At 35.3% G+C, this 72,089-nt stretch overlaps 3 protein-coding genes across 3 annotated transcripts; 1 reads left to right on the plus strand and 2 right to left on the minus strand.

Moving 5' to 3' along the window:
- The first annotated feature begins 13,153 nt into the window (after positions 1-13,153).
- Positions 13,154-17,085, plus strand: LOC113318048 (kinesin-like protein KIN-14S). The gene is made up of 11 exons (XM_026566171.1): positions 13,154-13,345; positions 13,437-13,496; positions 13,673-13,812; positions 13,898-13,997; positions 14,100-14,363; positions 14,478-14,757; positions 14,855-15,016; positions 15,244-15,497; positions 15,612-15,775; positions 15,877-15,990; positions 16,114-17,085. Exons 1-11 carry the CDS (start codon positions 13,339-13,341, stop codon positions 16,930-16,932), a joined length of 2,364 nt encoding a protein of 787 aa, XP_026421956.1. The 5' UTR covers positions 13,154-13,338; the 3' UTR covers positions 16,933-17,085.
- A 213-nt stretch (positions 17,086-17,298) lies between these two features.
- Positions 17,299-19,201, minus strand: LOC113318049 (cyclin-P3-1-like). The gene is made up of 3 exons (XM_026566172.1): positions 18,893-19,201; positions 17,921-18,336; positions 17,299-17,752 (listed from the first exon to the last, which is right to left on the minus strand). Exons 1-3 carry the CDS (start codon positions 18,920-18,922, stop codon positions 17,503-17,505), a joined length of 696 nt encoding a protein of 231 aa, XP_026421957.1. The 5' UTR covers positions 18,923-19,201; the 3' UTR covers positions 17,299-17,502.
- A 50,328-nt stretch (positions 19,202-69,529) lies between these two features.
- Positions 69,530-70,144, minus strand: LOC113315836. Its single transcript, XM_026564086.1, has one exon. It carries the CDS (start codon positions 70,142-70,144, stop codon positions 69,530-69,532), a length of 615 nt encoding a protein of 204 aa, XP_026419871.1.
- Between the last annotated feature and the right edge of the window lie 1,945 nt (positions 70,145-72,089).

Genomic DNA, 72,089 nt, shown 5'->3' on the forward strand with positions numbered 1-72,089 from the left:
TCGCGGTCTTGGCTCACGCAAGTAGTTTGTCAACTCCAGCAGAAATTCTCGGGTTTGAGAACTTCGGCAGTTCGCGGACTGAGTTCGCGGACTTGGCACTTGCCATACTTCCGATTCTCTTGGTCAACAAAGTTCGAAAACTTCGGTTCAAGGAATCCATTGGTTATGTAATCTAAACTCTCATTCTAATCATTGAAACATTCTTAGAGGACGTTATATAGTTGTTACACTATTTCTCGTCAAAGCAATTTTCAAAGTGATTGAAACATTCATGACATTCGTCACTAGGTAAAGATAAACTTGGTCTAAGCGAAAAGTTTACCAATACATATTTCGAGATATAGATCGGCGAGGTATACTCGGCTCGAAATATCAAATGTGTATGATCTAGTCTATATATATAGCATACGACTTTTGTCTCAAAGAGTATGAGATAGAATAGATAGACTTCTGAGTGATAGATAAGTTCAAGTCTCCACATACCTTTTTGTCGAGAAATTCCACCGGTTCCTCGAGTAAATCTTCTTTTTGTATGATGAATTGCCATGAAGTCCTTGAGCTCAACTACACTTACTATCCTAGTCCGAGACTTAGCTATAAGAGACTAGAAATCAAGACTTATAGTTTTGATCACTAACATTGACAAACATGCTTGAGATAGCAACACATGCGAGTTTGACCGAGCAGTGCTCTAACAATCTCCCCCTTTGTCAATTTTAGTGATAAAATTATCAATACATATGGAATACAAAAAGGATAATGAAACTTTAGTAGCTCCTATTCCACATGTCTAATCTTCAACATTCCTTGAAATCTTCGTCACTTCCAAGTTCTCAAATGATCCCAAAGGTTGTAAGTTTAGCATCACCGTCGTTGAAGATCCGTAGCTATAACAATGAGAAAGCATCGGTCTCGATCATTGTTATACAATGTCATAGTATTATTATATAGTGTCAAAGTCCAATTGTATCACAACTTCAACAATAATACTATGGTGATATGTATCACTCCCCCTTAGTCAATACTCCATCTCACACGAAAACCACCCCCCCTTACACAATGATCCGAAAACCATATGTATTTGTAGTATGAACTACATATTAATTCTCCCCCTTTTTTGTCAATAAAATTGGCAAAGGTACAAGAACGGGATCATAATGAAATTTCCGAAAGAGACGTTTCATAGACTAAAAGAAAAAAATACATACCATCTAATTTAGATGCAATCATATAGACGAAGCTAATAGCATTCATCAAGGAGTTTAAAGATACAAGATAACCCCTCTAAAATTCCACAGCCGCACACCCCTCAAGATATGACCATTAAGCACAAGTTCAAAACAACTCTCCCCCATTTGATGTCATTCCCAAGGGAACAACAAGAGCGACCTTAAATTCTGAAGAAAAGAAGGATTTTTATTGGACACCAAAACCATAAGAATGATTTTTATATCCAAAACTCAATCAAATTAATCACAAGTAAACCCATGATTAATTTAATCGGAATATACAATCAAATTAAACACACAAGGTGATCAACTTAATTGTTTTATGCTCAACATAAGAAAATTTACGGAACATATGACTAACATAACCATTAGAAAATGATTAAGATAGACGTTCATATACTCAACACAAGAAAAACTCATGGAATATATGAAAATTCAACTAGACTAATTACAAGAGATCCCATAATTAATCTAATTGGAATACACAATCAAACTAATCACAAATGTAATCAATTTAATTGTAATTTGTTTTGCTCGACATAAGAGAACTTACGGAGCAATAACTAAATAACCAAACAAGATGATTAATTTAGTTCACAAATGCTCAACATAAAGTATCTTACGGAACAACCAACCAAGCTAATCAAAAATTAATCAACTTAGTCATATCGTGCTCAACATAAGACACATTAGGGAGCCTCACAATATTACATAAAGATTGATCAATGAAGATCTATACCGTGGAATACACAAGGATTCATTCTTTTGCACAATCATATACAATAGCAATAATCCTTGGATACAAAAGATTTTAACCTATCTTCCGTCAAGGGTTGATAATATAGGCTTAACTTTTGTATATGTCAAAAGTCTATTCATTCTTAAACCAATAAACGAATACCTATGGTGAACGACTTTACTTTTGACAAAAATATGGGACAACAGAGTTCGCGGAAGTAAACAAAAATATACCATAACAAGTTGCAATATAAAAAAATCAAAAATATTGCAAACAATCATCCTCCAAATAGTTTTAGAATTTTAAACCAAAAAACCTAAAAACAAGAAGATGAAAATAATAACTATGTGTAGTCACAATCATCGCTATTCAAAGCACTAGTTATTCTTCCAACTAATCCAAAAATAAGACATACTAGGCAACAAAAGTAAATCAACAAGCTAAAGGAAAACATACTCCAGTACACTTTCCGAACACGAACTAAGATCATATGGACGGTTCAGGAACTACATGAGTCATGGGTTCTTTGAGCTTGTGAAAGATAACATTCATTGCAACAACGGAGTGGTGATTCTCTTTACGAAGATCATTGATGCATGACTTTATGAGACAAAGGTCAGTAGTAACCTTTTTCAACTCAGTTTTCAAAGCATCAAGATTTTTCAGAGTAGCAATGAGTTCCTATTTTGCTTCTCCAAAGTACTTAAGAAAGTCGTGAACAACTTCAGCAGAAATCATATCATCCTTTTCAGCATCCTCATGGACATAGTCAAAGTAACATGAAGCATTGGGATGATCTTCGTCTACAAGAGTTCTTTTCTTCTTAGACTCGACAACAACTTCTTTGTCAAGGAATCCTCTTGCGAAACTACCATAGCAAGAAGAAGAAGAAGACATACTTGATAACCCAGAAACCAACCTAGAGTATGCGTACGTGACTTTTGAAACTCACAAGTTGGTATATAAGGGTCTCTTGGAGAAGAGATTCTAGGGATTTCTTAACAGTTGACTCGTGCCAGAACACGGGTATCCGTTAGAGTACAACATGACCCAGAAAAAGAAGTCCAGCAAAAATAAAAAACATGGCTTTTTAAAAAAAAATTTGAACCTGGATGTAGCAAGAACCAAGATTCAACGGAGGAATTCCTAAAGAAAATGAGAAGTAACTTTAGACCAAAACAATACTCTAAGAACAGCAAGTCTGCAATCATTTCGCTATGGACGATAAGAATATAGCTCAACTTAACAGATGCGCATGCCAAAAGTATACCTGAATATCAACACATCTTACTCAACATGGTTTTTATGAGTAATCTCTTTAAACCTTGTGATTAATTAGCACAGGTATGCGCAATATGCTCATCAAGAGGTTTGTGTTTGTGGCCAAGTTTCTTTTTCCTTCCAAGACGAGGAAATGATCCCTTGTTATGTGAGAAATTATCATAAAACTTACTGTCATCAAAATACGAGACATAGTTTAAGTTCTTACCAGAAGAATTTTGGTTTGATGAGGAAGACAACATGTTGACGAATTCTTTATTCCCTTCAATTATCTTCTTCATATTATCTCTCAATTCATTAATATTTCTTCTTTTATCTGAACTCTCTTTCTCAACAGGGGCAATGTTATTTTCAAAGATCATCACATGATATTATTTTAGACGATTTTTATTCAGATGTCTGTTTTGTTCTCGAGTGTTTGAGGAACTCATTGAACTGACTTTCCTGGTAACATACACAGGGTAGGTACGAAAACCAATTGGTTTAGACATACGAATGTCAGTTACACCTTTAAGAATCAAATCTAAGGTGTGTTGACGTTGAACCAAGGAGTTTTTCTTAAACTTAGAGGTTCCCTTTTGTTTCACCGAACTCTTTGTTTCACAGACAAGACATACTTTCTGATCATCAGAATGATTAGATAGTACAACCTTAAAACCAACGTTAGAAGATTTCCTCCCTTCATTTGATGTGCAGCCTTTTTGATTGATGGTGACTCCAGGCACATTCGTTTTACAAGAAGGGGTTTCTGTTTTTGTTTCTGAACATGAACCATCTTTTGTGTCAAAGTACTTGGTATATTAGATTGCTTTGAGCATCCTTGAATAGAGAGTTTACTCAAGCGATATTCAATTTCCAAGGAATCTTTTATGAGACTAGCTTCAAGAGATGTACACGATGACTGAACATCAGAGTTTCCTTTGGATTTGAAATATCTTATTACACCAAGTAAAACATCGACATGATGTTTTAACCGATTAAATCTATCAGCTTGGATTCTAGCAAGGTTTAGAATCAATTGACTCTTTTCAGTTGTTTCCCGTTCAATTGAAGGGTTATCTGAAGAACACATGTCGGTGTTAGTCTGTCTCGTCAGTGTGGAAGGTTTATCTAAACACAAGATAGTAGAACCCTTCTTTTTAGAATTAGACGAGATAAAAATCTTATTTCTGGTATTACGCTTATCAGAGATAATACTCTTATCCATAGAGTCAGATCGCTACAAACACAGACTTTTGAGGTCTGAAACGTGTTTCCGGCTCTGATACCAATTGAAAAAGCGGGGGTCTAACAACACCACCCAATATTTCGATTAACAATCTGTATGGACTAACTCCGAAACACTTACTTGATAATCAACTAGACATTCAGACTCAATCTAGACAAAAGTATCTCAAGGAATTAATATCTCTCCCTTGTTTTGATTCACTCAAGCTAATAGAAATCAGCGAGTCTATAATCAAATACAAGGAATAACTTGGACGGTACCAAAGACCAATATCCAAGGATCAATCAATATCAATCAACAACCAAAGGTCAGATTTCCAATTGATTGATTCAAACGCACAACCTGTATTATTTAAATTATATAAACAAATAAAATATGGAAATACAAATAACACAGACACCAAAATTTTGTTAACGAGGAAACCGCAAATGCAGAAAAACCCCGGGACCTAGTCCAGATTGAATACACACTGTATTAAGGCGCTACAGACACTAGCCTACTCCAAGCTAACTTCGTACTGGACTATAGTTGAACCCCAATCAGTATCCCACTGATCCAAGGTACAATAGTACTCCCTACGCCTCTGATCCCAGCAGGATACTGCACACTTGATTCCCTTAGTTGATCTCACCCACAACTAAGAGTTGCTACGACCCAAAATCACAGTCTTTCACAATAAATAAATCTGTCTCACACAGACAAGTCTATCAAAGGATCAATCTGTCTCCCACAGAAAACCCTAAAAGTTTTTGTTCCGACTTTTGATAATAATCAAGGTGAACAGGAACCAATTGATAATCCGGTCTTATATTCCCGAAGAACAGCCTACATTAATCAATCACCTCACAACAATCTTAATTGTATGGTAGCGAAACAAGATGTCGTGGAATCACAAACAATGAGACGAAGGTGTTTGTGATTAGTTTTTATATCTTATCTATCGGAGAACTCTCACGATCTCAAGCCAATCAATATGATTGTACTGTGACGATAGAATATGCAAGATTAGATCACACAACTAAAATAAAAGTAGTATCGGCCTGGCTTCACAATCCCAATGAAGTCTTTAAGTCGTTAACCTGGTTTCAGAAGAAGAAAACCAAAGGTTAAAGGAGAATCGACTCTAGCAGAGAAACTAGTATCACACAGACGTGTGGGGATTAATTTTCTTAATGCTAAATGTCTCCTTTATATAGTCTTCAAATCAGGGTTTTCCCTTAGTTACAAAGAAATCAATATCCACCGTTAGATGGAAACCTGATTTAGATTCAAGCTAATATTTCTCAACCGTTAGATCGAAAACTTAGCTTGTCATACACAAATGACTGTACGCTTCTAGGTTTGTTAACCGCACCCAAACGTGTACATTGTTGGTTCAAAAATAGTCTACCCAAAGAGGTTAACCATATGAGCGTTTCATACCAACCATGTTCTTCTTCACCATAACTAGTTCAATTGAATCAAATGAACTAGTTAAGAGAGTTGTTCAATTGCAAGGAAATCTTATGTAACTACAAAAGACACAATTGAAGCAAAGATGATTTGATTTACTCGAATCGGTTCATGAACTTTAATAGCCACGGTTTGCAAATGCATTCCTTAGTCTTTTAAGATTAAGTTCAGAAATCATCTTTAGATATATAACCTTATCAAGTTCGCAGACTAGGTTCGCGGACTTAAGACACCAGATAAAGTCTACAAACTCTAGCAAAAATTCTCGGGTTCGAGAATTACGCCGGGTCGCGGACTGGGTTCGCGGACTTGGCTCACGCAAGTAGTTTGTCAACTCCAGCAGAAATTCTCGGGTTTGAGAATTTCGGCAGTTCGCGGACTGAGTTCGCGGACTTGGCACTTTCCATACTTCCGGTTCTCTTGATCAACCATGTTCGAAAACTTCGGTTCAAGGAATCCATTGGTTATGTAATATAAACTCTCATTCCAATCATTGAAACATTCTTAGAGGACGTTATATAATTGTTACACTATTTCTCGTCAAAGCAATTTTCAAAGTGATTGAAACATTCATGACATTCGTCACTAGGTAAAGATAAACTTGGTCGAAGCGAAAAGCTTACCAACACATATTTCGAGATATAAATAGGCGAGGTATACTCGGCTCGAAATACCAAATGTGTATGATCTAGTCTATATATATAGCATACGACTTTTGTCTCAAAGAGTAGGAGATAGAATAGATAGACTTTTGAGTGATAGATAAGTTCAAGTCTCCACATACCTTTTTGTCGAGAAGTTCCACCGGTTCCTTGAGTGAATCTTTTTCTTGTATGATGAATCGCCATGAAGTCCTTGATCTCAAGTACACTTACTATCCTAGTCCGAGACTTAGCTATAAGAGACTAGAAATCAAGACTTATAGTTTTGATCACTAACATTGACAAACATGCTTGAGATAGCAACGCATGCGAGTTTGACCGAGCAACGCTCTAACCGATAGATTATAGTGAATGAAATTAGGCCAAGATTGACTGGAAATTAGAGTTGCCTGCATGGTTGGTTTCAGAGTTTTCCTGGTTTGATCTGGTGATGGAGTTTGCTTCGTTTGGTTTGGGTCTAACGCTGGCATTTATCTCTCTAATGAATCTTGCAATCTCCGAGTCTTGCATTTTATCCATGAAAGCTTCCGCAGAGAAAAAAAGCCTATCTTCTCACATTCCTTGGATAATACTGGGCATTGTTTCATAATATGTCCAAACCTCTCACAAAATAAACACCCTTTGGGAAATCTTTCATATCTGAAAGAGACTTTGCATTTTCTCTTTGATGGAAACATGAAGTTCAATTCATGTCTTAGTGGTTTTGTTACGTTTATCTTCACTCTAACTTTTCCATAGCTTCCCCATTTTGCTTGTTCTGCTGTTTGAATAGGATATCGGGTTCCAATCTTTGACACAATAAACTCCACCATTTTAATCACCTGATTGTTGAGAGAAAGGCCATGAACTTATACTGTAAAGTCTACAAAACTGAGATCATACTCGTGTAGGAGTTTATCTGGGTCACAAACTTCTATCAACATTAGATATTCATTGAGAGCCCATGGAGATATCGTTTATACTGTATTGTAATTGCAACCTAAATCAAAGTGAACTAGATATATTGCATTCCCAAAACTGGATATCTCAATGGTTCCTAAGGGTATCCAGGTTCTTTATAACATGTTGTAGAGAATGTTTAAACCGTATTATCTTCTTTTGATGGTGGTGATGACCAACGAATACTTGTGTTCCAAAGATGTTTCAACCAGATCTTCAGGGGATTCATAGGATTTATCGTCTTCTTTGAACATGGACGCCATTTTTGTTGTAAGTTCATCACATTCTAGATTGTTTTGGTGTAATAAGGACGATGCCATTCATATGGATCTAGAACAACACTCTGACTAAATGCAAATCAGAAGAACTTATCACACAAAGAGAGAAAAAGTGAACCGTGAGAGAACTTGTTAGCTTGCAAAACACAAATAAAATTCAAAACCATATTAGAAGAGGATCAGGATTTTTCTGGAGACGAGGGATAATCATCCTAAAAAGATGAGAGAGAGAAAAATCGTCCTAGAGAAGAGAAGGAAACAAGTGATTTCTCATTGGACATCGCAATTCCGACATTTTATATGGTTATATGAGTAGAATCTCTTTTAATTAATACTCGATTATTTAATAAACTCTCTTAAATAATATTTTTGGCCGGTCCCGAGTCGGGAACAACGTGCCAAATTAATAATTCGCTAAAATTATAAGATAATACTCCCTCCGTTTCTAAAATATAGGCGGGTTTCCTTATTTGGGTATGTCAAAAAAATAAGCTTGTTTCCATATGTGGAAAGTCAAATATTATGATTTTACTACTATACCCATAAAGGGACCACTTCTCTCTCTCCTTTTTTCTCTCCTATACAAAAAGCGGACCACTTCTCTCTCCTCTTTCTCTGATAAGAAATGAGTGGGGACCAAAGGATAGTTTAGGAAAAAACATGAAAAGTGGCTACAATGATTGATTTTCTTAATTTTTGTGAAAACCAAACTTGCCTATTTTTTAGAAACGGAGGGAGTACATTTTTGATTACCTATGTAGATCCCATGTGAAATATAAATTAATAATGCATATATATATTCAATACATTAATGATTTACGAAGACTTTTTGAAAAATGATTTAGTTGTCTTATGTTTTTTTCTAAAATCAATATCGCATTGAATTTCATCTCTAATTTTTCTTATCATTGTAAGAAATTTTGGTGTTTTTCTCATAGCTCAACAAGAAATTATTAAATGTGATTGCTGCTTTAATAGCCTTGTTTCGTGAAGGTGGCTCTATTGTAGAACTTCCATCATATTCTTCCACATCTTTATCAGTTCCCATAACGCTCTCGATTATTTATTCATCAGTTAACAACTGTGTAACTTTATTTTCTTTCGGATAATTTAGACATCTTCAACATTCATTAAATTGTGATAGCCCAACTTCTCGATCAAATTTTGCAAGTCTTGAGTGATTTCACTGTCTGTATGTTCATCCAAATTGCCTAAACTTGTGTTATCTGTTGATCGAAGTTTACAATGACGAAAGCATCAATTTTGTCTAAACTTGTGATATGAAATTTATCTATAAGTTAATAAAATATCAATTAATACTCCCTCCGTCCTACTATTAGATGACCTACTTAGATTAAAACTTTGTCCCACTATTATTTGACCTATCTCAAAAAACAAGGGATATTTCTAAGATTATCCTTTTGATTGATTATCGATAGTATAAGAAATATGTATAATTTGATATCCATGTTTATATTCGTTATGTAGGTGTTTTAAAATGCTTTTCAACGATACAAAGTTTACGAAAATCCATGGTATATAGTTTGAGAGATAAATCAATTCTAAATTTGACAAATTATTATTCATAAGGATATAATTGTAAAAAATACTTAACAAATACTCCCTTTCATTCCCTGCCTTTAGAATTGTGCAAACTTGAACTAGGTCATCTAATAGTGGGACAGAGGTAGTATATAAATTAATAATTATTAATTTATCGATTAATTAATATCTCGTTTAATTAATAAGTTTTGATGGTCCCAACAACATTAATTTATAGAGTTTCTACTGTATTCTTCCTAAAGGTGTGACTAATTGGATAAAAAGGATTATTAGGAGTTTCTTGTGGGGACATCCGGTGGGTTCTAGAAAATCCATTTTATAAACCGGAATAAGGTCAGAATGAGCAAATAAAATGGAGGCTTAGGAATAAGGAATATTGAATGGGTTAATAAATAGCTGATTTGTAAATTAACTTGGAGGTTTTTAGAAAATCGGGAAGCAATGATGACTAAAATACTTTCAGCAAAATATCCCAAAGATAAAACTTTCCGGACAATTAATGTTAATGTAAAAGGCTCATCTCTACAGGATAGTTTGATGGAAATTAGACCGACATTGGAAAAAAAAGTTATTTTGGAAAGTTTCTACAAATTCTAGTGTCAAAATTTGGGAGGAACCATGAGTTCCTAATCAATTAATGCATATCCTGCTTGTTTCGGACAATAGTCCGGCTAATATTCAGATGGTAACAGATCTTCTTATCTAAGATTCTAACATTTGGAATAATAACCTCGTTGAAGAATTATAATCTCAGTATGTGGGTACGGTTATTAAGAATATATACATCAACAATATGGAAGACAAAGACCTTTTGGTGTAGACTCCTTTGATTTCTGGTAAATTTTCTATCAAGCAATTTTTTTTTTCTTTCGCAAATTCGATGCTTAAACTTCAGCATCTAATGAATTCTATGGAAAAGATTTTGGTCGTACTCTCATGTTCTTCTTAAGATTATGGTTTTTGCCTGGAAACTTTTGAAGAATGGTTTAACTATGAAGGAAAATATTAGAAGATTTAACAACATTGATTATCTCTGTTGTCTATGCAATCATGAGGATGAATCTATTGTGTATTTTTTTAATTGTCCTTGGGCTAAGACTGTTTTTGGTAATGCATCTTTATCTTCTCAACGGATTCAATCGTGACTAACCCATGTACAAGGAAATAATTTTACAATGTTTTGTATTCTATGGAATAATTGGAAGATGAGGAACAACATCATCTGTTTTGGTGCTTCTTTCTCAGTTGGTCAAATCTTAAAATTGGTTGAAAAGGATTTCAACATTTGTCTGCCTGAAGTATCAATTTTATGTAATACTCAAGCTTTAAATCATGGTGTTCTCCAATGGACTCCTTCAGATATTCACTATATCAAAGTAAATGTCGATGCTGCATTCTTTCCAAATAGTGGAACCGCGGGTGATATTGCGCATGACCATCAGGAAATTACATGGGTTGTGGGACTTCAACATTTACCGCAACTTCTCAATTAGCGACTGAAATTAAAGCTGTTTTATTAGGTTTATAATTGGCCAAAATGAATAGTTTCTCGAGAGCTATAATTGAAGGAGATGCAACAAACTTGACCAAAGCTATTCTATGGAGCACCAGTGATATTCCATGGAACATAAGATATTTGGTCTTGAGAATCAAGGAAGCTGAACTTAATTTTGTTGACATTGTATTTGTTTATGTTCCTAAGAGCAAGGTGGAAGAATCCCATCTTCCATCTTCCATGCCACCTCAGCAGTTGGAATTGTCCAAGGAAGCTCAAGTCTTATGATGGAATTATAGAAACGCTAAGCATTTAACGCTAAAAAGAATATCATTTGACTTGGTTAATGGTATTTGACTGAAATATTTGCATGGTTGAAATTAAAAGTGGCTTTTCTACGTTTGATTAAAGCTAAAAGAAGAAATACGATATTCTGAATATCTAGTGTATTTCATCTTTTAGCGTAACGCATAGCGTTTAACGTTAGTTAGATTACCATTTCTTTGGATTCCACGCACTATTCCACAAAACCATGGAACATGGCTTGGAAAAAGTGTGGATGACACCAACTTAGAATCCATTAGACTTGACATGCCACACTTTTTCCAAGCTTGGAATAAGTTGGATTCCACAATGAGACTTGCTCTAAGAATGTGAACAATTTAGCTCACTCTCTCTATCGAGTCCAAATTTGTGCACGTTCCGACCCTCGTAATTGGCCGAAATTCCCACAAGCGGCTTTTGTTTCTCTTTCTTATTTCATCTTTCCCCTAAATTTCGTTGAAAAAATAAAATAATAAACTCCATTGATAACACCTAACATCTCTTTCCTTCGTGTCTTCAATCAAGAGTTGGAACCAAAATTTATTAGAAAAATCATCAAATAAATACATTTACTCCTTTAAGTGATTATCAGAACTGATTTTCTTTCGCTAATCCGGGTAATTGAATGTCAAGACTCAAAAGAGAAATTGAGATCTTATACAACTAAAACCTTCGCAATTTCAGATCAAATTGTTTGTTCATCATCTTAATATAATCCATCTTTACATTCATTAGTAGTTTCACTACACCAAAATGACCATTTTGACAAGAATAATCAAAGAAATCGTCGATTGCAAAAACTCAATAGCAGATTCATTAATTCCAACACTAGTTAATTACTAAAATATTTCCTCAATTTTCAAAACTAGTAACTATTAAAATTCTGATTTTGGAATAAAATATGGAATCTAGTGTAAGAAGGTAATGATTTAATTTTAAAGGCATGAATAAGGTTTTTCAATGGCGACATATGGTACCGTAAAACATCTCCATTACCGTCAATGGCTTAAAATCACAACCGGACTTAGGTAACTTCCTTATCATTCTAGGTTTTGCGAACATTACCTTTGCTACGAACACTACTCATTTAAATTGCCTTTTGATTGATCTTGTTTATTTATACATGTAAAACCTTAATTTTTTTACCTCAAAAAAAGAAGAAGAAAGAAATGCAAACGAAAGCAAACCCATGAATCATGATCCCTTGTTTAAAAGAGAAATAAACAGATGCTGATGATGTAATTGTTTGGCATAAAGAACTTGCAGGGAGAATGGAGAGAAAGATGAGTGGAGGAGAGACCAAGAAAGAAGAGATATCAATACATACTTAGTAAATTGTGTAAGGAAAAAAGAAAGAAAAAGTTAGAAAAACTAAAACCACTCGACCAAATTTGAGCCAATGAGAAAAGCCAGAATGTGCACCCTAATTTTAGAGGGGTGCACAAATTTGGACTCCTCTCTATCAATTTGCAATACATGACAACATTCAAGGCTACTAATTTCAGCCCAAGTTATATCTCTTCAGACGTCAATTTGAATGGATACTAATTTGAGGGCTTTTCAAAGCCCATTTTTCCTTTAAATAAGTAAATGAAAAGTAAATCAGAAATGCTCCATTTGAGCACGATTTACAAAGGGGATACCGGTCCTAATAAATGCTGATACCATTTCATCGTTCCAACGGTCAGGATCGGTGGATCTTTTTGTCCTATATGAAACGGTATCAACACTTAGTAGAACTGCTATCCCCTTTATAAATCATGCATTCCAGAGCATCATAATAAATATCTCATTGACAAGAACAGCCGTTGTGGGTATGAAATTAATTTAACGGTTCGAATTGATTTCAACTCTGAGGATTAAAAAAATCTAACGGTTCTTATTGATTGTAATTCAAAATTCAAATCGAAATAGAGAACATTCATTCTATATGACCGTTTGAAAGAAACCTTAATCTCATTTTTTTGTCATTCTCTTTCTCCTCCCAACTTTTCTTCTCTCATCTCATTGTTTCCCGTCTCTGCGCGTTCACCACTCGAAGAAGAATAACTCTCATCTCATTGTTTCCCGTCTCTGTGCGTTCACCACTCGAAGAAGAAACCCTAATAGTTTGTTAATCAAAAGCAACTTCGTCAGTAAACCCTAATAATGGAAGGTAGGAAATCTCTTTCTTACTTGTTCTTCTACTATATTGTTCTTGTTTTTTAAAATTAATTGATTCGTAATGTCAAATGTTGTTTTCTCAGAAAAAGCCCTAGAAATTCAAATACAAGACCTAGACGAAGGGGAAATTCTTCCAGATCAAGGTACATCACCATATTCCCTAGTTAGTGCTTTTCTTGTTGTTGTATACTTAGATCTAGGTTTCGTTTGATTAGAAATCAAATTCTTTGAATCGTTCCTTTTTTTTTTTTTTTTTTTTTTTTAAGTTCCTTCGATTCGTTATGGGTTGGTGAAATTGATGGATTTGGGGATTTCTTAGGTCGAAAACAAGAAAATTCCATAACGATGGAGGAAAATTGTGTTAGAGATCAAATTAAAGAAACAGAACCATCATTTGGCGAGGAGCAGAATATTAACCCTATTCCGAAGCAACTTGATGATTTAAGTACTCAAATTAAGGTAAATTTTGCTAAAAGCTAGATTTTAATTAATTTCTTTTTTCTAGTTTTCGTTCACACATAATATTCGATTGTTTCTGTTTCAGATTTTAAAGACAGAACAATCTGTTCTATCAGATGAAGTAAAGGGTATCGCTGATGGATCTTTTCCTGGTTCTGATGTTTCTGCTGCGCTTCTGCATCTCAGTATGTTTTCAGCACCGAAGAGTGTTTTTATTTTTTTACTTTTCGCCAGTTTTTTTCCTTTTGGTATTGATTTTGTTGTTTTCAAATTTTTTGAGTAAATAGGTAGTGAACATGAAGCTTTAAAGAAGAAGTACCTTAAAGAGAGTTCTGAAAGGAAGCGGCTTTATAATGAAGTGATTGAGCTCAAAGGCAATATAAGGGTATTCTGTAGATGCAGGCCTTTGAATCAGGATGAAATTGCAAATGGGTTTTATTCTGTAGTTGAATTCGACCCATCTATAGATACTGAGTTGCAGGTTACAAGCTCTGACTCTTCTAAAAAACAATTCAAGTTTGATCATGTCTTTGGTCCCAACGGAAATCAAGGTAATTGAATTGAGTCTAACTAGGAAGATTAGTTGTACAGCCCTTAGTTTTGTTGATTTTATATATCTGTGCTTCTGTTTGAATGATATCTATGCATTTAAATTTAATTTGCAGAGGCTGTTATTGCTCAAACGTCACCGGTGGTGACTTCCGTGTTGGATGGGTTCAACGTATGCATATTTGCCTATGGGCAGACAGGTACTGGCAAGACATATACAATGGAAGGGACTCTAGATGATAGAGGAGTCAATTATAGGACCTTGGAAGAGCTCTTTCGGATCTCAGAGGAGCGAAGTGATACCATGCGGTATGAGCTATTTGTTAGCATGTTGGAAGTCTATAATGAAAGAATCCGTGATCTTCTTGTGGACGAGTCCAACCAACATGCCAGAAAGTAAGGCGTTCTCTTCAACCTTTTCAATTTTATTAATTTGTGAAATCTGATTTTAAAAAAGAATAGCAAAGTATTTATGTTGGTTAATGTATTCAAGGTTGGAGATAAAGCAATCAGCGGAGGGAACACAAGAAGTGCCAGGGCTAGTTGAAGCTAGTGTTCAGAATACAGTTGAGGTGTGGGAGCAGCTACAGACTGGAAGCCGAAACAGAGCTGTTGGATCGACAAATTGTAATGAACTTAGTAGCCGTTCTCATTGGTAAGCAATAATTCATCTTATATTCTAGTAGAAATTGGTGATTCTATCGCCTTTTAGTCTATCCGAAGATAATTGTGGGTGTCCATAATAGTACGTGTAAGCTAGTTAGGTCAGTGAATCAAGAATTTATTAATGTTTTAAAATTGATGTTTTGAGTTATGTTGTATGGAGATGAAATAAAAATTACTATCTTCTGATAATCCAAATATATCATATTATATATGCAGCTTGTTCCGTGTAACTGTGAAGGGTGAGAATTTGGTGAATGGGCAGAGGACTAGGAGTCACCTCTGGCTCGTAGATTTGGCAGGTAGTGAGCGTGTCGGAAGAACTGAAGTTGAGGGTGAAAGGCTGAAGGAGTCACAGTTCATTAATAAGTCCCTCTCTGCCCTTGGTGATGTCATATCTGCTCTAGCATCAAAGACATCTCACATTCCTTACAGGAATTCTAAACTCACCCATTTGCTGCAGAGCTCCCTTGGTAGGTGTTTTTAATTCTCTCTAGGAACAAATTGAACGTGCAACTATGTATTCCTCGAGTCAGTTCTCTGTTCTCGTTTAAAGTCCGTAACTGAGTGGAACAAAAAAAATGCAGGAGGAGACTGCAAGACCCTGATGTTTGTCCAGATTAGCCCAAGTTCTGCAGATTCAGGGGAGACCCTTTGCTCTCTGAACTTCGCAAGTCGGGTCAGGGGAATTGAGCATGGTCCTGCGCGTAAACAATCAGATCCTACCGAGATTTTCAAGTACAAACAAATGGTATTAATGGCAACATTGAACTACTTCTTTATCTTACGATAATTGAATCACCTCTTTATGCACTATATTAACATTAACTTTGCTTTCCCCACTTATAACAGGCTGAAAAGTTAAAGCAGGACGAAAAAGAAACAAAGAAGTTGCAGGATAGCTTGCAGTCCTTGCAATTAAGGTTTGCTGCGCGTGAACAACTCTGTAGAAGTCTCCAGGAGAAGGTATCAACAACATGATAAGAAAGATAAATAGACATTTTTATTATTCATTTGCTCTCTTCCAAAATTTTTAATTGAATAACTCAAAATTCTTACAAGTAGACAATTCTTTGAAATCCTTAACAGCTACGAGACTCCGAGAATCAACTTGCAGAGGAGAGAAAAATCAGACTCCAACAGGAAGCTCGAGCTGTTGCTGCATATTCGACTAAACCATTGGGATTGCCATCTGTAAAAGCAGTACCCAGAGCTCCAGCAGAGAAGAAGCCACCACTAGGTCCTTCAAAGTTGAGACCACCATTGAGAGGAATCACCAACTTCATTCCCCCTCCATCACCTCTTCAACCCTGCAAAGTTGTTGCTACTGGTCATCCAACCTTGCCATCAGTAGACGAAAAAGAGAACTTTTCTAGGTCAATTTCAGCATGCAGCACCAAAACTTTGATGAGACCAAGGCGGGTGTCCATTGCAGTCAGGCCAGCATCAGCAACAGTGCAGTTTAGTCAGCCCAGGAGACGGGTTTCTATTGCTACGATTCGTCCAGAGCCGCAGTTGCACTCCACCACTGGACAGCCTCCTAACACCACTAATGCCCACTCAACACCTCAAATGCCCAGGAGACGGGTTTCTATTGCTACACTCCATCCAGAGTCAAATCATGGAATTACAGGCCGAATGTCATTTGTCAGGGACCCAAGAAGGAGGGTATCAAGAATGTTTTCACCAGTGCAGCAATCAGGACCCTCAACAGTGGAAGCAACTCCAATATCTAGCAGGAGCAAGTTTATGGGGAGCCCACCAACGCAAATTGGTTCTTGGAAGCCTAAGCATCCGACGGTGGTTGCACTGCAAAAGAGACATTTAGTCTGGAGTCCACTGAAGCAAAAGGGGTTTAAAAATGACAGAAAATCATTAATTCCTTCATTATCAGATAATTGGAGGTAGAAGTTGTTACAGGTTTTAAGTTTCTTATCTTCTTAATCATGTTCCGCTCACTTACATGTGTTGCGTACTTACGTTCACCTGGAAAAGTACACTTTGAAAGCTTCTTGCTTGGTTGATTGAATACAAACTCTTGCAAATATTCACTTTTTCGCAGTCCTGAATTTTGTGTCTTTCGGATGTTATCTGACCAAATTGCAATTTCTCCTCGTGGAAACAACAAATTGATCCCTGCCTGCCCATAGGTGCTGAAAGCATTCCTCACTTGGAATTACTCATGGTGGTGGGTGAAATTCCACTTTCAAGGTTTTGAAAATCTCTACTCTTATGAAATAAAATTTGATACAACTTTTGGTAGATTGGAGTTAAGGAATGACAACTTCACTTTTTAATGGAAAAAACTCTCTTCTTAGGTTGTAACTAGTAACCATACAGGGCCAAACAAGCCTAAAAGAATTAGGTAAATTCACCAGAGGAAATTTTCAGTTTAGTTCTTGTACATGGAAAAAAAAAACTGTTACATACACAATATAAGCAGATGGTATACATTGACATAAGTACACAACTTGATATCTAGACTGTTGCAGCACCTTTTGATTTCTCAATGATTTGCCTGTTTTCCTTTAAACCGCAGAACTGAATCGGCCGCTCGATGTGACAACGCCCCGCTGCATCTTTATCCAACTGAACGCAATACCTCTCAAATGTCCCTACAGTTACTTGGAGTCTGAAATCCAAACTAAACAAGAATTTCATCTCCAATCTGTTTATCTCTGCAGTGCTGACTCCTCCCACTTTAGCATAATATGCGTTGTTGAAGAACCTGAGGTGTAAAAAGAAAATATACTTAGCTTGATGCTGAACGAGTACACACAAAATAATTCATAAGAAGTACGTCCTATATCGTCTTGCGAAACATTGGGTACTAGTCACTGAATTTGTTTCTTAAAGTGAAGATTATCATGGTTCTCTGGTAAACTGAGGTACTTACGCGTCGTCATCAATAAACTTTGCAGCTACCATGACGCTGGTGATGAGAATACGGTGAACATTGAGTGACGTAAGGAGAAGATCGCCGTTTTGTAGGAATCTGTCCATGTAAATGCATGCAACAACAAAGCATGACGGACTACAGTTTGAGTACTTGAAGATGCGATCGATGTACTGCCTGATGCTCAGAGTAGGCGCTCTCAACCCATGAAAGACTGTAACCATGTCTTTCTGGTTCATGGACTCTAGTAACTTTTCGTTCTTTTGAACAGATCTCTCAAGAAATGAAGAAAGAAGTGACAACACTCGGGGGATCACTATAACTCGTTTTCTTGATTCATTTAGACCCAAAGCTAAATAAATTTCCGTGACTGAAGGCTGTATCTCAAATGCTAAGGATCCCATATCCGAATTAAGCTGCAAAATCCGCACAACAATGTATGCATTAGGATTAAGGATTCCAAAATCTAAACAACTAGTATTACTAATTAGAAGTAAAGGACACTCAAATCAGAAAAGGTTTCTACATCTTACCAAAAAGGCAAAACACAACAACTATTGGTAATCCATCATTATACAGAAGAAGACCTTAAAATTAAAGGAACCCTCCTCATTGGATCAACAAAGCAACACAATGAAGATACAAAGAATTCACTCCAATTATCAAACCTTGTTCTAACACCTTCAACATCTAACACAGCAATTGCAGCTGAGGTTCTTATATTTCTACCAAATCTAAGGAGACCACGTTCACAAAGTCGACTATAAAGCAACAAAATTTGCAAATTGAGATAAAAGAACAAATTGAAGATTCTAAACCAAACCTATAACTGAGAATCGGAATAATAACAAAAATGAATCTAATTAGAGCTTGCCAATCAATCCAACCAAGAATTGAAATGAAAAAACAAAACCCATATCTAGAAAGTCAGAAAGAAACAAAACAAGAAACTAAAATATGTACTGTGCTTACAATTTCTGAAGAGATATCTCTGAAAATCATCAACTGCGAGAACCCAGTGTTAGTACCATTCTCAACAGACCAGAGAGAGATAGAGAGAGAGAAATCGCGGAGAAGAGTTATGCAGGTGCCGTTCTCTATTTGTCTAGTGCAGTCATTCTTTTTTTTCTTTTCTTTTCCTTTTCTTGATATTTTAAGTTTTATATTTATTCTATACAGAGAAAGACAGTGAGTGATGATGAGTGTGGGAGAGAAATATTGACTACACCGACCTATCCAACTCTTCTCTTCATTCTTTTACTTTCCTTTTTCTTTTCTTTTTTTTTTAGTTTCTTTCGATCAAATTTTTTTTTTTGAGTCCGATTTAGAGAGGGTGCATGCGGTATTTCAATCTTAACTTTAATTTAATTTTGAGACAGATGAGATTTGTAACACGTAATGAGACGATTAACTACTAAACCAATCAATTGGACATGTCAAATTAGACATCACGAGCTTCTCATCACATGGAAGGTGTCGGCAGGTTTTAATTGGACAGCCTTCATTGGTTTCTTTCTGTTTATTTCATTCATTCCTAGTCGGAAAACATATAATATTGGCAGGGCCTACATTTGTTGCCAGTGTGTTAGTGGACCACCTTGCTTGTCACTCACCTTACATGTGCATGTTAGTGAAATGCATATCAAGCCATTAGAATACGCTTTTTATTTTATTTTAATTTGATTTCATATAACAGTTTTTATTTCAATCGTCTGCTAGCTGGATAATAATTGCATTTATCAGAAGATATTTTTCTGGAAAAAATATCGTTTGGTCTTTTTTAGGTAGTTACACGTATGTTTAGTCTTTTGGGAAAACGTCTTTATTATTTGGTTCATAATTATTTAAAATATAAAATGGACAAAAGTATCTTTCCGTGTTAATTTTTACTTATTTTTTTTATAGCAGTTCATTCTTCAAAATGAACTCCTGTTAATTTCTACTTATTTTTTCAGAAATCACCTAAAAAACCCAGAGTTCATTCCAGAAATGAACTCCATATAAAAAGCTAAAAAAACAGAGTTCATCCCGGAAATGAACTCCATATAAAAAACTAAAAAAACAGAGTTCATCCCAGAAATGAACTCCATATAAAAAGCTAAAAAAACAGAGTTCATGCCAGAAATGAACTCTGTATAAAAAGCTAAAAAAACAGAGTTCATTCTAGAAATGAACTCCATATTAAAAGCTAAAAAAACAGAGTTCATTCCAGAAATGAACTCCGTATAAAAAGCTAAAAAAAACAGAGTTCATTCCAGAAATGAACTCCGTACAAAAAGCTAAAAAAAACAGAGTTTATTCCAGAAATGAACTCCGTATAAAAAGCTAAAAAAACAGAGTTCATTCCAGAAATGAACTCCATATAAAAAGGTAAAAAAAAAACAGAGTTCATTCCAGAAATGAACTATATATAAAAACTCTTCCGTCGTCTTCAACAGCAGCAGCAAACATCATAGTCTTCAAAACAGCACCAACAATATCATATTCATCGTGTTCATCTTCATCATCTTCAACAACAACATCAAACAGTTGAGACGAAAAAAAAGACACAAAAACTACATCTTCTTCAAAAACTAAATCATCATCATCGTCTTTGGCATCACCAACATCATCTTCATCATCTTCCTCATCTTCAACAACAGCAGAAAATCAACAAAAAACAAAAAAGAAACGCAAAAACTTCATCATCATCATCTTATTTATCGTCTTCTTCATCATCATCAACAACATTAGCAGATAAAAAAGAACCCAAAAACATCGTCGTTCATCATCATCTTCATCATGAGCAGAGAAAAAAAAATGGGGAGAAGAAAAAACTAGATCTGGAAATAAAGAAGAGAGAGAATATAAATCTGAATATATAGAAGAGAGAGAAAGTGAATCTGAAAATAAGATATTTTCTTCTCTTTTTTTATGTATATATGGACCCAAAAGGGTATTTCTGCCACTACAAGATGACAATTACATCATCCATGACGTCACCCTAGGCACAAATCATTATTTCTAGGACCAAACTATAATATATATTTCCAAAAAGGACCAAACAGACAGTTGACTAGGTCAACTGGACTAGACTCCTTCTAATATCTTATTTGTAGGACCTATTGGTATTTCCTATTATTTTTGTTTGATAAAGATTTTTTTTGGATCAGTTTTTGGTAAACATTTACCAACGATTCAAACTTACTTTTTCGCGGGTCTATAATAATTATATACTCTAAAAAAGGAAAATAATAAAAAGTACCCATCTTTGCACAATTCAGACAAGGAGAAAGGAGGAGTACTTTTAAGTATTTATTACAGTTACATCTTATTGAGATATCACCTTGTTTAGTAATATATGTCATCAGGGCAAAATTTTTAAAATAAATAGGTCATCTATTTAGGAACGGAGGGAGCAATAGTCAAAAAGCCATTCTAAAAACTAAAACCTAGTTAGGAATTAATTTTTCTTTTCCCTCTCTCTTAACATAATATAATGGGACTCATAATCTCTATGAAAGTGGGTCCATGTGAGAGTCAATTTTTATTATATCAAAATTTTCGGTTTGTCAAAGCATCTCCAGTACAAGGGGTAAAGGTCTTAAAATAGCATGACACCTAGAATCTAAGACATTTCAACCAAATTTCGGGCGAAGGTCATAAAAAAAGATGACATGGCCAAGTGAGGGTAAATGAGAAAATCTAGATTAGACATTCTCCCTGACCTACGATCTTAAGTTCACATCATCATTTTGTCTCTATATTTAATTAAAGTTTGTTAGGTAAGACTTTGGGGAGTAAAGATGCACTTTAGGTGATTTTTTTTTGTTCAGTTAAATGACCCACAAAAAAAAGTTATTGATAAGGTCTATTCATGCACCATGTTAAAAATTTCTATTTGGCATACCAGGTGGCATGTCAAATCAGTTGCGCCACTATGAGAAAGCAACTGGGCAATAGTCTTTCTACCGAAAAATATTCATTATGTCGTTGGCGATATTAAGAATATTACTGGCGTTGTAATCCCCATCGCTTGGTGGAACCTATATCGTTCAGCGTCTATTTCGTAACCTCAGTTTCTCCCTACTTCATTCCTATATATACTCCCTTTCACTTCATCAAATTACTCACACCTACTTCTACATATATTTTACGTATATTTTTACATGTATTCTTAATTTTAAATTTCATAATCATCAATGGCGAGATCCAATGACCAGTGGAATATAATTATGAATTGGTTTAAACTACAATAAGAAAAGCATCAATGGAGGTTGCAACAAATTGATGATGAGGAAGTTGAAGATAAAGAACTAATCAACATTCTGATGCTCATACATTCATGTCAAATACCTAGAGTTCCAAAGCCAAAGGAAGTATTCTCATGAAGATATACATATCGAAGGAGGGAATTTTACAACCAGAAGATGGTGCACGATTATTTTTTTCCCCATTGTGTGTTCTCTGTTCAAGATTTCCAACGTCAGTTCTGCACGCCTCGACACCTAGTGAAAAAGATTATTGATGAGCTTTATCGAGTAAAACCTCAATTTAATTATCAGTTTGATGCACTAAATATTAGAGGTCATAGTCATGAAAAAAAAGTTACTTCGACTCTAAGGATTCTAGGATAACCAGTGGATGCGAATGATGAGTACTTTTGTATGGACAAAACAATTCATTCTCTTATCTTTCATTGTTTTGCAAAGTAATAATTAATCATTTTGGTCCAACGTATTTATATGTTAGACAAATATTAAGGGAGAATGAGGATAGAGGATTCCTAGAATTGTTAGGTAGTCTTGATTGTATGCATTGGGTATGGAAAGGATGCCTTACTTATTGGGCCGGTCAATACAATGGGGTCACTACCCGAAAAAACATTATCCTTGAAGTTTTTGCTTCTTATGATTTTTGGATATGACATTTTCTTTTTGTCTTCCGGATTCACAGAACGATACTAATATTTTGCACAAGTCACCACTGTTTGAAGATCTAAAGTATGTATTTTGTCCCCAAATCCGTTTCACAATTAACGGTCATCAATACACTCATGGGTATTATCTTGCGGATGGTATCTATCTCAAATGGTTAATATTGGTCCATTATTACCTTCAGCCCCCTGCCGGCGAAATTGGTCGTTTATACCAACATTTTAACGATCGCTAAATGTCGTTGAGGAAGGATGTGGGCCATATCGTGATTTTAGTCCTCGTTAAATGCACAAGACTATGCTCACTTTTGCATAATTCTACATAACATGGTAATTCAGGAAACCCGTCGTGATAAGGAGTGGACTAACTATGAAAATGAAGATTTGAGGCCTAAGATTCAACCAGAAAGAGACTTGCCTGCAAGAAACTATGGGAAAATGACTAATTACATTCATAACCAGAATCTGTATGACAATTTAAGAGAAGATCTAAGAGTGAATCTTTCGGAAGGTTATGGATGAACCGATGGGCGTAATTATTAAATTTTATTTCATGTATTAGTTTAAATATCTAATTGTTAATTTATTTGTAGTTTGTTATTAAGTGGAATGCAACAACATTTCAAATTAAGCAACTTTTCATTTCAAATTAAAATTAAGTAGAATGCAACAACATTTCAAATTCAACACTTCATCAAATTAAAATTAAAATTAAAATTAAAACTAATACATCATTTACTCATTTCGTAAGGTGTGACACTCTCTTCTGACGAAGTTGAACAGACGTGGGTAGCTAGGACCTCCTGGTTGAAATCGATGTCTGCATTGGGTCTCTAGGTGGTGAATGAGATTTTGATATGGCTCATCGACTTTTCGATTTCTCACATGTGGTGGATCCTCTAATGTGTTGGGGAAGCGAAATATCGTAACAAGTCAGTCCCCAAGTATAGTTGACTTGGGATCTGCCACTTTAATTACATAAGATAATCTGATGAAGTTACCATGCCTCTATCCACCCGACCGTCTCATATAAAATAAGGAAGGAATCATATCTGTTGGTTGTTGCTGATGCACCGGGGCTGGAGTAAAAATTCGAAATGATGCTGGAGACAATGCTGGCTTTGAGAGTTTGAACTGCCAAATATTGTGAGGTGAATGCTTGCTTTGCACTTCATAGATGGTTGAGCACTGAATGTCCATTGATGAGGTGAAATTTCTGTTTGGTTTTGCGATGAATTTTTATCTAAAGGAAGTAAATGCTTTACTTGACTGGTAAGCTGAAATCCTAATTATGAATGAAAGCTGGTGCAAACATTTTGGAGGAATTACAAATATTGCTTAACAAAAAGGGAAATATTAAAAATGGGGATTAGATTTTTAGGCGTGGAAAGGCTTGAGCCACCTAGCGTGTATGACTAATCCTACAGTTTTTTCGGTGCGATGAGTTTGTAATATCCTCCCAGCATGACTTATGTGACTATGTAAGATTAATCTTCATCACTTGAAGAGTCAGATGCAGAGAACCTAGCGTTCTCAGCAACTTTCAAAACCATATAAATAACTCGAAAATAGTTGTGTTTCTGCGCAAGTGATTTACGGACTTCTCACTTTTCATATATACAACTTCCGAACACTTGACGAAATATTGAAAGATCAGCTTATCACTCACACCTCCAAGTCACGACAGGGTAATAGCTGAATCAAGTCCCCAGGTATTGATATAACGTGGGATAGCTGGTTGCACGAAGGGTTTTTGAATAAGACTTACTTGCAAATTGATCTTTTGGAGGCTCGTTGTTACATCTTCTTTAGGTACTTGTTCCGCATCTAGACCTGTTTCTTGGCCGCCTCCTGGTACCAAAGGATCTTCAGGATTTCTCAGTTTGTTGGAGATTCTCTGAGGTGTCAGCATCAGTGGTGCAAGTACATATGCTCATATCTTGTTGGTGTGCATTATGGTCGCCCATGATCATGTCATAATATGGATCCTTTCTGACAATGTAAAATTTGGCGTATGTCTGGACATCTCCCATTTTCACCTGGAGAGTGATACGGCCATAATCGCTTCTGGATCTCCCTTTATAGTCCCTGAACACATTTGGAGAACAGGAAGCCTCACCTTTGAGAACTCTCGCAGCTCTCAAGTTTTCGATAGTGATGATGTTAACATCATTGTCGGCATCAATTAGCACCTTTTCAAAATTGACATCTCTGAGTCTGAGGTGAACGGTAGTGAGAAGTCCCCAGTCATGCTTCTCCTCATTGATTACGCCAGTCATAGCTTCTGGAGATGGCTCAGGTGTGGTCGTGGTTTCTTCGATAAAAGGTGAACGTCTACCTGAAACAATGTAGTTGAGGGCAACAAAGGCATCCTTACGTTGCGCTTTGGAGAGATAAAGGAAATCCCACATATGATCCATCATTGATTGTACGGTTTTGTAGACGGAGTCTCCAGAAAGTAAGAAACTTCTAACAGGAAGAGGGTCTCTGTGTACACTTGTAGGATGGTTGACAAACCTATTGAGACGTCAGTACTTGGGATCTTCCATTTATTGCTCGGTTGGAGGATGTATGATAGATGTATATTGATGACGCCATCTTGTATCCAGACCTCCAAGAGTTCAATCACCTCTTCTATTGGAAAGGAAAAATCTGGAAATGATGGGGTCTCATTTGACCTGTGTGGAACGAGAGTTGGGCGCTTAGATTGTTGAAAGTCGCTCTCCGGATGCCTTCTCTTTCCAGCGTCACTAGTAGTTGATTGAAGGTTGAATATTTTATTGGAAGGACGCCTGTTTTTTTGAACATCTGCATGAGCTTCTTCATTCTGGGATGATTCAGAGCGACTGAGTAAAGCAGCAGGGAATATTTTAAAAGCTTCCGATACAATATGGGAATACATATTTTTCAAGAAGGATGCATATAATGGAATCACCCTTTCATCGCAAGGAATCTGATGAGAACGTGCAAAATTGATAGGTGTCTAAAACACCTTGATATTTATCTATTGTTTATGTTTTCTTTGCTAAGTTTTCTTGTAAATTATGTATTTTATGTTTGATTTTGAGTTCTAGGTACTTTGGAGCAAAAGAAGAAGAAACGTCGCTTAAAAGGAGCTAAAGTGTCATTTCATGTGCAACTGCTGTTGGAGGCGACTTATTTCTCATTATTTACTTTTATTTCTTCATCTCTATCTGAAAGGCATGTCGGCTTTAGTGATGCAAGTTTTGTCTGAAAAGCATGAAAACCTTAGTGATGTATAAAAATTGAAGAAAAGAAGTGGATATGAGAGGTAAGAGATGGCTGCTCGAGAAACTACTAAAAGCACTCAGGAAAGAGTTAAAGGCATCCCCAGAAATGTCCCAAAAGAGTTGATAAAGCACCCGGAGGAAATTCTGCTATTCACAGCCCAAAATTAGTCCTTATACCCCACAAATTGCTATTCACACCCCTGGAATTGCGAAATGTACCCCAAATTGCTAAAGGGACACCACAGTCGGATAAGGGGCACATTATCTTCAACAATTTGAATTCAGAATTTTGGCGGGAAAAAGTAAGGTTTGAACAACAGAATTAGGGTTTAGGATTTGAAGGTGTTCTGAAGAGATTCAATGGCTGAAATTCATTTGGTTTGATCTTCTCGACTATACAGGACTGGTAATGATCTTTGTTTCAGTTAGAATTGTCCAGATAATCGGAATTTGAAGAACAGAGAATACACGGTTTTGACGGGAAAAGTTATCTTCACGAACCAGATTTAGGGTTCGAATTTTGACCGAGAGTTAACGAGATTCAATCGCTGGATTTAGTTTCATTGGGCATGTTAAGGCTAAACAGGGGAGATATGGGTGATTTGTTCGACCCACTTGGGCTGGATAATCACCAGTGATGAAAACTGAGTTAGAAAGACGCTAAGAGTTCTGTTGAGAAGACTTGGACCTTTACACTGAGATTCATCCGGTCAAATGGACTACAGTTATCCTGTTACGACTTAACAGGGATGGTACGTGTGTTGGAATGGGTTTAATTCGACAGAAAATGAAGATTTTCTCAAAACAGGGAAGTTAAGGAAATGGAGAAAGAATCTTGGCTCTATATGGAAGTACGTGGATTTATTTCCACTATATGGGATTCTGCTACGTCATGATGATAGTTTTGAAGGAAAGAAACATCCAGAAGACGCGTAAGAGGGCCTGGGAAGAAATTTTCGGAGCTTGGCATGGAAGAAAAGCGGTGATTTTGCGTGGAAGAAAAGTAAAGATTGTGAATATTTTCTAGAGTATTTTTCGACCTGTTGGCTATATAAAGACATATAGGAGTCCCAAAAAGATATACGGGGAGCCTGGGATAGAATAGTTAGCTTGAATTCGAGAAATAAGAAAACACAGAAAGTTCACCTGCTGCTGCAACTTGAAGAACACAAAGAACATAGCCTATCAGAAACAGTCGCGGAAAAATTTCTTTATTCAACAACAGAAAGCATATATCGTACTTCCTTTGGTAGCGAAAGACCTTTAGCAACAACAGTGGCTGAACAGTTTCGATCGCTGATTACCTTTAGCGACTAATAATCGTTGTAAGCAGAATATCTTTAATTTTAATACAATGATTAATCAAATATTCTTCAATTCTCGATCTATGAGTAGCTAAGTTTCTTTTCTAGGGTTTTGGAGGAAACTATTTTTAATGGGTAATATTTAGTATTTAAATTCTTTGACATATTTACTCCATATTTGTGCTTTCAATTGACTAAATTTTTTCTCTTCTTTGTATGCTTCGTAAAAACTATTTTGGGTAGTTTGAGCTGCCGATCTCTTATAAGCGAAGGAAAATCAGGCCTTAGAATAGTGACGAGAGTCATAAAAAAAAGAGCTTATAACTTTATATCTTCCAACGCATAAGATTGAGTTCGAATTGTTTTGATTAAATTAGGAGTATTATGTCAAAGTTTTAATTATTGAGTTTACCAACATTAGAAGTAATGAAATCCAAATCCCTAGACTCATCTCTCTTTGATAACAAAAATCAATTTTAATTAGCTTGTCTTAGTTTTTTTTTCTTATAATCAAAACCAAATCTTCATAAAAGTCCGAGCAACGAAACCTTACTTCCACTGTAAAAACTACATCATTTTTTGGCGCCGCCGACGCGGACTGTATATGGATTAGGTTTTAGATTATTTTTTTTAGTTTTTACTAGTATTTTTTTCTTTTTCTTTTTTCTATTTTACGTCTTTGGGTATTTTTCTTGTATTTTTGGTGTGCAGATTTTTCTTGAAATTAAAAGTGGAAAGTGGAACAAGCAGCCAAACAGGTAAGTATCCAAGTTTCATTTGTAATTTTTATTTATTTTTGTAAATATTTATTTTAGGAAATATTTTGATTCTTTAGATATTTTATTTATTTGTACATAATTAGTCTAGGATTTTTATTTTCTTTGTAAATATTTTTGTTTTCTTTTTATATAAAGAAAAAAGAACACGTTGCACACATCAATTGCATTGTCAGACAACCAATTTTAGGAAAACCCGTGAAAAAGTACGTTGAACCCGTGCCTTGGGCCTTATGGGAGTTACCAGCCGAAATTCCACAAAACTTATCCCAGTACCGTTGACCAGTCTTTGACTGTAGGTATATACAACTTAAGGTAACCTGAGCCTACCAATTTTAGTCGACCCTGCATTTGCACGTGCACAAAAAAAATATCAAGCTGGTATTATAAAGACCAATATAGTGATTATTCAACTGAGTATCTAAATGGAAAATATCCGTACTATGCCCGTAGTGTGGATAGTATTTGGGACCACTACCGACCTTCAGAGGGTTATGGTTCATACCATGGTGATCCCAATTACTATTCCCACGTCCACCAATCATACGAACGGGAGAATGAGCAATATTATAATGAAAAAAATGAGAGTTCTCCATCTTTAGAGGATTCAATCAATCAATTGCCACCAGTTCATGATGAATATAAAACTCATTCCTTAGAAGATGCACTCAAACAATTTCATTTGACAAGTCTTTCTTTACAGGAATCACTGAAGAAGTTCGATAAAACTATATGTGAATCTGAAATAAAAAGGGATAAACTGTGTGGGACTCTTAATAAGTATGAGGACCAAAATGCACCCAAAGATATTGCTCATAATGAACTTGAATTCCAAAATAGTGTTTCCAATCTTACCCTTGAAAATACATATAATTATTCACCTAATTTAGAGGAAGAGGTTAGATCTGAAAACATTGCATGTTTAGACAAGGTTCAACCATCCTCGTATTGTTATGATAGTGAGGATAGTGTCGATGAAGAATTTAAATATTAGTCAATGATAGGAGATTGTTACCCAACTGAGCCTTGATTAAATTGTTTCTAGCTCAAATCCTAATAATGTTGATAATTATTCACTTATTCAAAAGGATGAGATTTGACTAGAGATACCATAGTTTTAGATGGTGTAGTATATCATTGTGATTATGAAGCGATGATGGTTTAGAGGAAAGAGTTTATCTGAGACAATGTTTTAGAGTCTAGCGATTCGGAAACAATAGTCTCTATTGAGGATTATAGAAGTGTAGAACCACCTGATTACAATGTAGAAGAATAAAAGACCATTTTCCTAAATCTGATAATTTAGAAATTAAGGAAATTGTGACTAGTTTATCTATGGATATTACAATTCTAAGTTTGGGGGTGAATATCTTCTCCCCGTGGTTTACTTTCTACTCTTATAAAGGTCCCTAACTTGGGACTTATATGTGCGTCTACCATCTTAAAGATTATCTTCATGCACGTTTTCATGTACCTAAATAGTCCAAAAGAAACTCAGTTGATAGAAACCCATCCTCTGGTTGATGTGGTTAAGCCGGGCCATGATACCATAATTGACTTTGTTGTCCCACCAAAATTTTATTTTCCAAATGTGGGAGTATCTCAATTTGAAATGTGTCATTATAAAGTTTTTAGAACTAAACCTAATTATTTTGGGAAATTAAAATTGTCGACACATTTTCTTAAGAATGACCACTACCATTATGGTCAAGGTCAACGGTGTAAGTCAAATCCAATTGACTTAGAGGATCCCCAATTATTCAGGTTATTATTATGTGCTTCTAAGTTCTTATTTGAGTTTGTCCAGACTCTGCAACCTGATCCTCCGGATCCTATCAATGAGGAAACCTGGCCCATGAAAATATTTTATCCAGACCCTTTCACAGAACCTGAATCCGAACCACAGCTAGATGTAGTTGTCTTAAAAAGGAAACTAGATAAGGGTGTGCTTTATTTGTTCATTTTCTTGGCATTCCTTTTATGTGTGGTAGCTTTATTCAATTTTGATGACCCACATAGGTTCCGACTATTGCTATATGATTTTATGTGGTGACTAATTCTATCGATGTCTGGCCGAAGTTACTAACTTAGCGCTTATGGGAGGCAACCCATACATGGTGATTTAAGGTCCCTTGGAGGACCCTGTTGTTGATAGTACATTGGTTTTTTTTTGTTTTTATTTCTTCTTTCTTGCTCCCATGGAAGGATTGCTACGCTTCATCCAGGTACTATCTTTCTGACTTACCTCTTTATTACTCTTGTTACTTATATTTTTGGTACTGCACTTTAATTTGAAACATTGAGGACAATGTTAGGTTTAAGATTGGGGGTGAGGGAAAAACTTTTAGTTAGTTTTTAATAAAAAAAAATTAATAAAGTAAAAAAATTAAAAATTAAACTCCAGAGCCTAGAAATTTGTGCGAAATCAGGATGACACTAACCATCTAAGTGATGGAAACATCTTGGTTGTAGGAGTTAAGGAACCCAATACAGAGTCTATTCATAGAAAGACAGAGTTCAGGTGTTAGAATGGAATCATCACACTACGTTCTGTTTTTTATTTTATTTGAAAAATTATTTTTTTAAGTGATTTGGTGGGCCCACACATCGAATTGTTACCACTTCGGATGAAATAGAGTGATTGAGTTACTAAATAATAAATAGACCAGACCAATCAGACCAAACAGAATTAAATAAAATAAAAAAAATAAAAATAACACGGATAGCAATATGTGTGTGTTTTCCTGTCTCGTCGCCTAAGCAAGCGTGGACGCAGGATCCATGGGAACTATCATGTAATCTGCTGACAAGAAGCATGCGCTTGGATCAAAAGATCAAATCATGCGGTTATAAAAAAAAAGTTTATTATTGTGCAATAAAATCAACTGCTGGTTCCCTTGTGTATGCCAGTTGAGTTGATCTAGAATTAAGATTATCGACCGTGGTTCCCTTGTATATGCCAAGCTGTGTTGATATTAGTCCAGACCAGTATCTCAATCCATTAGGATTATAGGTTCATCTTGGCGGAGGCCTTCAGACAATATGGGAAACACCGTTCACCTTAGACAACATTGTTTTGAACTATCTATCTCTATAATCCATCTTCTTAATTATTCATTTGTGTGATTTCGATATTGATGTCAAGAGTGCGACTATCTATTTAGAGCTCTGTCACTTATATATATGAATATGATTCACATCAGGGTACTACCTTTTGTAACCAATGAAATTATGCCAACAAATTGCTAAAGGGACACCACAGTCGGATAAGGGGCACATTATCTTCAACAATTTGAATTCAGAAATTTGGCGGGAGAAAGTAAGGTTTGAACAACAGAATTAAGGTTTAGGATTTGAAGGTGTTCTGAAGAGATTCAATGGCTGAAATTCATTGGTTTTGATCTTCTCGACTATACATGACTGGTAATGATCTTTGTTTCAGTTAGAATTGGCCAGATAATCGGAATTTGAAGAACAAAGAATACACAGTTTTGACGGGAAAAGTTATCTTCACGAACCAGATATAGGGTTCGAATTTTGACTGAGAGTTAACGAGATTCAATCGCTGGATTTAGTTTCATTTGGCCTGTTAAGGATAAACATGGGAGATATGGGTGATTTGTTCGACCCACTTGGGCTGGATAATCACCAGTGATGAAAACAGAGTTAGAAAGACACTCGGAGTTCTGTTGAGAAGACTTGGACCTTTACACTGAGATTCAACCGGTCAAATGGACTATAGTTATCCTATTACGACTTAACAGGGATGGTACGTGTGTCGGAATGGGTTTAATTCGACATAAAATGAAGATTTTCTGAAAACAGGGAAGTTACGGAAATGGAGAAAGAATCTCGGCTCTATATGGAAGTACGTGGATTTATTTCCACTCTATGGGATTCTGCTACGTCATGATGATAGTTTTGAAGGAAAGAAACATCCAGAAGACGCGTAAGAAGGCTTGGGAAAAATTTTCAGAGCTTGGCAGGGAAGAAAAGCGGTGATTTTGCGTGGAAGAAAAGTAAAGATTGTGAAGATTTTCTCGAGTATTTTTCGACCTGTTGGCTATATTAAGACATGTAGGAGTCCCAAAAAGATATACGGGGAGCCTGGGATAGAATAGTTAGCTTGAATTCGAGAAATAAGAAAACACAGAAAGTTCACCTGCTGCTGCAACTTGAAGAACACAAAGAACATAGCCTGTCAGAAACAGTCGCGGAAAAATATCGTTATTCAACAACAGAAAGCATATATCGTACTTCCTTTGGTAGCGAAAGACCTTTAGCAACAACAGTGGCTGAACAATTTCGATCGCTGATTACCTTTAGCGACTAAAAATCGTTGTAAGCAGAATATCTTTATTTTTAATTCAATGATTAATCAAATATTCTTCAATTCTCGATCTATGAGTAGCTAAGTTTCTTTTCTAGGGTTCTGGAGGAAACTATTTTTAATGGGTAATATTTAATATTTAATTTCTTTGACATATTTACTCCATATTTGTGATTTCAATTGTCTAAAAATTTTCTCTTCTTTGTATGCTTCGTAAAAACTGTTTTGGGTAGTTTGAGCTGCCGATCTTTTATAAGTGAAGGAAAATTAGGCCTTAGAATAGTGACGAGAGTCGTAAAAAAAGAGCTTATAACTTTATATCTTCCAACACATAAGATTGAGTTCGAATTGTTTTGAGTAAATTAGGAGTATTATGACAAATTTTAATTATTGAGTTTACCAACATTAGAAGTAGTGGAATCCAAATCCCTAGACTCATCCCTCTTTGATAACAAAAATCAATTTTAATTAGGTTGTCTTAATTTTTTTTCTTATAATCAAAACCAAATCTTCATAAAAGTCTGAGCAACGAATCCTTACTTCCACTGTAAAAACTACATCAGTTTTTTGCGCCGCCGACGCGGACTGTATATAGATTAGGTTTTAGATTATTTTTTTTCAGTTTGTACTAGTATTTTTTTTCCTTTTTCTTTTTTCTATTTCACGTCTTTGGGTATTTTTCTTGTATTTTTGATGTGCATATTTTTCTTGAAATTAAAAGTGGAAAGTGGAATAAGCAGCCAAACAGGTAAGTATCCAAGTTTCATTTGTAATTTTTATTTTTTTGTAAATAATTATTTTAGGAAATATTTTGATTCTTTAGATATTTTATTTATTTGTACATAATTAGTCTAGGATTTTTATTTTCTTTGTAAGTATTTTTGTTTTCTTTTTATATAAAGAAAAAAGAACACGTTGCACACATCAATTGCATTGTCAGACAACCAATTTTAGGAAAACCCGTGAAAAAGTACGTTGAACCCGTGCCTTGGGCCTTATGGGAGTTACCAGCCGAAATTCCACAAAACTTAGCCCAGTACCGTTGACCAGTCTTTGACTGTAGGTATATTCAACTTAAGGTAACCTGAGCCTACCAATTTTAGTCGACCCTGCATTTGCACGCACAAAAGAAAAATGTCAAGCTGGTATTATAAAGACCAATATAGTGATTATTCAACTGAGTATATAAATGGAAAATATCCGTACTATGCCCGTAGTGTGGATAGTATTTGGGACCACTACCGACCTTCAGAGGGTTATGGTTCATACCATGGTGATCCCAATTACTATTCCCACGTCCACCAATCATACGAACGGGAGAATGAGCAATATTATAATGAAAAAAATGAGAGTTCTCCATCTTTAGAGGATTCAATCAATCAATTGCCACCAGTTCATGATGAATATAAAACTCATTCCTTAGAAGATGCACTCAAACAATTTCATTTGACAAGTCTTTCTTTACAGGAATCACTGAAGAAGTTCGATAAAACTATATGTGAATCTGAAATAAAAAGGGATAAACTGTGTGGGACTCTTAATAAGTATGAGGACCAAAATGCACCCAAAGATATTGCTCATAATGAACTTGAATTCCAAAATAGTGTTTCCAATCTTACCCTTGAAAATACATATAATTATTCACCTAATTTAGAGGAAGAGGTTAGATCTGAAAACATTGCATGTTTAGACAAGGTTCAACCATCCTCGTATTGTTATGATAGTGAGGATAGTGTCGATGAAGAATTTGAAATATATAGTCACAGTGAAGTAGGAGATTGTTACACCAATTGAGCCTTATGATTATAATCTTCTTTCTAGCTCAAATCCTAATTATGTTGATAATTATTCACTTATTCAAAAGGATGAGTATTTGACTAGAGATACCATAGTTTTAGATGGTGTAGTATATCATTGTGATTATGAAGCCGATGATGGTTTAGAGGAAAGAGTTTATCCTGAGACAATTGTTTTTGAGTCTAGCGATTCGGATACAATAGTCTCTATTGAGGATTTTAGAAGTGTAGAACCACCTGATTACAATGTAGAAGAATAAAAGACCATTTTCCTAAATCTGATAATTTAGAAATTAAGGAAATTGTGACTAGTTTATCTATGGATATTTACAATTCTAAGTTTGGGGGTGAATATCCTTCTCCCCGTGGTTTACTTTCTACTCTTATAAAGGTCCCTAACTTGGGACTTGGCATATGTGCGTCGACCATCTTAAAAGATTATCTTCATGCACGTTTTCATGTACCTAAATATGTCCAGAAAGAAACTCAGTTGATAGAAACCCATCCTCTGGTTGATGTGGTTAAGTCGGGCCATGATACCATGATTGACTTTGTTGTCCCACCAAAATTTTATTTTCCAAATGTGGGAGTTTCTAAATTTGAAATGTGTCATTATAAAGTTTTTAGAACTAAACCTAATTATTTTGGGAAAATTAAAATTGTCGACACATTTTCTTAAGAATGACCACTACCATTATGGTCAAGGTCAACGGTGTAAGTCAAATCCAATTGACTTAGAGGATCCCCAATTATTCAGGTTATTATTATGTGCTTCTAAGTTCTTATTTGAGTTTGTCCAGACTCTGCAACCTGATCCTCCGGATCCTATCAATGAGGAAACCTGGCCCATGAAAATATTTTATCCAGACCCTTTCACAGAACCTGAATCCGAACCACAGCTATATGTAGTTGTCTTAAAAAGGAAACTAGATAAGGGTGTGCTTTATTTGTTCATTTTCTTGGCATTCCTTTTATGTGTGGTAGCTTTATTCAATTTTGATGACCCACATAGGTTCCGACTATTGCTATATGATTTTATGTGGTGACTAATTCTATCGATGTCTTGCCGAAGTTACTAACTTAGCGCTTATTGGGAGGCAACCCATACATGGTGATATTAAGGTCCCTATGGAGGACCCTGTTGTTGATATACATTGGTTTTATTTTTGTTTTTATTTTCGTTCTTTCTTGCTCCCATGGAAGGATTGCTACGCTTCATCCAGGTACTATCTTTCTGACTTACCTCTTTATTACTCTTGTTACTTATATTTTTGGTACTGCACTTTAATTTGAAACATTGAGGACAATGTTAGGTTTAAGATTGGGGGTGAGGGAAAAAATTTTAGTTAGTTTTTAATAAAAAAAAAATTAAATAAAGTAAAAAAAATTAAAAAATTAAACTCCAGAGCCTAGAAATTTGTGCGAAATCAGGATGACACTAACCAATCTAAGTGGATGGAAACATCTTGGTTGTAGGAGTTAAGGAACCCAATAACAGAGTTTAGTCATAGAAAGACAGAGTTCAGGTGTTAGAATGGAATCATCACACTACGTTCTGTTTTTTATTTTATTTGAAAAATTATGTTTTTTTAAGTGATTTGGTGAGGCCCACACATCGAATTGTTACCACTTCCGGATGAAATAGAGTGATTGAGTTACTAAATAATAAATAGACCAGACCAATCAGACCAAACAGAATTAAAAAAATAAAATAAAAAAAATAATAAAAAAATAACACTTGTATAGCAATATGTGTGTGTTTTTCCTGTCTCTGTCGCCTAAGCAAGCGTGGAGGGCAGGATCCGTGGGAACTATCATGTAATCTGCTGACAAGAAGCATGCGCTTGGATCACAAATATCAAATCATGCGGTTATAAAAAAAAAGTTTATTATTGTGCAATAAAATCAACTGCTGGTTCCCTTGTGTATGCCAGTTGAGTTGATTTAGAATTAAGATTATCGACCGCTGGTTCCCTTGTATATGCCAAGCTGTGTTGATATTAGTCCAGACCACTATCTCAATCCATTATGATTTATAGGTTCATCTTGGCGGAGGCCTTCAGACAAATATGGGAAACACCGTTCACCTTAGACAACATTGTTTTGAACTATCTATCTCTATAATCCATCTTCTTAATTTATTCATTTGTGTGATTTCGATATTGATGTCAAGAGTGCGACTATCTATTTAGAGCTCTGTCACTTATATATATGAATATGATTCACATCAGGGTACTACCTTTTGTAACCAATGAAATTATGCCAACAAAATTGCTAAAGGGACACCACAGTCGGATAAGGGGCACATTATCTTCAACAATTTGAATTCAGAATTTTGGCGGGAGAAAGTAAGGTTTGAACAACAGAATTAAGGTTTAGGATTTGAAGGTGTTCTGAAGAGATTCAATGGCTGAAATTCATTGGTTTTGATCTTCTCGACTATACATGACTGGTAATGATCTTTGTTTCAGTTAGAATTGGCCAGATAATCGGAATTTGAAGAACAAAGAATACACAGTTTTGACGGGAAAAGTTATCTTCACGAACCAGATATAGGGTTCGAATTTTGACTGAGAGTTAACGAGATTCAATCGCTGGATTTAGTTTCATTTGGCCTGTTAAGGATAAACATGGGAGATATGGGTGATTTGTTCGACCCACTTGGGCTGGATAATCACCAGTGATGAAAACAGAGTTAGAAAGACACTCGGAGTTCTGTTGAGAAGACTTGGACCTTTACACTGAGATTCAACCGGTCAAATGGACTATAGTTATCCTATTACGACTTAACAGGGATGGTACGTGTGTCGGAATGGGTTTAATTCGACATAAAATGAAGATTTTCTGAAAACAGGGAAGTTACGGAAATGGAGAAAGAATCTCGGCTCTATATGGAAGTACGTGGATTTATTTCCACTCTATGGGATTCTGCTACGTCATGATGATAGTTTTGAAGGAAAGAAACATCCAGAAGACGCGTAAGAAGGCTTGGGAAAAAATTTTCAGAGCTTGGCAGGGAAGAAAAGCGGTGATTTTGCGTGGAAGAAAAGTAAAGATTGTGAAGATTTTCTCGAGTATTTTTCGACCTGTTGGCTATATTAAGACATGTAGGAGTCCCAAAAAGATATACGGGGAGCCTGGGATAGAATAGTTAGCTTGAATTCGAGAAATAAGAAAACACAGAAAGTTCACCTGCTGCTGCAACTTGAAGAACACAAAGAACATAGCCTGTCAGAAACAGTCGCGGAAAAATATCGTTATTCAACAACAGAAAGCATATATCGTACTTCCTTTGGTAGCGAAAGACCTTTAGCAACAACAGTGGCTGAACAATTTCGATCGCTGATTACCTTTAGCGACTAAAAATCGTTGTAAGCAGAATATCTTTATTTTTAATTCAATGATTAATCAAATATTCTTCAATTCTCGATATATGAGTAGCTAAGTTTCTTTTCTAGGGTTCTGGAGGAAACTATTTTTAATGGGTAATATTTAATATTTAATTTCTTTGACATATTTACTCCATATTTGTGATTTCAATTGTCTAAAAATTTTCTCTTCTTTGTATGCTTCGTAAAAACTGTTTTGGGTAGTTTGAGCTGCCGATCTTTTATAAGTGAAGGAAAATTAGGCCTTAGAATAGTGACGAGAGTCGTAAAAAAAGAGCTTATAACTTTATATCTTCCAACACATAAGATTGAGTTCGAATTGTTTTGAGTAAATTAGGAGTATTATGACAAAATTTTAATTATTGAGTTTACCAACATTAGAAGTAGTGGAATCCAAATCCCTAGACTCATCCCTCTTTGATAACAAAAATCAATTTTAATTAGGTTGTCTTAATTTTTTTTCTTATAATCAAAACCAAATCTTCATAAAAGTCTGAGCAACGAATCCTTACTTCCACTGTAAAAACTACATCAGTTTTTTGCGCCGCCGACGCGGACTGTATATATAGATTAGGTTTTAGATTATTTTTTTCAGTTTGTACTAGTATTTTTTTTCCTTTTTCTTTTTTCTATTTCACGTCTTTGGGTATTTTTCTTGTATTTTTGATGTGCATATTTTTCTTGAAATTAAAAGTGGAAAGTGGAATAAGCAGCCAAACAGGTAAGTATCCAAGTTTCATTTGTAATTTTTATTTATTTTTGTAAATAATTATTTTAGGAAATATTTTGATTCTTTAGATATTTTATTTATTTGTACATAATTAGTCTAGGATTTTTATTTTCTTTGTAAGTATTTTTGTTTTCTTTTTATATAAAGAAAAAAGAACACGTTGCACACATCAATTGCATTGTCAGACAACCAATTTTAGGAAAACCCGTGAAAAAGTACGTTGAACCCGTGCCTTGGGCCTTATGGGAGTTACCAGCCGAAATTCCACAAAACTTAGCCCAGTACCGTTGACCAGTCTTTGACTGTAGGTATATTCAACTTAAGGTAACCTGAGCCTACCAATTTTAGTCGACCCTGCATTTGCACGCGCACAAAAGAAAAATGTCAAGCTGGTATTATAAAGACCAATATAGTGATTATTCAACTGAGTATATAAATGGAAAATATCCATACTATGCCCGTAATGTGGATAGTACTTGGGACCACTACCGACCTTCAGAGGGTTATGGTTCATACCATGGTGATCCCAATTACTATTCGCACGTCCATCAATCATACGAACGGGCGAATGAGCAATATTATAATGAAAAAAATGAGAGTTCTCCATCTTTAGAGGATTCAATCAATCAATTGCCACAAGTTCATGATGAATATAAAACTCATTCCTTAGAAGATGCACTCAAACAGTTTCATTTGGCAAGTCTTTCTTTACAGGAATCACTGAAGAAGTTCGATAAAACTATATGTGAATCTGAAATAAATAGGGATAAACTGTGTGGGACTCTTAATAAGTATGAGGACCAAAATGCACCTAAGGCTATTGCTCATAATGAACTTGAATTCCAAAATAGTGTTTCCAATCTTACCCTTGATAATACATATAATTATTCACCTAATTTAGAGGAAGAGGTTAGATCTGAAAACATTGCATGTTTAGACAAGGTTCAACCATCCTCGTATTGTTATGATGATGAGGATAGTGTTGATGAAGAATTTAAAATATTTAGTCATAGAGACGAGGAGATTGTTACACCAATTGAGCCTTATGATTATAATCTTGTTTCTAGCTCAAATCCTAATAATGTTGATAATTATTCACCTATTCAAAAGGATGAAGATTTGACTAGAGATACCATAGTTTTAGATGGTGTAGTATATCATTGTGATAATGAAGCCGATGATGGTTTAGAGGAAAGAGTTTATCCTGAGACAATTGTTTTAGAGTCTAGCGATTCGGAAACAATAGTTTCTACTGAGGATTATATAAGTGTGGAACCACCTGATTACAATGTAGAAGAATAAAAGACCATTTTCCTAAATCTGATAATTTAGAAATTAAGGAAATTGTGACTAGTTTATCTATGGATATTGACAATTCTAAGTTTGGGGGTGAATATCTTTCTCCCCGTGGTTTACTTTCTACTCTTATAAAGGTCCCTAACTTGGGGCTTGACATATGTGCGTCGACCATCTTAAAAGATTATCTTCATGCACGTTTTCATGTACCTAAATATGTCCAGAAAGAAACTCACTTAATAGAAACCCATCCTCTGGTAGATGTGGTTAAGCCGGGCCATGATACCATAATTGACTTTGTTGTCCCACCAAAATTTCATTTTCCAAATGTGGGAGTATCTCAATTTGAAATGTGTCATTTTAAAGTTTTTAGAACTAAACCTAATTATTTTGGGAAATTAAAATTGTCGACACATTTGCTTAAGAATGACCACTACCATTATGGTCAAGGTCAACGGTGCAAGACAAATCCAATTGACTTAGAGGATCCCCAATTATTCAGGTTATTATTATGTGCTTCTAAGTTCTTATTTGAGTTTGTCCAAACTCTGCAACCTGATCCTCCGGATCCTATCAATGAGGAAACCTGGCCCATGAAAATATTTTATCCAGACCCTTTCACAGAACCTGAATCCGAACCACAACTAGATGTAGTTGTCTTAAAAAGGAAACTAGATAAGGGTGTGTTTTATTTGTTCATTTTCTTGGCATTCCTTTTATGTGTGGTAGCATTATTCGATTTTGATGACCCACATAGGTTCCGACTATTGCTATATGATTTTACGTGGTGACTAATTCTATCGATGTCTGGCCGAAGTTACTAACTTAGCGCTTATTGGGAGGCAACCCATACATGGTGATATTAAGGTCCCTCTGGAGGACCCTGCTGTTGATGTACATTGGTTTTATTTTTGTTTTTATTTCTTTCTTTCTTGCTCCCATGGAAGGATTGCTACGCTTCATCCATGTACTATCTTTCTGACTTACCTCTTTATTACTCTTGTTACTTATATTTTTTGTACTGCACTTTAATTTGAAACATTGAGGACAATGTTAGGTTTAAGATTGGGGGTGAGGGAAAAACTTTTAGTTAGTTTTTCATAAAAATAAAAATTAAATAAAGTAAAAAAAATTAAAAAATTAAACTCCAGAGCCTAGAAATTTGTGCGAAATCAGGATGACACTAACCAATCTAAGTGGATGGAAACATCTTGGTTGTAGGAGTTAAGGAACCCAATAACAGAGTCTATTCATAGAAAGACAGAGTTCAGGTGTTAGAATGGAATCATCACACTACGTTCTGTTTTTATTTTATTTGAAAAATTATGTTTTTTTAAGTGATTTGGTGGGGCCCACACATCGAATTGTTACCACTTCCGGATGAAATAGAGTGATTGAGTTACTAAATAATAAATAAACCAGACCAAACAGAATTAAAAAATAAAATAAAATAAATAAAATAAAAAAAATAATAAAAAAAATAACACTTGGATAGCAATATGTGTGTGTTTTCCTTGTCTCTGTCGCCTAAGAAAGCGTGGAGCGCAGGATCCGTGGGAACTATCATGTAATCTGCTGACAAGAAGCATGCGCTTGGATCAAAAATATCAAATCATGCGGTTATAAATTTTTTTTTTTTATTATTGTGCAATAAAATCAACTGCTGGTTCCCTTGTGTATGCCAGTTGAGTTGATCTAGAATTAAGATTATCGACCGCTGGTTCCCTTGTATATGCCAAGCTGTGTTGATATTAGTCCATACCAGTATCTCAATGCATTATGATTTATAGGTTCATCTTAGCGGAGGCCTTCAGACAAATATGGGAAACACCGTTCACCTTAGACAACATTGTTTTGAACTATCTATCTCTATAATCCATCTTCTTAATCTATTCATTTGTGTGATTTCGATTATTGATGTCAAGAGTGCGACTATCTATTTAGAGATCTTTCACTTATATATATGAATATAATTCACATCAGGGTACTACCATTTGTAACCAATGAAATTATGCCAACCAAATTGTTAAAGGGACACCACAGTCGGATAAGGGGCACATTATCTTCAACAATTTGAATTCAGAATTTTGGCGGGAGAAAGTAAGGTTTGAACAATAGAATTAGGGTTTTGGATTTGAAGGTGTTCTGAAGAGATTCAATGGCTGAAATTCATTGGTTTTGATCTTCTCGACTATACAAGACTGGTAATGATCTTTGTTTTAGTTAGAATTGTCCAGATAATCGGAATTTGAAGAACAGAGAATACACGGTTTTGACGGGAAAAGTTATCTTCACGAACCAGATATAGGGTTCGAATTTTGACTGAGTGTTAACGAGATTCAATCACTAGATTTAGTTTCATTTGGCCTGTTAAGGCTAAACATGGGAGATATGGGTGATTTGTTCGACCCACTTGGGCTGGATAATCACCAGTGATGAAAACAGAGTTAGAAAGACACTCGGAGTTCTGTTGAGAAGACTTGGACCTTCACACTGAAATTCAACCTGTCAAATGGACTATAGTTATCCTATTACGACTTATCAGGGATGGTACGTGTGTTGGAATGGGTTTAATTCGACATAAAATGAAGATTTTCTGAAAACAGGGAAGTTACGGAAATGGAGAAAGAATCTCGGATCTATATGGAAGTACGTGGATTTATTTCCACTCTGTGGGATTCTGCTACGTCATGATGATAGTTTTGAAGGAAAGAAACATCCAGAAGACGCGTAAGAAGGCTCGGGAAGAAATTTTCGGAGCTTGGCAGGGAAGAAAAGCGGTGATTTTGCGTGGAAGAAAAGTAAAGATTGTGAAGATTTTCTCGAGTATTTTTCGACCTGTTGGCTATATTAAGACATGTAGGAGTCCCAAAAAGATATACGGGGAGCCTGGGATAGAATAGTTAGCTTGAATTCGAGAAATAAGAAAACACAGAAAGTTCACCTGCTGCTGCAACTTGAAGAACACAAAGAACATAGCCTGTCAGAAACAGTCGCGGAAAAATATCGTTATTCAACAACAGAAAGCATATATCGTACTTCCTTTGGTAGCGAAAGACCTTTAGCAACAACAGTGGCTGAACAGTTTCGATCGCTGATTACCTTTAGCGACTAAAAATCGTTTTAAGCAGAATATCTTTAATTTTAATACAATGATTAATCAAATATTCTTCAATTCTCGATCTATGAGTATCTAAGTTTCTTTTCTAGGGTTTTGGAGGAAACTATTTTTAATGGGTAATATTTAGTATTTAATTTCTTTGACATATTTACTCAATATTTGTGCTTTCAGTTGTCTAAAATTTTTCTCTTCTTTGTATGCTTCGTAAAAACTGTTTTGGTAGTTTGAGCTGCCGATCTTTTATAAGTGAAGGAAAATTAGGCCTTAGAATAGTGACGAGAGTCGTAAAAAAAGAGCTTATAACTTTATATCTTCCAACACATAAGATTGAGTTCGAATTGTTTTGAGTAAATTAGGAATATTATGTCAAAGTTTTAATTATTGAGTTTACCAACATTAGAAGTAATGGAATCCAAATCCCTAGGCTCATCCCTCTTTGATAACAAAAACCAATTTTAATTAGCTTGTCTTAATTTTTTTTCTTATAATCAAAACCAAATCTTCATAAAAGTCCGAGCAACGAATCCTTACTTCCACTGTAAAAACTACATCAGTTTTTGGCGCCGCCGACGCGGACTGTATATAGATTAGGTTTTAGATTATTTTTTTCAGTTTGTACTAGTATTTTTTTTCCTTTTTCTTTTTTCTATTTCACGTCTTTGGGTATTTTTCTTGTATTTTTGATGTGCAGATTTTTCTTGAAATTAAAAGTGGAAAGTGGAATAAGTAGCCAAACAGGTAAGTATCCAAGTTTCATTTGTAATTTTTATTTATTTTTGTAAATAATTATTTTAGGAAATATTTTGATTCTTTAGATATTTTATTTATTTGTACATAATTAGTCTAGGATTTTTATTTTCTTTGTAAGTATTTTTGTTTTCTTTTTATATAAATAAAAAAGAACACGTTGCACACATCAATTGCATTGTCAGACAACCAATTTTAGGAAAACCCGTGAAAAAGTACGTTGAACCCGTGCCTTGGGCCTTATGGGAGTTACCAGCCGAAATTCCACAAAACTTAGCCCAGTACCGTTGACCAGTCTTTGACTGTAGGTATACTCAACTTAAGGTAACCTGAGCCTACCAATTTTAGTCGACCCTGCATTTGCACGTGCACAAAAGAAAAATGTCAAGCTGGTATTATAAAGACCAATATAGTGATTATTCAACTGAGTATATAAATGGAAAATATCCATACTATGCCCGTAATGTGGATAGTACTTGGGACCACTACCGACCTTCAGAGGGTTATGGTTCATACCATGGTGATCCCAATTACTATTCGCACGTCCATCAATCATACGAACGGGCGAATGAGCAATATTATAATGAAAAAAATGAGAGTTCTCCATCTTTAGAGGATTAAATCAATCAATTGCCACAATTTCATGATGAATATAAAACTCATTACTTAGAAGATGCACTCAAACAGTTTCATTTGGCAAGTCTTTCTTTACAGGAATCACTAAAGAAGTTCGATAAAACTATATGTGAATCTGAAATAAATAGGGATAAACTGTGTGGGACTCTTAATAAGTATGAGGACCAAAATGCACCTAAGGCTATTGCTCATAATGAACTTGAATTCCAAAATAGTGTTTCCAATCTTACCCTTGATAATACATATAATTATTCACCTAATTTAGAGGAAGAGGTTAGATCTGAAAACATTGCATGTTTAGACAAGGTTCAACCATCCTCGTATTGTTATGATGATGAGGATAGTGTCGATGAAGAATTTAAAATATTTAGTCATAGAGACGAGGAGATTGTTACACCAATTGAGCCTTATGATTATAATCTTCTTTCTAGCTCAAATCCTAATAATGTTGATAATTATTCACTTATTCAGAAGGATGAGTATTTGACTAGAGATACCATAGTTTTAGATGGTGTAGTATATCATTGTGATAATGAAGCCGATGATGGTTTAGAGGAAAGAGTTTATCCTGAGACAATTGTTTTAGAGTCTAGCGATTCGGAAACAATAGTTTCTACTGAGGATTATAGAAGTGTGGAACCACCTGATTACAATGTAGAAGAATAAAAGACCATTTTCCTAAATCTGATAATTTAGAAATTAAGGAAATTGTGACTCGTTTATCTATGGATATTGACAATTCTAAGTTTAGGGGTGAATATCCTTCTCCCCGTGGTTTACTTTCTACTCTTATAAAGGTCCCTAACTTGGGGATTGACATATGTGCGTCGACCATCTTAAAAGATTATCTTCATGCACGTTTTCATGTACCTAAATATGTCCAGAAAGAAACTCAGTTGATAGAAACCCATCCTCTGGTTGATGTGGTTAAGTCGGGCCATGATACCATGATTGACTTTGTTGTCCCACCAAAATTTTATTTTCCAAATGTGGGAGTATCTCAATTTGAAATGTGTCATTATAAAGTTTTTAGAACTAAACCTAATTATTTTTGGAAAATTAAAATTGTCGACACATTTTCTTAAGAATGACCACTACCATTATGGTCAAGGTCAACGGTGTAAGTCAAATCCAAGTGACTTAGAGGATCCCCAATTATTCAGGTTATTATTATGTGCTTCTAAGTTCTTATTTGAGTTTGTCCAGACTCTGCAACCTGATCCTCCGGATCCTATCAATGAGGAAACCTGGCCCATGAAAATATTTTATCCAGACCCTTTCACAGAACCTGAATCCGAACCACAGCTATATGTAGTTGTCTTAAAAAGGAAACTAGATAAGGGTGTGCTTTATTTGTTCATTTTCTTGGCATTCCTTTTATGTGTGGTAGCTTTATTCAATTTTGATGACCCATATAGGTTCCGACTATTGCTATATGATTTTATGTGGTGACTAATTCTATCGATGTCTGGCCGAAGTTACTAACTTAGCGCTTATTGGGAGGCAACCCATACATGGTGATATTAAGGTCCCTATGGAGGACCCTGTTGTTGATGTACATTGGTTTTATTTTTGTTTTTATTTTCTTTCTTTCTTGCTCCCATGGAAGGATTGCTGCGCTTCATCCGGGTACTATCTTTCTGACTTACCTCTTTATTACTCTTGTTACTTATATTTTTGGCACTGCACTTTAATTTGAAACATTGAGGACAATGTTAGGTTTAAGATTGGGGGTGAGGGAAAAACTTTTAGTTTAAATAAAGTAAAAAACATTAAAAAATTAAACTCCAGAGCCTAGAAATTTGTGCGAAATCAGGATGACACTAACCAATCTAAGTGGATGGAAACATCTTGGTTGTAGGAGTTAAGGAACCCAATAACAGAGTCTATTCATAGAAAGACAGAGTTCAGGTGTTAGAATGGAATCATCACACTACGTTCTATTTTTATTTTATTTGAAAAATTATGTTTTTTAAGTGATTTGGTGAGGCCCACACATCGAATTGTTACCACTTCCAGATGAAATAGAGTGATTGAGTTACTAAATAATAAATAGACCAGACCAATCAGACCAAACAGAAAAAAAAACAAACTTGGATAGCAATATGTGTGTGTTTTCCCTGACTCCGTCGCCTAAGCAAGCGTGGAGCGCAGGATCCATGGGAACTATCATGTAATCTGTTGACAAGAAGCATGCATTTGGATCAAAAAGATCAAATCATGCGGTTATAAAAAAAAGTTTATTATTGTGCAATAAAATCAACTGCTGGTTCCCTTGTGTATGCCAGTTGAGTTGATCTAGAATTAAGATTATCGACCGCTGGTTCCCTTGTATATGCCAAGCTGTGTTGATATTAGTCCAGACCAGTATCTCAATCCATTAGGATTCATAGGTTCATCTTGGCGGAGGCCTTCAGACAGATATGGGAAACACCATTCACCTTAGATAACATTGTTTTGAAGTATCTATCTCTATAATCCATATTCTTAATCTATTCATTTGTGTGATTTCGATTATTGATGTCAAGAGTGCGACTATCTATTTAGAGCTCTGTCACTTATATATATGAATATGATTCGCATCAGGGTACTACCTTTTGTAACCAATGAAATTATGCCAACCAAATTGCTAAAGGGACACCACAGTCGGATAAGGGGCACACTATCTTCAACAATTTGAATTCAGAATTTGGGCGGGAAAATTCCAGAAGATGCGTAAGAAGGCTTGGGAAGAAATTTTCGGAGCTTGGCAGGGAAGAAAAGCGGTGATTTTGCGTGGAAGAAAAGTAAAGATTGTGAAGATTTTCTCGAGTATTTTTCGACCTGTTGGCTATATAAAGACATGTAGGAGTCCCAAAAAGATATACGGGGAGCCTGGGATAGAATAGTTATCTTGAATTCGAGAAATAAGAAAACAAAGAAAGTTCACCCGCTACTCAACTTGAAGAACACAAAGAACATAGCCTGTCAGAAACAGTCGCGGAAAAATATCGTTATTCAACAACAGAAAGCATATATCGTACTTCCTTTGGTAGCGAAAGACCTTTAGCAACAACAGTGGCTGAACAGTTTCGATCGCTGATTACCTTTAGCGACTAAAAATTGTTGTAAGCAGAATATCTTTATTTTTAATACAATGATTAATCAAATATTCTTCAATTCTCGATCTATGAGTAGCTAAGTTTCTTTTCTAGGGTTTTGGAGGAAACTATTTTTAATGGGTAATATTTCGTATTTAAATTCTTTGACATATTTACTCCATATTTTTGCTTTCAATTGTCTAAAAATTTTCTCTTCTTTGTATGCTTCGTAAAAACTATTTTGGGTAGTTTGAGCTGCCGATCTTTTATAAGAGAAGGAAAATTAGGCCTTAGAATAGTGACGAGAGTCGTAAAAAAAATCTTATAACTTTATATCTTCCAACGTATAAGATTGAGTTCGAATTGTTTTGAGTAAATTAGGAGTATCATGTCAAAGTTTTAATTATTGAGTTTACCAACATTAGAAGTAGTGGATTCCAAATCCCTAGACTCATCTCTCTTTGATAACAAAAATCAATTTTAATTAGCTTGTCTTAGTTTTTTTTCTTCTTAAAATCAAAACCAAATCTTCATAAAAGTCTGAGCAACGAATCCTTACTTCCACTGTAAAAACTACATCATAAATCCCACGAGTCTTCTTTCTGAATTTGAGAAAACATCTCTTGATCTTCATGAGAAAACAAGTTAGGTTTGTTAGAGCACTGCTCTGTCGAACTCGCAAGCGTTGCTATCTCAAGCTTTTTTTTGTCAAGTTTAGTTGATCAAAACTATATACTTGATTTCTAGTCTACATATAACTCTATGTCTCGGACTAGAATATAAGTGTGTAGTTGAGCTTTAGACTTCACGACATTCACCAATTGAAGAAGAAGATCTACTGAATAGCTTGGAGGAACTTCATCAACAAAAGGTATGTGAAGACTAAAACTTATCTATCACTCAGAAGTCTATTCTATTCTATCTTCTAAAGAGACTAAGTCGTATAGATATATATACTTTTCATTATGCACAATTGAAATTTCGAGTCGAGTTTATCTCGTTTATATATTTATTGAAATACGTGTTGGAAGCTTTTAGCTTTAGCTAAAGTTCATCATCTACTTGACGAGTTTAGTTGGAGATAATTTATTGTTGGAAACCAAATATTAAGTCAAGATGATCATGTCAAAATTACCTTCAACATCTTACATGATTTGTGTGAGACAATCATTTGATGTTAACTTGGGAAGTTTTGTATTGATCGATTAATCACTTGAAAAATACTTGAAGCTAGTGGTATGTGTAAGATTACCATTGTTTTCTTCTAAGGATGTTTCAATAATTAAATGAGAGTTTGGAACTACTATAATGTCTGGATATAACACAGGTTGTATACTTTGTATGCTAATGGTGTAGCTCTAGTTCAGGTCCGGAACTCTTGTTTGCGAACTATGTTTGCGAACGAGTTTACCTGTGAAAAGATTCAGAGCTGTTGTTCGCGTACTCTGTTTGCGAACGGGTAGACAAGGCTAAGTAAGAAACTGTTGTTCGCATACTCTGTTTGCGAACAATGTTACAATTCCAAACTCCGGAACTGTGGTTCGCGTACTCTGTTTGCGGACACAATGGTAAGGTTCTAAAATCGATAAGTATGAAATTCATACTCATGAACTCAGGTTCGTTATCAGACTCAGTTTGCGAACTAAAGTCCCTGGAAATTTAATGAAATAAGGTATGCGAACTTGTTTTGCAAACCGTGGCATTATGTTCATGAATTAGTTCTTGTATAATACTTTGTACAATTACAAACCAAACCGAATATGTTTCAAATTTTTCATGGATATTTCCATGAGATAGTGAACATTTAAACAACTCTCTTGAGACACATTTAAATTCATTTGATTATATATCATTATTGATTGATCATCATATTTGATCTAGAAGTGTTATATGAATGTGGCTAGACTATAAGTGTTCATATGACTAACTTTGATTAACTGTTATTGATCTAACAGGTTATACACGTTTAGGTACGGTTATAAGTATATTTCATTTGTGTGTATCAAGCTAATACCATCTAAAGGTGGAGATTGATTGCTTAGTTTCTAAGCAGATTTAGCTTGAATCTTAAATTAAGAGTTCATCTAACGGTGAATATCATTTTCTTTGTTACTAAGATATGTTATCTTTGATTGTAAGCAACCCTGATTCGAAATACTATATAAAGGAGAACTCTAGCATCTGAGAAATCTAATACCGACACTCTCGTGTGTCATAGTTGTAAACTAGAGTCGACTCTCCATTAACCTAGGTTTTACAAAACCATTATTAGGTTAACGACTTGAAGACTTCATTTGGGATTCGTGAAGCCAGATCCAACTATTTTCTCTGTAGGTACGTATTCTAATCTTATTTTTTCTATCATATTGAGTCTTATCTTCTATAAGATTTACTCGAGAGTTATCTCCGATAGGTAAGATATAAAAAGTAATCGTAACAGTTCTTCGTCTCAGACTCTTGTGATTCCACCGTAACTTCTTCTGTTAATCAGTTAGGTGTGAGGTGACTAATATTTATAGGTTGCTCTTCGGGTGTATAAGACCGGATAATTAGTTGAGTTTTCTGTTCACCTTGATTTATCTAAAAACGGACACAAAACCAGAATATATATATCTGTGGGAGACAGATTTGTTTATAAGTCTTCGACTTTGGGTCGTAGAAACTCTTAGTTGTGGGTGAGATCAGCTAAGGGAATCAAGTTCGCAGAGTCCTGCTGGGATTCAAGAGGCGTAAGGAACGCGACTGTACCTTAATCGGGGTGAGACTTAGTTAGGGCTCAACTACATTCCAGTCTGAAGTTAACTTGTAGTAGGCTAGAGTATGTATCGGCTTAATACAGTGTGGTATTCAAATCTGGACTAGGTCCCGGGGTTATTCTGCATTTGCGGTTTCCTCGTTAACAAAATTTCTGGTGTCTGTGTTATTTCTTTTTCGCATTATATTTTTTATATAATTGAAATATCACAGGTTGTGCGTAGTTCAATCACAGTTCAATTACAGTTGATAAATCCGATCTTGTTTGTTGGATATAACTTGATTGATACTCGGACATTGGTCTTTGGTACCATCCGAGTTATTATCATATTAATCAGTCTCACGTATTGCTATCTAGTTGATTTACTGATTTTATTGAGAAAGAGATAAATCTCTTTGATATCTTTCTTGATTGAGTCTCACTTTTAAGTGGGTGCTCTCGGAATTATATTGGAGTTTAGTCCATACAGATTTCCGAACAAAACATTGGGTGTGGTTGTTATACCCCGCGTTTTCAAGGTTGGTGATTACCTTTCCGTTCAACATGAGTATAGACTTCATCTCCCTTGTCAGGGATATAAATATTTGAAGAAGGACTATTACCATAAGTATCAATCCGAAATGAATTGCTGATAGCATTCTCCTTAGAATTAACACATTTTGGTTCCTTCGATAGCTGATATGTGAGGACTTTCAAAAAGGCGAATACTTCGTCCGACACCTTGACAATAATAGCTTGATTTCTAACAATATTATTCAGGATTTTCATCAAATCGTAAATATTTGTTGAATATTGAGAATGCATAGACTCAACAAGGGTTTGAAATGAAAGAATGTGAAAAGACGAGAGTACCCAAATATACCTCAACCTAAAACTTTTTCACCTATAAGTCCTTTCTCCGAAAGTGATCGTCTATAGACTGAGTCGAGACAATACAACTAATCGGTTCACACTTCGTGTGATTGTCTATGGATACGAAATCGAGACAATACGACAACAAGATAACTTGTGTGATTGACTATGGATACAAGATCGAGAAAATACAACAACGAAGTATGTTTACTTGATAATAGGTACAGACTAAACCAAACTCTAGGGCTTGTCTATCAAGTAAAATAGGAATTAACATTTGTGTAATTTACTTTAAATTATTAATAATAAAAACTATAATTGCGGAAAATAAAAGTAAATGACACAACAAGATTTTGTTAACGAGGAAACCGCAAATGCAGAAAAATTCCGGGACCTAGTCCAGAATTGAACACTCTCAGAATTAAGCCGCTATACAAAATCAAACCAACTTCGTATAGTTGAGACCAAGCAACTAAAACTATAGTTCACCTAGTTTCCTCAGTATCCCCGCGCCTCCAACTTGTTAATAAGTCACGCACTTGGAACAATTCCTTTGGTTCGTATTCCAAACAGTAAAGGAACAACAAATCTGATCGGTAACAACTCTTTTAAAACAACGTGATATGAGTTTGACAAAGGATCTTCCATTTAACCAATAAACTCCTTTGTCGGGTCCTTAAATCAATCTCTCAACAACTACCGAAGTAATTGTTAGACTATGCATTCAATACTATTAATCACAAAGAAGTGTATTGATGCCGATCTACTCAACTAATCAATCCAATCTATCACAAAGATAAACCGATTATAGTTGGATCCCTTTCCAGCCGAAACAAGTATTGTGCACACCAAAGATTATGAACCCAAAAAGTCTTCTTGTCTTCAAATCTTCTATAATCTTCAATCAGCACCTGCACATAATCAACTTGAATCTCTTGTGATCAATCACACACAGAACGGAGTCTGTTAACGTTGGATTATCACAATACGTCTTTAGATCTACAAACAGTCTAAAGATCCCCGTCAAAACTTCGATCTAGTTTGAGTGAATCTTATATCAGAAGAGAAGATTCTCAAGCATAAACAAATTAGGTGCAATCAAAGTTCAACAACCGTTAGTCAATCAAATCAATCTAAAACTAATAATAAACTGTAATTATCTAGTTTCCCACCAACGGTACTAATAGAGATTCTCAATCACAAAGAAGTCTTTAAACTGAGCGGGCGTAAGAGATTTCGCCTAATTAGGTTACTTTCCTCTCCGAATAGGCGGCTCCACCAGTAACAACACAACTAGGTAGTTTTGCTGGCTCTGAGGATAAGTTTGCTAGAAATGCAAACTTCAATATTTATAGACAAGGAAGTTTGGACACCAAGGAATTTCCAAAACCGAATTTTCTCAAAGATATGCAACAAACACAAAATCGATTTTCATAATTCCTGGAAATGCACTGTCCAAATATTGACCGAAATCCCAATAGAAAAAACTATAATCAGTAAATGTACATTACTAATTATTAGTTTCTAAAGATATGCATTTAATTGCTGGAGATTAAATAACATATAAAAACTAAGAAACCTTAATTAAAAGATTCTCAATTTATTTCGATCCTAGGATTCTCCTTTAGCTATTAAGGAATATCTTTGAAAAATTAATGATAAGAGTTACTGCACATGTTCAAATTATGTCGACATCTTTACTTTGCAAGTTCTTTTTCATACTTACAATCTTGGAAACGATTTGCCACACTTCCAAACAAGTTTAGAATTGGTTTGTCTGAATTCCAAGAACTATGTGATTGATTATCCTATCAAATCACTAATTATGGGTGTTAGAGCATTTCTCGGTCGAACTTGCATGTGTTTCTATCTCAAGCATGTTTGTCAATGTTAGTGATCAAAACTATAAGTCTTGATTTCTTGCCTATATAGCTAAAGGTCTCGGACTAGGATAGAAAGTGTAGTTGAACTCAAGACTCCATGGCAATCATCATACAAGACGAAGGACTACTCAAGAAACTGGTGGATCTTCATCGACTAAAAGTTAAGTGGAGACTTGAACTTATATGTCAATCGAAAGTCTATCTACTCTATCACCTGTTCTTGAGACAAAAGTCGTTTTGATATATAGACTTTCATTATACACATTTGCCATTTCGAGTCGAGTGTAACTCACCTATCTATTTCTCGAAATATGTGTTGGTAAGCTTTCGCTTTAGCCAAATTCATCTTTACCTAGTGACGAATGTCATGTTATGTTTCAATCGCTTTGGAAATTTCTCTGACGAAAAGTGGTCTGTGAATAACGGCTATATAACGTCCTATGAGAATGTTTCAATGATTGAAATGAGAGTTTAGATTACATAACCATTGGTAGGGTATAAGCATTGTTGTGGAAACACATACATGTATAAGTCCTTATTCCTTGAACCAAAGTTTGCGAACTTTGTTGATCAAGAGAAACGGAATGTTGCGTGAGCTAAGTCCGCGAACTCAGTCCGCGAACTGGCGGAAGTTCTCGACCCGAGAATTTCTGATGGAGTTTGTGAACTCTTTCCGTGAGCTTAAGTCCGCGAACCCGGTCCGCGAACTTGAGCAGGTTATATCTAAAATCGGTTGTTCATGAACTCATGTTTATATAAACTAAGGAATGCTTTTGCAAACCGTGGCTATAAAGTTCATGAACCGATTCGAGTGAATCAAATCGTTTTTTCTTCGATTGTGTCTTGTGTAGTTACATAAGATCTAAGCAATTGAACAACTCTCTAACTAGTTCATTTGAGTCATTTGAACTAGTTATCGTGAAGAAGAATATGGTGGATATGAAAGTAATCATATGGCTAACCATTTGGTTAACTATTGTTGAACCAACAAATGTTAATGTTTGGGAACGTCTACATAAACCCAAAATTGGACATTTCATTTGTGTGTAACAAGCTAAGTTTTCGATCCAACGGTTGAGAAATATTAGCTTGAATCTAATCAGGTTTTCATCTAACGGTGAATATTGAATGCTTTGTTACCAAGCTAACATTGATTGCAAACCCTGATTTGAAAGACTATATAACAGAGAACTCTAGAAACTGGGAAACCTAATCCCCACACCTTATTGTGATACTAGTTGCATAGCTAGAGTCGATTCTCCTTTAACCTTTGGGTTCTTCTTCTAAAACCAGGTTAACGACTTAAATAATTCATTGGGATTGTGAATCCAGACCGATACTAATTTTCCTGTAGGTGTGTGATCTGATATTGAATCTTCTATCATTACGAGTACAATTGCAATAATTGTCTCGAGATTTATATCTCCGATAGGCAAGATAGAAAAGTAATCACAAACACTTTGTCTCATCGTTTTTGATTCCACAATATTTTTTTTCGCTGCGTCGATTAGCATTATTGTGAGGTGATTGATAATACTAGACTGTTCTTCGGGAATATAAGTCCGGTTTATCAATTGGTTCTTGTTCACCTTGATTTATCAAAAGACGGAACAAAACTTGTAGGTATATTCGTGGGAGACGGATTTATCTATTACCGCAGACTTTTCTGTGTGATACAGATTTGTTTATTAAAGTCTTCGACTTTGGGTCGTAGCAACTCTTAGTTGTGGGTGAGATCATCTAAGGGAATCAAGTACGTAGCATCCTGCTGGGATCAGAGACGTAGGAGCATAACTGTACCTTGGATCAGTGTGAGATTGATTGGGGTTCAACTACAATCCAGACCAAAGTTAGTTTGGAGTAGGCTAGTGTGTGTAGCGGCTTAATACAGTGTGTGTTCAATCTGGACTAGATCCCGGGGTTTTTCTGCATTTGCGGTTTCCTCGTTAACAAAATTCTGGTGTCTGTGTTATTTCTTTTCCGCATTATATTTTGTTATATAATTGAAATATCACAGGTTGTGCGTTGTTCAATCAATTAGAATATATGACCTTTTGGTTGTTGATTTAAATTGATTGACAATTGGATATTGGTCTTTGGTACCATCCAATTTATCTCTCTAGTATTTGATAAAGACTCGCAGATTTCTATTTGCTTGAGTATATATCAAATCGAGAGAACGAGATATAAACTCTTTGATATACTTTTTATCTAGATTGAGTCTGACTGTCTAGTTGATTCTCTAGAAAGTATATTGGAGTTTGTCCATACAGATTGCTAAGCGAAATATTGGGTGTGGTTGTTGTACCCCCACTTTTTAAATTGGTATCAGAGCAGGCAAACACGTTTAAGACCTTACAAGTCTGTGTTTGTAGCGATCTGACTCTATGGACAGAAAAGTCTCTAGAAACGCTTCACCAGGATTAAAAAACAATCGTAGAAAAAGTTCTAATAAACTGGTTATTCTCCAGAAAAAGTTGGATAAACAAATCCGGATCAACTCTGATCTCATAGCAGAAATTGCAATGCTTAAGGATTTGAAATCTGTTAAAATCCCTTTAATGGATTTGAATAAATCCAGTTGCTTCTCTCTGAAGAACAGTCATAAGTCAAGTAATAAACAACGTTCACATGATGTCAAAACTGATATGACTCGGAACTTTTCTGGCGATTCCAAAACTAGTTATTCCAAAATAGTATGGAAGCTTTTGCTTTAAAATCAACATCACCCTTTCAATGGTTTCTTGACAGTGGATGTAGCAGACATATGATAGGTGATCTCACATGGTTTGTTTCTTCTGACGACTGTGAAGGAGGACCAGTAACTTTCAGAGATGGGAGTTGTTGCTACATTAGCAAGAAAGGGACGATCAAACTGCCCGGCGTACCTGAAATCCATGATGTAGTATACGTAAAAGGTATGAATGCAAATCTTCTTTCTATTAGTCAAATTTGTGACAAAGGCCATCGAGTTGTCTTCAATGCAAATGGATGTGACATTGTAGACAAAACTGGGAAAGTAATTTTTCAAGGAACTCGTGGTAAAAACAACTGTTATCTTCTCGATAATCAGTTTAGCAATTGTTGCAATTTGACTAAGGTGGAATCGACACATCTTTGGCATGAGAGTTTTGGTCACATCAATTATCGTCTTCTAACTAAGATCATTAACAAAGAACTTATTAGAGGCGTTCCCAAAATCAATGCAAAGATTGAAGGTGTATGTGGTGCCTGTCAAAAGGGTAATTAGACTAAAGTTCACCATAAATCATCTCGAGATATTCTCACTAAAGCTCCACTTGATTTAATTCATATGGATCTCTTCGGACCAATTCAACAACCCACGGTTGCTGGTAAGAAGTATGCTTTAGTTATGGTAGATGATTACACCAGATTCACTTGGGTTGCATTTCTGTCTCATAAAAATGAAACCCTTGATGAATTCAAGATTATTGTTAAAAGAATCCAGAACGATCAAGGTCGCAAACTAAAGAAAATTAGGAGAGACCGTGGAACTGAATTCAAAGACACTAAGGTGTTTGAATTTTGTGACGAACTGGGAATTATTCAACAATATTCACCACCAATTACTCCTCAAGCTAATGGAGTTGCAGAAAGAAAGAATAAGAACATTCAGGAAATGGCCAGGGTAATGCTCCATAACAAAAACCTACCTCTAAGGTTTTGGGGAGAAGCTGTTTTTACGACATGTTATTTGATCAACCGTGTTTACTTACGGTCTAAAACCCTAAACAATCCTTATGAGTTGTGGTATGAAAGAAAACCCAACCTGCACTATCTTAGAGTGTTCGGAAGTAAATGCTACATTCTAAAAGATCGAGAACAGAGAGGGAAATTCAATACCAAAAGTGATGAAGGTATCTTTCTTGGCTATGCTTCTGATAGCCGTGGTTTTCAAGTGTTTAATCTCAGAACTCAAGTCATGATGAAATCTTCTAATGTTATCGTCGATTATATTAGTGATTTTCATCATGATAATCCTCCTGCTGAACTGCCTCCAACCGAGACAATTATGAAAGTCAAAGAAATACCAGAATCAGTTGAAGTTATCCCAACTGTTGCTGATCCTGATATTTCTAGTGACGAGGAGAAGAGCACTGATCAGGCTACTCCTGACGAAGAAGAACGTGTCCCTCCACGACACCTATGGGTTCAAAGGAATCATGATCCCAACAGTATTATTGGAGGAAGAGATTATACAGCTAAGACTAGAGGGAAACTTCAAAATATGTGCAATTTTGGTTGTTATCTGTCACAAGTAGAACCGAGAAATATTGATGAAGCTCTGAACGACCCCTTTTGGGTGAATGCAATGCATGAAGAGTTGAATCAATTTATAAGACAAGACGTATGGGAACTCGTACCTTGTCCCTCCAATGTAATATTGTTGGAACAAAATGGATATTCAAGAACAACTCTGATGAATTTGGTACAATTATCAGAAATAAAGCCAGACTTGCGCTCAAGGATATTCACAAATTGAAGGTATCGAGTTTGACGAAACCTTTGCTCCTGTGGCACGCCTTGAGTCCATTAGACTTTTATTAGCTCATGCTTTTTATCTCAAGGTTAAACTTTTCCAAATGGATATAAAATCCGCGTTCCTAAACGGAATTTTAAAGGAAGAAGTCTATGTTTCTCAACCTAAAGGATTTGAAAACCTTGATTTCCCAGATTACGTTCTTAAGCTCAAAAAGGCATTATATGGGTTAAAACAAGCACCTAAAGACTGGTTTGAAAAACTTACCACTTCTCTTATTAGAAAAGGTTTTTCAAGAGGTGGAGCTGATAAAACCTTGTTTACCAGATAGAGTAGGAAAAATGTTGTCATTGCTCAAGTGTATGTAGATGATATCATCTATGGTTCAACTTCAGAGAAGCTTGCAAAGGATTTTCAAGTTTCACTTGCTAAAGAGTTTGAAATGAGCAATGTTGGTGAGTTAAAGTTCTTTTTAGGATTACAGATTCAACAACATAAGGATGGAATCTACTTATCTCAAAAAAAATATGCAAGGGATCTTGTTACAAGATTCGGTCTAGATAAGTCAAGTCCGAAACTGACACCTATGCCCACTACTGGTAAACTACACAGAGATGAGAAAGGAGTAAAAGTAGATCAAAACTTGTATCGATCTCTTATTGGTAGACTTTTATATCTTACAGCCACTAGACCTGATATTTCTTTTAGTGTTGGTTGTTGTGCTAGATTTCAGGCTAATCTAAAGGAATCTCATCTTGCAGCTACAAAGAGGATCATGCGATATGTCAATCACACTGTCGGGTATGGTCTGTCTTACACTTTTGATACTAACACTGACCTTTCGGCTTATTCAGAAGCTGATTGGGCAGGATGTGTAGAAGACAGAAAAAGTACATCAGGGGGTTTCTACTATGTAGGACTGAATCTTGTGGCTTGGCATAGCAAGAAACAGAATTCACAATCCCTGTCTACATGTGAAGCAGAATATATTGCAGATGGATCATGTTGCACTCAACTCCTTTGGATGAAACAAATGCTAGCTGATTATGGAATTGATACTGGAATAATGAAGATCTTTTGTGATAACTCTAGTGCGATTCGAATCACTGAGAATCCCATTGAGCACTCAAGAACAAAGCACATTGATATAAGGTGCCATTTTATTCGAGATCTCTATGAAAATGGAATCATAAGTATGGAATTTGTGCCTTTCGAACAACAATTGGCTGATATTCTCACCAAACCATTAGACACTGCTACTTTTCAACACTTACAGCAGTCTATTGGTGTTATTTTGGTTCATTAATTGTTTCTATGACTCTTGACCCTGTGCTTATCTCAATCTTTTGGGCAATTGAGTTTGAAACTCCAGTAAGTGTTTACTTCAATTCTGTATTTGTTTCAGTAGGGTTGATTTTTCTGTCAGAGTTCTTTGTGTGTTGTGTCAAAAGAAATCCTTCTTTTCCTTCGAAATTAAGGTCGCTCTTGTTGTTCTCTCGGGAATGATATTTTATGGGGGAGAGTTCTTTTGAACTTGCGCTACATTTCCAAATCTTTGTGGGGAGTGCGGCTGTGGAATATTATAGGGGTTATCTTGTATCTTTACAAACTCCTTGATGAATGCATTTAGCTTCGGCTTTATGATTGCATCTAAATAAGATGATATACTTTTGCTTTCTTTTGGTCAACAAATGTCTCTTTCAGAAATTTCATTAGGATCCCGTTCTTGTACCTTTGCCAATTTTATTAACAAAAAGGGGGAGAATTAATATGTAGTTCACACTACAAATACATATGGTTTTCGGATCATTATGTAAGGGGGAGTGGTTTCCATGTGAGATGGAGTATTGACTAAGGGGGAGTGATACATATCACCATAGTATTGTTGTTGAAGTTGTGATACAATTGGACTTTGACGTTGTGTAATGATACTATGACATTGTATAACAATGATTAAGAACTATTGTTTTCTTGTTGTTATAGCTACGGATTTTCAACAACGATGATACTAAACTTACAACCTTTGGGATCATTGGAGTACTTGGAAGTGACGAAGATTTCGAGTAATGTTGAAGATTAGGCATGTGGAATAGGAGTACAAAAGTTAATTTCTTTATTTTTTTTATTCCATATGTATTAATAGTTTTGTCACTAAAATTGACAAAGGGGGAGATTGTTAGAGCATTGCTTGGTCGAACTCGCATGCGTTGCTATCTCAAGCATGTTTGTCAATGTTAGTGATCAAAACTATAATTATTGATTTCTAGCCTATATATCTAAAGGTCTCGGACTAGGATAGAAAGTGTTGTTGAGCTCAAGACTCCATGGAAATCATCATACAAGACGAAGGATTACTCAAGGAACTGGTGGATCTTCATCGACTAAAAGGTATGTGGAGACTTGAACTTATCTGTCACTCAAAAGTCTATCTACTCTATCTCCTATTCTTGAGACAAAAGTCGTTTTGATATATAGACTTTCATTATACACATTTTCTATTTCGAGCCGAGTGTAACTCGCCTATCTATTTCTCGAAATATGTGTTGGTAAGCTTTCGCTTTAGCCAAATTCATCTTTACCTAGTGACGAATGTCATGTTATGTTTCAATCACTTTGGAAATTGCTCTGACGAAAAGTGGTCTGTGAATAACGGCTATATAACGTCCTCTGAGAATGTTTCAATGATTGAAATGAGAGTTTAGATTACATAACCATTGGTAGGATATAAGCATTATTGTGGAAACACATATATGTGTAAGTCCTTATTCCTTGAACCCAAGTTTGCGAACTATGTTGATCAAGAGAAATGGAATGTGGCGTGAGCCAAGTCCGCAAACTCAATCCGCGAACTGGCGGAAGTTTTCGACCCGAGAATTTCTGCTGGAGTTTGTGAACTCCTTCCGTGAGATTAAGTCCGCGAAACCAGTCCGCGAACTTGCGCAGGTTATATCTAAAATCGGTTGTTCTTGAACTCATGTTTATATAAACTAAGGAATGCTTTTGCAAACCGTGGCTATAAAGTTCATGAACCGATTCGAGTGAATCAAACCATTTTTGCTTCGGTTGTGTCTTGTGTAGTTACATAAGATCTAAGCAATTGAACAACTCTCTAACTAGTTCATTTGAGTCATTTGAACTAGTTATGGTGAAGAAGAATATAGTGGATATGAAAGTAATCATATGGCTAACCATTTGGTTAACTATTGTTGAACCAAAAAATGTTAATGTTTGGGAACAGATACATAAACCCAAAATTGGAGATTTCATTTGTGTGTAACAAGCTAAGTTTTTGATCCAACGGTTGAGAAATATTAGCTTGAATCTAATCAGGTTTTCATCTATCGGTGAATATTGAATGCTTTGTTACCAAGCTAACATTGATTGCAAACCCTGATTTGAAAGACTATATAAAGAAGAACTCTAGCAACTGGGAAACCTAATTCCCACACCTTACGTGTGATACTAGTTGCATAGATAGAGTCGATTCTTCTTTAACCTTTGGTTTCTTCTTCTAAAACCAGGTTAACGACTTAAAGAATTCATTGGGATTGTGAAGCCAAACCGATACTACTTTTTCTTGTAGTTGTGTGATCTGATCTTGCATCTTCTATCGTTACGAGTACAATTGTAATAATTGGCTCGAGATTTATATCTCTGATAGGCAAGATAGAAAAGTAATCACAAACACTTTGTCTCATCGTTTGTGATTCCACAATATTTGTTTTCGCCACGTCGATTAGGATTATTGTGAGGTGATTGATAATACTAGGTTGTTCTTCGGGAATATAAGTCCGGTTTATCAATTGGTTCTTGTTCACCTTGATTTATCAAAAGACGGAACAAACCCGTAAGTATATTCATGGGAGACAGATTTATCTATTACCGCAGACTTTTCTGTGTGATACAAATTTGTTTATTAAAGTCTTCGACTTTGGGTCGTAGCAACTCTTATGTGGGTGAGATCAGCTAAGGGAATCAAGTACGTAGCATCCTGCTGGGATCAGAGACGTAGGAGCATAACTGTACCTTGGATCAGTGTGGGATTGATTGTGGTTCAATTACAGTCCAGACCGAAGTTAGTTTGGAGTAGGCTAGTGTGTGTAGCGGCTTAATACAGTGTGTGTTCAATCTGGACTAGGTCCCGGAGTTTTTATGCATTTGCGTTTTCCTCGTTAACAAAATTTTGGTGTCTATGTTATTTCTTTTCCGCATTATATTTTGTTATATAATTGAAATATCACAGGTTGTGCGTTGTTCAATCAATTAGAATATCCGACCTTTTGGTTGTTGATTTAAATTGATTGACACTTTGATATTGGTCTTTGGTACCATCCAAGTTATCTCTCTAGTATTTGATAAAGACTCGCAGATTTCTATTTGCTTGAGTATATATCAAATTGAGAGATTGAGATATAAAATCTTTGATATACTTTTCATCTAGATTGAGTCTGACTGTCTAGTTGATTCTCTAGAAAGTATATTGGAGTTTGTCCATACAGATTGCTAAGCGAAATATTGGGTGTGGTTGTTGTACCCCCACTTTTTCAATGGGTTTCACGGTTCTACCAAAACAAGTTCGGTTCTACCTCCATGTGAGTATTGTGCATAGTCATGCTAGTTACCAAAATTCGATTGACTAGGTACTAGGATTGGTTCCCCAAAATTTATGGTAACTGCATGTATTCGGTTGCACATGTCCATAGGATCGGTTCCCCCAAAACTACAAACTTGTTGCACATGTTCATAGGATCGGTTCCCCCATATACTAAAAACGTGTTGTACCTCTTACAAGGATCGATTCCCTCTTGCAAATTTGTTGCACCTCTTACTAGGATCGGTTCCCCCAATGACTAGATAAAAGTTGTTATTTAAAAGGCATCGATCATACCATCTTGAGTGATTACTTAAGATCGGTTTCACTAATAAAAGTCATACCAATACATAAGTCAGGCCTTATGGATAGTTTTACCAAGATACATAAACAAGTTTATGAGCAGTTATACTAAACACACATATTGGTAATTCAAAATAGATTTTCAATGAATCACAATACCAATAAGCCTAGCTATTTCCCTTTCGATTCACAAAACAAGTTTATGAACTTACTTCCTTTAAACGAATGTAAAACATTGTTTCCTAGGATGAAATCTCCACTCATACCCATACATAATCACAATATCATTCATATGATCATGTCGATGTCTTATATACAAAGTTTAATGGTTAAGCAATAAACCTTGTATTGTATTCCTTAATACTATGTCTAACTAGAGTTTCATACACAACTTCACAGTTATGTTTTCAATATGCACGACTTGAAAGATACGTTAGGGAATGAAACAGTTCAAGTCAAATATTACTAACCTCAAGAGGAAGGATGATGTTATCGTTGTAGCTCCATATTCTTCCCATTCTTCAAGTCTTCATGTAATACTTATAAGTCTCATATCCTAACATTTTCAAGCTAACCTATACGAAGTTGACTCTAGTATATAATCAAGCGACTCTTTAAATGAGTTTTGATTCACTAAAATATGACAACCAAACTTGACATACCAACGCTTGGTGGGTTTAACCGAGCTATGCTCTAACAATATCCCCCTTTGTCAATTTTAGTGACAAAACTCTTACATCATATGAATAAACAAATTACAAAAATTCATTATACAGATACGCTTGATTCTAAGTTCAACAACACAAAACATGCATTAAATTCAATCCTTAAATGCAGCTGCTGACATTATAATAACAAAGCTAATACTCCCCCTAAAGGTAAGATAGGTAGATTTTCAATCCGCACGTCTTTGTTATTTCCATGTAGTTCCTCATAACTATATATCATATGGCATGTGACTCCCCCTTAGTTTATGCTTTCACTCTTTTCGTTAGAATAAACGTTTTAACACAAATATCCTTTCCCTTAGTGATACCAACTCACAACAAGTCAATATCACTTGTTTTCTCCATATATTTCTCCCCCTTTTTGTCACAAAATTACAAAGAAACGAAAAAATAAAGGACAAACCGAAAGGATCTTACAAATCTCACAAAGAGAATTTGCAAACCCATAAGAGTTGAGCACGAGGGTCTTACACACCATTTTAGTAACCAATATCAAAATCGAAACTACAAGTAATTTGGTTTTAACATGTTATCTAGGAAACAATTGCCCGAAGCAATTTTACCTAATAGTTTAGCATATCAAAAATCGACTAAGCACCTTAGTTTTTTTACTAAACCGATTGTACAAGTACAATCGCTTGTTCGATAAGACCAACTTTATTTTTCTCATCAGGCTCTAATTATTCTCAAAAATAACTTAAACCTTTTACTTTTAAACAAGATAAATACTAGGTTAGTTAACTATTAATTCTTGTTAAGGTATTCAGTTAGACTTTACTAACCGAAACCTTCACATTTGATAAGTCTAACTAAGATCTGAAAAATTTAGTTTCTCTTATCCGGAAATCACTTGGACTAAACAAATGATTCTGAAACACTTTTGTTAAGCCATAAAAAATCCATACAAACCAAATAAATCAACTTGCATAGTAGTTTATCTTAATTGTAAGCAATTGAAACAAACATAGACATTATAGCACTGCAATTGCACCAAAATTTTGTAAGCCTAAACAATTGATACCAAACAATAACGAAAGATAACAATAGTTTTTCTTAACCGGAAACAATTGAATCACACACACATCCATACACAAATAATGGAATCAACATCAATTGTACCAAAATTTTGTTGAGCAAAAGCCATAAAGATATGAAATAAAATCATGCTTTTCTTAAACAGGAAAACAATTAACTAACAAGATTGTTACCTCAAATTCTGCATCCTCTTCTCCTTTTCTTCATATCTTTCCGGGGGGAATATCATCATCATGTTGTCATCCTCTCGCAAAACAAAAGAACAACAACAACCAACCTTTACCAGAGAAAGGTTGAAAACCGGTTTTAACTATGCAATGCAAAAGTTGAAACCTCGAAATACATATGCTTTTATGCTAAACCATAAGATTCAACATATTCTGACTTTTTCACATATTGTTTCTACAGGAACCCCTCATGATCCTTTGATAACTCCTACCAACATGGGCTAGAACTTAATCCCGCTAAATCAAAAAGTCACCCAAACCATAAGGGTTCACACATTATGAGATCGAATATCAAGGTAACAAAACCGAAATCAAACATCCCATAAACACACATTAATAAAGCATTCAAGCACATGCTATGTAATCAAAAACTATCACAAGAAATATTATAAATCAAATAATTTTATTCATAATAGACTTTACAATTATTGAAAGAAATCAAAAATTGAAGTCTATTTTTCCGGATTTACTCCTTCATCTCAGCACCGATGAAGGATAGTTTATTACTTTCGCACTTCAACTTGTGAAATTCTTCCAGTAGATAACCTTGTTGCTTGACCAGAATTTCTTATAGTTGAGTTATTTTCGAGAAGGATTCTGCAAGAACATGCAATTCGATATTGGATTGACCACAGAAGTGTGTTAATGCTTCAATACACTGATCTTTCTTCAGCACATTCTCTCTTTCTTTCTTGCTAAGCCAATCTCTCTTTTTTATCTTACTCCTTAATTCTCGTCCAGAGATGATGCAGATTTATTCTTCAAGAGATCTTTCTGATCTAGCATCTTATCAAGAGAAGACATTGGATCCAGACCCATAGTTCGGACAAGGAATGACCAAAGAATAGAAGGATCTTTTTATATTTATTTTTTTCGAAAATATAATATTCCCATAAATACGAATATCTTAAATATTTTCAATTACTAGATTTTATTCCCGTAATCTACACAGAATGAACTTTCTTCTTCCTTACACAAAAATTGGCACACAATAAGGAAGATGTTCTAATACCATTTAAGTGGTATTAGTGTGAGATTTTATCTCACTACGGAATCTAGAACAGAAGTGTCCTTGATCTAGTATCATATGAAATAATCTCTTCTCGTTACCATTGGTTAACGAAGCATCTTGAGATTGACTGAGGTTGCATATGCAACTTTTAGCAATTCTGTTCTTGAGACAGTTTTTTGCATTTTGTCTTATTTTTCCCTTTACCATTAGATGATTTACAAACATTGGAAGACATGTCCATTTTTAAAATGGGTAAATCACTGATGGAGGAGGAAGAAAAAAGATTAACAATGAATGCAATATTAGTTGTTTCCTCTTCTTCAGAATCATATGAATCAGAGGTCTCATCAAGAGTTACAACTATTGCCTTGCCTCCAGTGTATTTCTTAAGATTGGGACAGTCTTTAGCAATATGACCAAACCCTTTACGCTTGAAGCATTGTAGCTGATATTCATCGTCACATTCTTGATCTTTCTTGACTGGAATACGATCATGTGGACGAGACAATCGATGAGTATCTTTAATGAATCTCTTACTCCCTTTCTTTAAGAGATCTCGAAACTGTCTAGTGATCATTGATAATGATTATTCAATTTCATCATCATTCAATTCTGCAATCTGTTCATTTGAAGCATCCAAATGTCTGTTTTTCTCCATTGGAGCTTTCAGAATCTTCGTATATTTAAAAGCAATTCCCTTAGTTTGATTAGATTGTGATTCATGATAAAAAATCTTTAACTTTCCAACGAGTGTGCTTCGTGAGAGTGTTGAAAGATCATTTGCTTCTATGATTGCATGCTTCTTAGAATCGTATCTTGATGGAAACGATCTGAGAATTTTGCATACTATACCTTTTTCAGAAATAGTCTTTCCAAGAGAGAAAGAAACATTAATTATCTCAGAGAGTTTGACATAAAACTCTTCAAAAGTTTCGTTGTCATCCATTCGAAAGTTTTCCCAATCGGACAATAGAGTTTGAAGTCTAGTTTCTTTATTTGAAGTACTTCCTTCAAATACGATCTGAAGATTATCCCAAGCTTCTTTCAAAGTTAGGAATGTTTATACATAATGTTGTAGATCACGACTTACAGCATGTACAATAGCATTCAAACCATATGAATTCTGCTTAGCAAAAGCATTTTCTTCAGTTGAGTAATCTACTAAGCGTTTAAACTCGGTTTCCGAATTTGCTACTTTCGGGTGATCATAACCATCGACGACTAATATCCATGTATTAAAGTCTCGTGATTGAAGAAAAGATCTCATAGAAGATTTCCACCATAGATAGTTTGATCTGTCAAATCTTGGCGATACATTAATCGAAGTCGATTCATGAGAACTCAAATTCATTTCTTATAGGTTTGATCACACCAAACACACATTGTTAGATTTTTTCGTGTTTGCCTGCTCTGATACCAATTGAAAGGACGAGGGTACCCAAATATACCTCAATCTAAAACTTTTCCACCTATAAGTCCTTTCTCCGAAAGTGATTGTCTATAGACTGAGTCGAGACAATACAACTAACCGGTTCACACTTCGTATGATCGTCTATGGGTACGAGATCGATACAATATGACAACAAGATAACTTGTGTGATTGACTATGGATACAAGATCGAGACAATACAACAACGAAGTATGTTTACTTGATAATAGGTTCGGACTTAACCAAACTCTAGGGATTGTCTATCAAGTAAAATAGGAATTAACGTTTGTATAATTTACTTTAAATTATAATAACAACAATTATAATTGCGAAAAATAAAAGTAAATGACACGGCAAGATTTTGTTAACGAGGAAACCGCAAATGCAGAAAAACCCCGGGGCCTAGTCCAGAATTGAACACTCTCAGAATTAAGCCGTTATACAAAATCAAACCAACTTCGTATAGTTGAGACCAAGCAACTAAACCTATAGTTCACCTAGTTTCCTCAGTATCCCCGCGCCTCCAACTTGTTAATAAGTCACGCACTTGGAACAATTCCTTTGGTTCGTATTCCAAACAGTAAAGGAACAACAAATCTGATCGGTAACAACTCTTTTAAAACAACGTGATATGAGTTTGACAAAGGATCTTCCATTTAACCAATAAACTCCTTTGTCGGGTCCTTAGATCAATCTCTCAACAACTACCGAAGTAATTTTTAGACTATGCAATCAATATTATTAATCACAAAGAAGTGTATTGATGCCGATCTACTCAACTAATCAATCCAATCTATCACAAAGATAAACCGATTATAGTGGGATCCTTTTCCAGACGAAACAAGTATTGTGCACACCAAAGATTATGAACCCAAAAAGTCTTCTTGTCTTCAAATCTTCTTTAATCTTCAATCAGCACCTGCACACAATCAACTTAAATCTCTTGTGATCAATCCACACAGAACGAAGTTTGTTAACGTTGGATTATCACAAGAAGTCTTTAGATCTACAAACAGTCTAAAGATCCCCGTCAAAACTTCGATCTAGTTTGAGTGAATCTTATATCAGAAGAGAAGATTCTCAAGCATAAACAAACTAGGTGCAATCAAAGTTCAACAACCGTTAGTCAATCAAATCAATCGAAAACTAATAATAAACTGCAATTATCTAGTTTCCCACCAACGGTACTAATAGAGCTTCTCAATTCCAAAGAAGTCTTTAAACTAAGCGGTCGTAAGATATTTCTCCTAATTAGGTTACTTTCCTCTCCGAATAGGCGTCTCCACCAGTAACAACACAACTAGGTAGTTTTGCTGGCTCTGAGGATTAGTTTGCTAGAAATGCAAACTTCAATATTTATAGACAAGGAAATTTGGACACCAAGGAATTTCCAAAACCGAATATTCTCAAAGATATGCAATAAACACAAAATCGGTTTTCATAATTCCTGAAAATGCACTGTCCAAATTTTGACCAAAATCCCAATAGAAAAACCTATAATCAGTAAATGCACATTACTAATTATTAGTTTCTAAAGATATGCATTTAATTGCTGGATATTAAATAACATATAAAAAATAAGAAACCTTAATTAAAAGATTCTCAATTTATTTCGATCCTGGGATTCTTCTTTAGCTATTAAGGAATATCTTTGAACAATTAATGATAAGAGTTATTGCACATGTTCAAAGTATGTCGAAATATTTACTTTGCAAGTCCTTTTTCATACTTACAGTCTTGGAAACGATTTTCCACACTTTCAAACAAGTTTAGAATTGGTTCGTCTGAATTCCAAGAACTATGTGATTGATTATCCTATCAAATCACCAATTATGGGTTTCACGGTTCTACCAAAACAAGTTCGGCTCTACCTCCATGTGAGTATTGTGCATAGTCACGCTAGTTACCAAAATTAAGTTGACTAGGTACTAGTAGGTTCCCCACAACTTATGGTAACTACTTGTATTCGGCTGCACATGTCCATAGGATTAGTTCCCCCAAAACTACAAACTTGTTGCACATGTTCATAGGATCGGTTCCCCCGTCTACTAAAAACGTGTTGCACCTCTTACAAGGATCGATTCCCTCTTGCAAATTTGTTGCACCTCTTACTAGGATCGGTTCCCCCAATGACTAGATAAAAGTTGTTAGTTACAAGGCATAGATCAAACTATCTTGAGTGATTACTTAAGATCGATTTCACTAATAAAAGTCATACCAATACATAAGTCAGTCCTTGTGAATAGTTTTACCAAGATACATAAACAAGTTTATGAGCGGTTATACTAAACACACATATTGGTAATTCAAAATAGATTTGCAATGAATAACAATACCAATAAGCCTAGCGATTTCCCTTTCGATTCACAAAACAAGTTTATGAACTTACTTCCTTTAAACGAATATAAAACATTGTTTCCTAAGATGAAATCTTCACTCATACCCATACATAATCACAATAGCATTCATATGATCATGCCGATGTCTTATATACAAAGTTTAATGGTTACACAATAAACCTTGTATTGTATTCTATTATGTCTAACTATAGTTTCATACACAACTTCGCAGTTATGTTTTCAATATGCACGACTTGAAAGATACTTTAGGGAATGAAACAGTTCAAGGCAAATATTACTAACCTCAAGAGGAAGGATGATGTTGTCGTTATAGCTCCATATTTCTTCTCATTCTTCAAGTCTTCATGTAATACTTGTATGTCTCATATCCTAACACTTTCAAGCTAACCTATACGAAGTTCTCCAGTATATAATCTTTTTTCTTGCTCGATAATAATATTTTTATTGATTACCAAAAATGTTCCAAAATAGGTTTACAAAAAGAAAGCCCAATAAGGACTATAAAGTTACAAAAAAAAAAAAAAACCGAAAAGCCCACTGAGCTTACATTATTGCAGAAAAACTATCTAAATCTATAGTAAGTTTGTTGATCATTTTCCATGGGAGATAGAAAAGCTGGTCTGTGAATGTAAATGATGTTTTCACCTCTTTGAAGATCAGCTCCCTTTTTTGCCAGTGAATCAGCTAAGAAATTCACTTCTCTATAAGTGTGAATGAATCTCCAGTCTCTGATACTTAAACAAATTTTCCACCTTGAAATAGCAAACCAAGGCATTTTCTGGGATTTAAAAGCTTCAATTACTGATTGAGAATATGTTCTGAAGATCAGTTGAAAGAAGCCATGTTGAATAGCCCATTCCCCTGCACATAAAATGGCCATGACTTCTGCATAATAGTTAGTAGCCACTCCTAAACCACCTGCCATAGCTATCAGATAATCTCCATTACTGTTTCTTCCAATAAAACCAAATCCAGCAGAACCTGGATTGCCTTTTGATGCCCCATCACAACATAGTAGCAAGTAATTCATTTCTGGTAATGTGAAAAAGACTTCCTGGACTCTTGAGGTTTTTACTTTTCTGCAGCTGAATCCAAATTTCTTTAACACCTGCAAATCATATGTTGAGTTCCACATTGGAGTTGACATTCTCACTTCACATTCTGTAATGAACTTCATGATTTTTGTCATAAGATTGTTAGCATGAGCTTTTTCATTATCATACACACATCTATTTCTCAGAAACCACAATTCTTGCACAATGATAAAAGATGCAATCTTCCATATTTCCTTCACTGCAGGACTTTTACCTTGTGGGAATGTTATAAATACCCTCCACTTTTGTTGACCTTGCACAAATACCCCCAAGGGGTAAAAAATAATTTTTTTGAAGTCAATTTAAGAAAGTTGCTTCCACTTTTTGGAAGCAACTTGTATAAAGTTGCGCCACTTCTTGAAGCAAATTGTGCTAGTTGCGTCCACTTCTGGAAGCAGCTTGTGCTAGTTGCTTCCACTTTTCAGAAGGTAGGGGTATTTTTAAAAATTGAATAAGGGTATATTTTAAATGGCGAATTTTTAGGGGTATTTAAATAATGTTCCCTTTTACCTTTTGCAGTTTTTAGAACTTCATCAAGGGATTTGGGGTTAATAAAACTGAACATATCACCCAACCATTTCCATATTATTTCACTAAAGTCACAATGCCATAGAATATGTTCTAGGGATTCTTCATCTTTTCTGCAAAAAGCACATCTGGAGGCTAAACTAAATTTCCCTTTTCTCATGTTTTCATCAGCGGGACATGCATATCTGACGATTTTCCACACATTACTTGACACACTAGGTGTACAGAGGAATGCCATACCTGTTTAATCCATTTCTGCTTTGGATATTTCTTTCTTATGCATTCCACAGCTGAAGCCACTGTAAAATCACCAGTAATGGAGCCAGTCCACACTTTAGTATATAATCAAACTACAAACGAAAGGAACAAACTACCCAGTAAACGAGGGCGCCCCTGTACTATGCTCTTCAAGTAGTGTGGTGTTTCTTTTATTTTCCTGTTGTTTATCTGCTTTTGTTATGCCTTCTTTTCTATGATCTCATGAGTGTAGCGAGTTTTCACTAATGATGTTATAAAAGGAGGGCTTTTAGAACTCAAAGCCTAGGAAAGAGTCACCTTAAAGGCGCGACACGTGAATGGAATTCAACGAGACCTAAAGGCGCAAATAGTAACATTTCCAGTTATCTCTAATTGTAGTGTTTTGATAGGGACGGAGGGAAAAGATAAATAGCCAGCCAATCAGCGCCTGTGAATGTCACTCTCTTTATTCTAGGTTTTTGAGTCACCCCGGTCAGAAGAAGAAAGAAAATTCCCTGTTCTAGTTGGCTGCTTCTAAGACAAATAAGACAGATCACTTGACACCAATACCTATTCTAATATTGCTTACTTGCCCATTATAGTCTATTGCGCCATTCCCAGCCGAAAGCACATCAAAGCAATCTGGCCTAACGGAAGTACACCGCATTTAGGAGCGCTGATTATGCATGATCTAGTATATAATCAAGCGCTGATTGATTCACTAAAATATGACAACCAAACTTGACATACAAACGCTTGGTGGGTTCAACCGAGCTATGCTCTAATAGAATGAATTCTGGAATAATATGAGAGATATTGTCGGTATTGGGAGAATTAAAATTAGGATGGAGGGTTTCTGAACCATTCCTAAGATTGACCATTTTGAGAAATTGAGAAATTGAAAGGTTTCGGGAATTGATTTTGTAATCGAGAGATTAATCTCCCACTGTGGTCGTCAATTTGTAGTAGGATAAAAAATGGTTCTAGACACTACAACAAAAACATACATAGATCATTCTTAAAAAGTGTGATCTAAGTATTGGATGTTTGTGATCTTTGCCAGTATAATCTAAAGGGTGATTTATAGATAACAACTTTCCTGCAATGAAAAATGTGATCTTCCCCTGTTCAAAGAACATAAAGTTTTGAAAAGTTGAGATCTAAAGACAGGTTTTTAAAAGACAAGGTTTTAAAAGTTGTGATCTTTCCTCTAAGTTTTCAACCCAAATCTACCCTGCAAACAGTAACCCAAAGTGTGATCCC

This window comes from Papaver somniferum, chromosome 10 (genome assembly GCF_003573695.1).
Source record: "Papaver somniferum cultivar HN1 chromosome 10, ASM357369v1, whole genome shotgun sequence".
Taxonomy (NCBI): Eukaryota; Viridiplantae; Streptophyta; class Magnoliopsida; order Ranunculales; family Papaveraceae; genus Papaver; species Papaver somniferum.

Bases quoted from the DNA above. Each gene is read 5' to 3' on its own strand.
- LOC113318048 (XM_026566171.1), top strand. The intron at 14,758-14,854 runs GTAAGGCGTTCT...AATGTATTCAAG, and splicing joins TCCAACCAACATGCCAGAAA to GTTGGAGATAAAGCAATCAG. The intron at 15,017-15,243 runs GTAAGCAATAAT...TTATATATGCAG, and splicing joins CTTAGTAGCCGTTCTCATTG to CTTGTTCCGTGTAACTGTGA.
- LOC113318049 (XM_026566172.1), bottom strand. From the start codon at position 18,922: ATGATTTTCAGAGATATCTCTTCAGAAATT. The intron at 18,337-18,892 runs GTAAGCACAGTA...CGGATTTTGCAG, and splicing joins GAGATATCTCTTCAGAAATT to CTTAATTCGGATATGGGATC. The intron at 17,753-17,920 runs GTAAGTACCTCA...TTTACACCTCAG, and splicing joins AAGTTTATTGATGACGACGC to GTTCTTCAACAACGCATATT.
- LOC113315836 (XM_026564086.1), bottom strand. From the start codon at position 70,144: ATGAAGTTCATTACAGAATGTGAAGTGAGAATGTCAACTCCAATGTGG.